At 39.9% G+C, this 72089-nt stretch overlaps 3 protein-coding genes across 3 annotated transcripts; 1 reads left to right on the top strand and 2 right to left on the bottom strand.

Annotated features, from left to right (window-relative positions):
- Positions 1 to 23188: 23188 nt before the first annotated feature.
- LOC306866802 (large ribosomal subunit protein uL15) lies at positions 23189 to 26691 on the bottom strand. Its single transcript, XM_079412167.1, has 5 exons — positions 26207 to 26691; positions 25865 to 25928; positions 25670 to 25745; positions 23473 to 23647; positions 23189 to 23352 (listed from the first exon to the last, which is right to left on the bottom strand). Exons 1-5 carry the CDS (start codon positions 26207 to 26209, stop codon positions 23224 to 23226), a joined length of 447 nt encoding a protein of 148 aa, XP_079268293.1. The 5' UTR covers positions 26210 to 26691; the 3' UTR covers positions 23189 to 23223.
- On the top strand, positions 26271 to 34216 carry LOC306866801 (protein RIC-3-like). Its single transcript, XM_079412166.1, has 6 exons — positions 26271 to 26936; positions 27268 to 27464; positions 32228 to 32309; positions 32416 to 32509; positions 33003 to 33124; positions 33217 to 34216. Exons 1-6 carry the CDS (start codon positions 26837 to 26839, stop codon positions 33480 to 33482), a joined length of 861 nt encoding a protein of 286 aa, XP_079268292.1. The 5' UTR covers positions 26271 to 26836; the 3' UTR covers positions 33483 to 34216.
- Positions 34217 to 35757: 1541 nt separating this feature from the next.
- Positions 35758 to 40317, bottom strand: LOC306866800 (proteasome subunit alpha type-1-like). The gene is made up of 10 exons (XM_079412165.1): positions 39857 to 40317; positions 39027 to 39071; positions 38848 to 38949; positions 38633 to 38736; positions 37530 to 37618; positions 37376 to 37446; positions 37165 to 37294; positions 36236 to 36315; positions 36062 to 36166; positions 35758 to 35990 (listed from the first exon to the last, which is right to left on the bottom strand). Exons 1-10 carry the CDS (start codon positions 39857 to 39859, stop codon positions 35931 to 35933), a joined length of 789 nt encoding a protein of 262 aa, XP_079268291.1. The 5' UTR covers positions 39860 to 40317; the 3' UTR covers positions 35758 to 35930.
- Positions 40318 to 72089: the final 31772 nt, after the last annotated feature.

Here is a 72089-nt window from a genome sequence, read left to right as displayed (position 1 = left end):
TTTCTGAAACGAAGGGATACATATTGTTATTTTTCACTGAAAGCTAATTGAAAACATCCATACATATGACAGCAGTAAAAGGGGTTTCAAGAGTTCCAGGAACAGTAGAAAAATCTATTTTGTTAAAAAGTGGATATATTCTAAACAGGATATTTTTTTATCACGTCTCTTTAAATTTGGGGCAAGGTATATCAGATCTCAATATCATTGACGCTGTAGTAATGAAAATCACCAACATGCTTAAAAACTAAGCTTAAATTAATTTTATTACACCTATTTTCATATATTTCACTGTAAAAAAGTAAATCACTGTCTTATCAATTCAATGGATCCTTAAATTAAATTAATTTCTTAAAAATCATAATGGCCCCATACATTTGAATGGTACTGTAAAAATAACAGTCCTCATTACAAACGAAATAATAATCAACTGCAAGTGAAGAGAAGACTGTTTTATTTGATGGGGGGCGGTGAGGGACCTGGAGAATGGGTGATGGCCCAAAAAAGGGTGAGAACCACTGCTATAAATGGTACCTAACCACCGATCTAAAGAGCCTTGGGGACTCTACGGTGGCAAAAGGATGTAAACCTTTCACAAAAAATCAGGTAACACTCATCGCGTGGCACTCATCTGTTCTCTCTGTGGTCATTTTGTCTTTACTCGCTGAAGTAAACAGAAATACCAGGAGGTGGTCTGCCCAGCCCTGCTCCGAGACCGCAAACGTGTGCATGTGATCAGAGAGACATATAAAATGTGCAGTGTTGTGCATTCTCCAGGACCAGCACTGGGAAACACTGCTGTAATGCATCTTCTAATCTTTTACAAACCATCCTGACTTTGAGGAAGATCAGACTAGTTTTGATGCGTAATCAATGCAGAAACCAAGGTGATTCCAGTGTTCACAAATGTTTCTTACAGCTAGAGCTGGAGTCAAGTCCAGCTTTGTCAAGACCAGGACTAGTCGAGACTGAGTCAAGTCCAAGTATTTCGAGTCCAAGTCAAGACCGAGTCCAAATGAGACAAAAAAGGATCCTCTTCAAGACCACATACTCAATTATTGATAATGTATGTGATGCGAGAGACAGCATATCTTCTATTCTAAGAAAATAATTTAGCATTATTATTTGTAATGATCAAAAAGCATGTACAAAATAACAGCTCTGTAGGACAGGGGTCTTCAAACTAGATCCTGGAGGACCAGTACCCTGCAGACTTCAGCTCCAGCTGGCTTAACACACCTCTCTGAAAGTATAGTGTGTCTAGAGCTTGATTAGCTGCTTCAAGTGTGTTTAATTAGGGCTGGAGCTCAACTCTGCAGGACACCGGCCCTCTAGGACCAAGTTTGGAGCTGTAGGATCAAATTATTTTTATTTACTTTACATTTTATTTACTTTAGGTTCACAGCAAAAAATCCAGAGTGAAATGAACTCTCCTGGGAGCACATGTGAGACCACACTCAAGAGTGTTACATTAACACTGAAGCAGAGCTACAGTTATTGGGGTAATTAAGAGATTCATTGAGTGCTGATTGACCATTACTGAAGACACCTGATGTTAACGAGCAGAATCGCCAAAGAAGAAAATCACAATGTCTGTGTCACCATTATAGTGGTCAGTGTTTACTTTAGTTGGGCTCTTGACCCTTATATTCTTAAAGTTAGGTTTTGTTTGACTGCAGTATCTGAGTCGCAACAGAGAGACAAACACAAAGAAAAAGGGTCCTGTGATGTTGGTAATGTTGTTACATAACGATCTAGATCACCAAACTCATTTACAACCTTAAACAGTCAGATTTACCTTGTTGATTACAATAATCCTGTTATTCTACAGTATTTGATTATTAAAACGGTTCCTTATTAGTTATGCAGTAAGTAAGAAACAGTATTCTAAAGTGTTACCAATATTTTAACTCCAAAATGACTGCAATGAACATGTTCCCATTCTTGAACTTATTACTTGTAATAAACCAAAGTAGCATTTTCAACAAAAAACAAAACAAAAAGTAATAAACATGAACATCTTCAGCTGTGTGTGTGTGTATTTGTTTACCTTAGGCCATATAATATATATCATATTCAGGAGTACCAATCGAATCAAAATCCCCCAGGGGATCACCAACACAGCTTTAGTGCAGAATTGGATGCAAGTATGAGATAGCAGGACCCTGACCTGAACTGGCTCTGCTTCTAATCCTCATACAGGACATTCTCACTATTCTTTACTGTTTTACAGAAGTCCATTGTTGCACTTGAGAAATATCAGAGATGAGAGCATTTTTGATCCTAGGCTTGCTCGATGGGGCCTCATAAGAAGTCCTCCAGCACTAAAAACTCTTTCAACTGGTGCTGAAGATGCAGGACAGACAGCACTTTAAGAGCAAGAGCATGCAAATGTGGATATTTGTCCTTGTTGTGAGCCCAGGGGGTCCTCCTCTATCGGAGAGCTCTGGATGTGTTCAAAGTATTTCATTACCTGAGTCACAATGCTTGCCTCAGTGGGAGTGCTATGCTTCTTTTTATGAGTTTTATACTTTGGTGGAGAATGAGGTGGTTCTGCTGTAGGTCCCTCTCTGGCATGGATGTTTTCCAGGTCAGCCTTTTCTGCTTCAGCTATCAAGCAGTCTGGAAGAAATTAAACAAAAATACATACCTTATTAATCAACTTGAAAATATAATGCAATGTGAATACAAGTCTTAGTATCAGTACTAGCAGAAGTAGTATTAATAGTAGTAGTCGTAGCAGTTAAAGTAGCTGTAGTACTATAAAACACTAATCTAATAACTAATCTAAACACTAAACAAAACTAATTTTTATAAGTTGGCTTTTAATTCATTTATTCATGCATTTATCTTTAAAGATGTGTATTCATTGTCTTATCTTTTTTTATTAATTTGTCTTACATTGAATTTAAGTTGTTATTATGTCTGTGAAGCACTTCTTTTTGAAAAGTGCTATATACACACATATATACAGGTCCTTTTCAAAAAATTAGCATATTGTGATAAAGTTCATTATTTTCTGTAATGTACTGATAAACATTAGACTTTCATATATTTTAGATTCATTACAACACAACTGAAGTAGTTCAAGCCTTTTATTGTTTTAATATTGATGATTTTGGCATACAGCTCATGAAAACCCCAAATTCCGATCTCAAAAAATTAGCATATTTCATCCGACCAATAAAAGAAAAGTGTTTTTAATACAAAAAAAGTCAACCTTCAAATAATTATGTTCAGTTATGCACTCAATACTTGGTCGGGAATCCTTTTGCAGAAATGACTGCTTCAATGCGGCGTGGCATGGAGGCAATCAGCCTGTGGCACTGCTGAGGTGTTATGGAGGCCCAGGATGCTTCGATAGCGGCCTTAAGCTCATCCAGAGTGTTGGGTCTTGCGTCTCTCAACTTTCTCTTCACAATATCCCACAGATTCTCTATGGGGTTCAGGTCAGGAGAGTTGGCAGGCCAATTGAGCACAGTAATACCATGGTCAGTAAACCATTTACCAGTGGTTTTGGCACTGTGAGCAGGTGCCAGGTCGTGCTGAAAAATGAAATCTTCATCTCCATAAAGCTTTTCAGCAGATGGAAGCATGAAGTGCTCCAAAATCTCCTGATAGCTAGCTGCATTGACCCTGCCCTTGATAAAACACAGTGGACCAACACCAGCATCACTGACTGTGGGTACTTGACACTGGACTTCAGGCATTTTGGCATTTCCCTCTCCCCAGTCTTCCTCCAGACTCTGGCACCTTGATTTCCGAATGACATGCAAAATTTGTTTTCATCCGAAGTACTTTGGACCACTGAGCAACAGTCCAGTGCTGCTTCTCTGTAGCCCAGGTCAGGCGCTTCTGCCGCTGTTTCTGGTTCAAAAGTGGCTTGACCTGGGGAATGCGGCACCTGTAGCCCATTTCCTGCACACGCCTGTACACGGTGGCTCTGGATGTTTCTACTCCAGACTCAGTCCACTGCTTCCGCAGGTCCCCCAAGGTCTGGAATCGGTCCTTCTCCACAATCTTCCTCAGGGTCCGGTCACCTCTTCTCGTTGTGCTGCGTTTTCTGCCACACTTTTTCCTTCCCACAGACTTCCCACTGAGGTGCCTTGATACAGCACTCTGGGAACAGCCTATTCGTTCAGAAATGTCTTTCTGTGTCTTACCCTCTTGCTTGAGGGTGTCAATGATGGCCTTCTGGACAGCAGTCAGGTCGGCAGTCTTACCCATGATTGCGGTTTTGAGTAATGAACCAGGCTGGGAGTTTTTAAAAGCCTCAGGAATCTTTTGCAGGTGTTTAGAGTTAATTAGTTGATTCAGATGATTAGGTTAATAGCTCGTTTAGAGAACCTTTTCATGATATGCTAATTTTTTGAGATTTTTCAAATGAGCTGTATGCCAAAATCATCAATATTAAAACAATAAAAGGATTGAACTACTTCAGTTGTGTTGTAATGAATCTAAAATATATGAAAGTCTAATGTTTATCAGTACATTACAGAAAATATTGAACTTTATCACAATATGCTAATTTTTTGAAAAGGACCTGTAGTCACAGGAGGACACACAAACCTGTGAGCGACGTCCGCACCGCCTCCCTTAGTCTCTTTATAGCAACAGTGCTGCCACTGGTCCTCACATCCATGTCGACCCAGCTCATTCCCAACTGAGGGTCCAACACTGCAGCTTGTGCATAGATATCATGACTCAATGGTGCATCAAAGCTATGGTCCTCAGGCTCAGCCATATGAAGTACAAAGAAGATGCCAGAAAACCTTTGCTGGAGTGACTCCCAGAGCGTTCTGATCAATGGCCTGCAAAGGCTCTTTGGTGAATCCATCTGAATTAGATGAGTGTTCAGGTCAAGCACTGTTGTGACGATCTTTTCTCCCTCTGTTGATTCAGTTGCTTCAGCAAAAGGTCCAAGAATCAAACAAAGTTCTCTCAACTGGGCCCACTCTCTTGTTGTGATGACATCATTCTTAAAGTCAGGAGAGCATTATTAGCCGTGGAGTTACAAACATGAGCTGTAAGATCTCAAGGTGCGATCTGACCATATGTCAGCCGTTACAGAGATGAAACGCTGATCTGCCAGACTGGCTTTGATACACTCTTTAACTCTGGCCACTAGTTGAGGTATCTGTTTGAAGGCTATGGTTGATCTGGCGATTGGGGTGTACCTCTCATCAATGGTGTGTAGAAAATGTCGGAAATGTTGATTCTCCACTATTGATAGGGGCAGGCAGCAGCCAATGATGAGGTCACGGATGATGGCTTGGTTGATGGCAAGTTGCCTCGATGAAGAAGCACTGTACACTGGAACTAGCGATGTTTGCCGCTGGAATGAATCAATGGTCGGCTGTGACGCCCCCCACCCCCCGTCGCTGGCCTGCCCGATACTGCTGAAGCCTGGAAAGAAGAAATTCAGTATTGATTTTGCCTTTCTAATAGTCCTGCACGAAATGAGGAAATTCTGCGATGTGTGATAACAGTGGAGTTCTTTTGCAATTGTGGTGATGCGCTCCATCATGATAATGATTAGGGGCGGACCGGGTATGCGCGGCAGATATAAAAAAGGGACGGGAATGGCGAATAGCGAGCGCGTCATTCTCGTTCTGGAACTAGTGATGTCATCCTGGCACGCCAGTGTTTACGTTCGGGAGGTAAGGGATGTTGCTAGCTGCTTAATTCTGAACGTGCGTTAGAAAATAATTTAAGACTCGTTCAATTCACAGTGCGACTGAGGAAGACTGTAAACTTATTGATAACGTATCCGTTACGGCAAGCCTGTAATTTGCACCCTATTGAGTGCACTGAGCGGTGTGATTCACCATTTACCGGTAAGTCATACACATTTCAATATCAGGTTCACAAGACCATAAATTCGCAAATTATAAACGATGTGATATATTATTTTTTAGTGATCGATCCTATAATTCGCACCCTATTGAGTGCACTGAGCGGTGTGATTTACTATTTACCGGTAAGTCATACTCATGTCAATGTTAAGTTCATGAGATCATAAATGTGTAAATTACAATTATTGTGTGTTATATATTTCTTTAGTAATACAGGGGTGGTGTTACAGCAGGCTTGGTGGGAGTAGCTGGGCCTAGTGACGACCGATTGGATTGTGTCTCCCCCTTGCCAGAAACTCCTCGACCATTTCTCAAAAGACTATTACTGGAACCGCGTAGTTGTTGTGATCATCTGACTAATACTTTCTCTTATCTCTCATCCGTCTGGAGACGGCCGGAACAATGGCGCATTTTCGGCCGTAGTGACGCAGTTAGAATCTAGCAAATCCAGTGCTGATCCTTGGGCTGGAGTACAGCGACGAATAACTGGGTTGTCATTTCTACTCGCTCTTTTAGCAGAAACATTGTCACAAAGTATTTACGTTTGTAAAATGGTTATTGTCTGGTTTTTTTGAATGTTTTATATGTATTTCTAAATCTGACCTGAGAAGGATATACTTTTGAAAATACTGTAATCATCCGGCGACGCAATGTTGGAAAACTATTAATGAGCGTTGGCCAGTGAGTGGTTGCTTTTATCTTTTTTTTGTGTAAACCACTGATTCCATCTGTCCACATGTAATAAGGGTTCAACCAAAAGACTATTCTGTGGAAAGTGCGTTGTGTGTGCGTGTGTATGTGTAGGGTTGTTTATGTCTCAATTTGTCCTCTCTTCCCTTTATCCAGAGTTGGGGTGCCAGCTCAACGCCCACGTGCTCTGGTGTGGTGGTGGTGTGCTTATCCCTTGCAGTGTTCACAGAGGGTGATTGGGTGCTGTGCGGTGAGGGCACTAATAGTTGCAGTGTTTACTGGACAGGCGAGTTGAATCCCCAATTCTGAAATGGATAAGTGCTATGGTTGACATATTTATTCTACTGTGTGTTTGTATTATGCTGTTTGGTATTTTTCCTATTTGTATTTAATAAACGATTCGAACGTTCCTTGTTGTCTGTTATCTGACCCAGCCACCGCGTATCTGTGTGCTTTGCACTTGATGTACAAGCGGGTCCCCGGCCCATTTTCCGGGGTGGCGTAGTCTATTTTGTGCCATAATTGGTATTGTATTGCGCCTAAGGAGCAAACTGCCACACAATGATAATTACTTGTGATAAATAAATGAATAATTAACTGTGCATATTAGGGCCAACAAAAAACATAACAGCGGTGAGCGTTACAACATACGATACCATTGAGTTTATTAATGCAATGGCCAATCAAAGGCGTTCAGGTGAGTCAAGGCTATAAGGGCACTACTGGGCATGCGCACATAAATACAGCGTAATTGTCACACTGTACAACAATTATTATTTCACGGTTTCCATGTCCTCAAAAGACAGAACTCTCTTCAATTTGGCAATAATACGCAATCGATAGGAGCGTCCTTTAACCACAGCACTGACTTGTATATCAACTTCGGGGGGGCAAAAATCACCACTTCTGATTTGGACTCATTGAGCTGCAGAAAAGTAGAAGCCATCCACGCCCTTATTTCATCCGAACACTCAAACAAAGTAGAAATATTGGAGTCATTGTTACATCTTAGGGCCAGATACAGCTGGATGTCATCAGCATAACAATGATAAGCCACAAAATGTTTGCCAAATTATACCCAAAGGAAGCATATATAGAGAGAACAACACAGGACCAAGACATGATCCCTGAGGAACCCCCGAGGAAATAAACTGTGACGATGATGTAAAGCTTCTGAGCTCCACCGCAAAGGATCTTCCACGTAGATAGGATAAGAGCCAATTTAAAACACCCCCCCCCCCCCCCACTCCTGCAAACGGTCAAGAAGAATCGCACGATCCACGGTGTCAAACCTTTCAAAAGAGGCTGCACCGAGGCATGTTTCAAATATGAAGGAACAACACCCTTTGAAATACTCTGATTTATTATGTACAGGACCATAGAACCCACCACATCCCAAATCTGAGTTAATAAACGAGGTGGAATAACATCTAATGAACAATAAGACGGCTTATAAACTCAAGATGGCGCCGCGCATGGCATGCTTAGCTCTCCAGTTGTTTTAGTGTTTTTGTTAGTTTTTCCTGTTTTTTGTTTGTCTAACACGATCAGTTTCATCAGGGAAGAACTGCTGAACATTCGGCAGAACACACCACAAAATCTCTGACCGGTTCTCGAGTATTCGGATGTTTTGCTGAACATTGTCGGCGGAGCTGCAACGCTGTTTAGACGCTTCAGGACGCGCAGACGGGGGAAGCGAGCCGGTGTCCTGACATTTGATCCTACCCGGAAGGTCCAGAACGAGGGCTAATGACTTGTGGTGGAAACTGACTGGGTTTCCCACTGACTCTCCTCAGCTGGAGACTCCTCTCCTCTCTCTTCATGTACAGGGACCCAATATTACAATCAAAGTCATTTATATACTTTATCCAAACCACTATTTATCTATATTTCTATATTATCCAAACCTGACATTTACAAATTCAGAAACCTGTACAGTGTATTATTTTTTGTTTACCTTTCATTCAAATCATTTAAAAAAAAATAGAAATAATTGGCTATTGCAAATTCATGAATGCACAGTTTATTTATTTTCCCTGCAGTCACTAGGCTATGTGGGATCAGTGAAAATCACATTTTAATTAAGGTCTGCCTTTACCACATATAAGATATAAAACTACCTGATACTCAAACAAACATTAATTTAGAATTGGGGGGGGGTGATGGCGCAGTGGATAAGACACATGCCTTTGGTGTGAGAGACCCGGGTTGGAATCCACTGTGAGACACCAATGTGTCCCTGAGCAAGACACTTAACCCCTAGTTGCTCCAGAGGCGTGCGACCTCTGACATATATAGCAATTGTAAGTCGCTTTGGATAAAAGCGTCAGCTAAATGAATAAATGTAAATTAATTATCTTAATAAAGATTTGTTGATTTCCAAAATTCTCTACTGTAAGCCTAAAATAACCTCAAATAGTCTGATCTCTTCACTTATGGAATATATAAACAGTGAATCTATGTACATACATCAGTCTCCATATTCTGTTGAGTGAAGATGCAAGAACGCTTCTTTCTCACCTCTTTCCTCCACATTTGTTTCTTGTCCCGCACCTTCGTGCGTCTCCCAGTGCACTCAGGAAGATCATTTCCAAAATACAATGTATATATGCAAATGATATTCACTTATGTTTGGCATTCACTTATGTTTTGTCTCAGTGCAACTGGTACAATGGTTATTCCCAGAAAAATACATTTAATGAAAAAGATTTGTAATTTAAGCAGTCCTTGGCCCTCTCCCAGGGTCTTTCGTTCAATGCACCTACTGTTCTCCCACAGGGTGCGAGCTTTATCATCCTAAGGCAAATCTGTTTATCATCTCACAACTTCAGGAGAGTCTGATTGTTACCAAAAAAAAAATTGATGCTGCCAGGAACCACTGATATAAGATAACACAATTAACTATACTTTCATGTTTTTATTCTCTTTTTAAATCTCTTTAAAAAATAAATGAAATTTTAGATTTTAATCTCTGCATTTATTCTCTTTTTTTCTTCTCTTTTAAAAGACCAGATACCTTTTTTTTACCAACAATGCATTAAAAAGAGTAATCACTAAAAATAACATTTTATTAATACATTAATAACATGACTATACCAACAGCTACACTCTTTGGGCCTCTAAACAATGGCAGCTTCACCGAGTCTTAGTGCCTCCAAGTAAACATCCAGGCCAAAGCATTGACGTGACATTAGAGGATTGATGTGTTCAGTGATTTCATGCAGGACAGCCTCCTGAAGGGACTTATGAGCCTCGGGAACTTCAACACCCCCACAATCCACGGCAGGAACAGGACCATCCCAATCCACTCCAAAGTCAGCAAAATCCGAAAAACGGAAAAACGCATGCGAAAATTTCGGACTCAGTGTGCAATGGCCTTAAGTCTACTTATGTTTGGCAAGAAAGCATTTCTGCTTATTTGCTATTGTAACCCTGGTTAAATAATTGTTCATATTGTTCATAAGATTGCTTGACTAGAATATTAATACCCATCTATATGTCGTAAATTCTTCGTAAATAAATAAATATGTATATCTGAAATTAGTTTAAGAAATGAGCAACAACCAATCGGAGCAGTGCATTTTTAGCTCCGCCCCTCTTGCTTACAGATAGCGTCGCGCAGTTAGGAGACAGACGCAGAGCGACAGAGAAACGTTCTTGTGTGAGAGTGTTAAAATGAGAAAAAAATAACCCATAAACTGTTCAAAATGCACATAAATTGAATTAATCAGATTATTACTTCAAGATCTTGGATCATCAGGTGTTAATTGGCAATCCAAAACTTGCGTTGCCTCGGCCGGACCGCATGGTGCATTGCATGTTCGCAGTTGCTGATGCCATTTTGGTTGTACGTGCCTGAAAAAAAAAAAAAAGAAAAGAGAGAGGAAAGGACGTGAATGGACAGGCCAGGTTTTTTTCTGTGTGGATATTCTTCTGAATTGGATTCCTTTCAATTGATGGCGAGCCTCCCACCTTGATGCGGACAGTATAACGGACCTGGGGTAAAGGACACTCCTTCTCACCTTATATAATTTCTCTTCAGACAAGTAAGAGAGTTCGTTCACAAAGACTGATTCTTCAGGAACACAACTAAAGTTAAGACTGACCCATTTCTCTTTGAAAAGGATTGTTGAGTTTGAAAACTGAATTCAGTGTGGGTAACATACATTACTGATTTAAATGTTTTTTTGCTCACTTCATTACAGTGATTGTGATTGTAATTACCACTAAATGAATGAAGATTTAGAGGGTGCACCCAGGGTATATTTAAATATATAGTTATTGTGTTTATCTGGTCATAAGAAAAAAACTACTAAAGGTTTAAAGTAAATAAACGTTTATGGTTAAACCTATCTTCTGTCTCTGTCTATTACTCAGCACCACTGCCACCTCTTTTGCGTACTTTGTAGTCTTCTGATAATATTGTCTGGTCCAATAGTAAATGAGTTAAGACCCGCTATACACCAAGGGAGATATCTAAACTAGGGTGACCAAGTGTCCCACATTTTTTGAGACCGTCTCAAAACTGGGAGTTCCCCTTCAATTCGGTCACTCAACATTGCTTTGGGGAAATACATTTTCCTCGAATATTACTGAAGCCTTATTGAATCACGCAAGTGAAACTGGCCAATGGCGTTCAAGCGCGCGAAATATGAGGGGGCTCGTCACTATATAAAGCAGCGCTTGTACGTCATCCATTCAGAATTTTTTCCTTCAGCAAGAAGCCTATCAAAGAATCTACTACTCACCGTGATCTACACGCTGCAGCGGACACGCCTTCTTCCCCTGCTGTGTTCCGGTAAGTGAGCTTCGGACGAACAAAGATGACCTCTTGCGATTGCCTCTCCTGTGTAGAGCCAATCGAACCACGATGGCCACGAATCGTGCGTCTTCTGCCTGGGTCGCGCCCACGCAGAGGCGGCGCTTGGGGGGTCGGACTGCCCCCACTGCGGAGATATGAGTCTCCGGACTCTCAGGCTCCGTGTGGCCATCGTCCAAGGCGATGAACTCGCCCAACTAGCTCTGCCGCGCCCTTCCTCTGAGCCAAAGAGTAAAGTGCCGCGAGTTTCTGATGCGGATCTGTCCGGGTCGGGTGACAAGACCGCGCCGGCTCAGTGCCCACACGCTTCTCACCCCCCTGCTGCAGGTCCCCTTCCAGTGCGCTTCATGGCCGCTGATCTCCGCCCCTCCCCCAGCGCGCAAGATGTGGTGTCTTTCGGAGCCATGGAGGAGGATGAGGATGAGGCCATCTCGGTGGCAGCGTCTGCGAGAGAGGAGTGGTCCAACAGCCCACTGGATTACACTGCGCCCAGCAGTGACGCTGGGGACCTCCATCACAGTGATGTTGAGCTCCTACGCGTCCTGACCAAGGCGGTTGATGAGCTCGGTCTGGAGTGGGCGCCTCCTACCGAGCCGGCCAGAAGCCGTCTGGACGAGTGGTTCCTCCAGTCGGACCGCGGCCGAAAGGACACCCCGCGGAGACCCGGCCCCTTTTTCCCGGAGGTGCACGACGAGATAGCGAAGTTGTGGAACGCACCGCTCACCAGTCGTGTGCACAATCCGGGATCCTCCCTTCTGTTGTCAGTGGACGGCGCTGACCGAGCGGGGTATGTTAAACTTCCCCCCGTGGAGGAAGCCGTCGCTGTCCACCTCTGTCCGGCAGCCGCGGCAAACTGGAGGGTGAGAAACAACGCGTCTCTCCCCTCTAAACCTTGCCGCGCCACCGCAAACTTCGCTGGCAAGGCTTTCTCGGCGGCGGGCCAGGCAGCTTCAACACTGCATGTGATGGCAATACTTCAGGTGTATCAGGCCAAGCTTCTTCAGTCCCTGGATGAAGGTGGCCCGGACCCTGAAGTCTTCAAAGAGCTCCGACGCGCCACAGATCTGGCCCTCAGAGCGACGAAGGTGACAGCTCGAGCGATCGGCCGCAATATGGGGAATCTTGTGGTGCTGGATCGTCACCTGTGGCTGACTTTGACCGAGTTGAAAGAGTCAGAGAAGACGGCTCTTCTGGACGCTCCCGTGAATCCCTCAGGTCTCTTTGGAGCGGCGGTAGAGACGTTCACGGAGCGCTTCGTTGAAGCGCAGAAGCAATCGAAGGCCATTAGCCACTTCTTACCAAAGCGCGCTGGCGCGATCCCTCCTGCGCGTTCCCGCTCATCCTCAGCGCAGCGCGCGGGAAGACCGTTCGCCCCTCCTACTGCGGTTCGGCGCGAGCATGAGCCGGCGGTGAGGCCGAGACAGCCTTGGCCGAAGCGCCGCCAGGGCTCGAATGGCCAGAGACCCCGCCCTGACAGAGACAGCAGGCCACCGGCTACGGAATTAAAGCCGCGTTCCTGATGTTGTCTCTCGGAGGTGGAAAGCTACACTCAGCGCCGAAGACGAGCCACTGAGAAAGCACTCGTTCAAAGCGCTCGTTCAAAATGATTACGCTGAGACAAATCCTCTCACATATCAGAACGGGAGATTGGTGTATCTCCGTGGATTTAAAGGATGCTTATTTTCACATTCAGGTAGCCCCCTGTCACAGGCGCTTCCTGAGATTTGCATTCGAAGGGATAGCGTACCAATTCACGGTCCTGCCCTTTGGCTTATGTCTGGCCCCTCGTACGTTTACGAAATGCATGAATGCTGCTCTCTCTCCTCTGAAGCAGAGCGGAATGCGCATCCTAAACTATCTCGACGACTGGCTAGTGTTAGCCCAGTCAGCGAGCGCGCTGCTCAGCGACAAACTCAGACTCCTCGCTCACGTTCAGAGCTTAGGACTGACTGTAAATATGCAAAAGAGCATGCTGGTACCGAGCCAGAACATCTCCTTTTTAGGAGTAGAGCTGAACTCAATCAAAATGCGAGCGCGTCTGTCGGAGGAGCGCTCACGAAAACTGATCAGTTCTCTCGCAGTCTTCAAACTAGGGCGTTCTCCCCCGCTGAAATGCTTTCAGAGGACACTCGGCCAGATGGCTGCCGCCTCGACAGTGTGCAATCTAGGACTCCTACATATGCGTGCGCTTCAGCTCTGGCTAAAGAGCCGGGTGCCACAGAACGCATGGCGCACGGGCACCTTGCGCATCAAAGTGACGCGCGACTGTTTGCATACGCCGGGGTGTTCGTATTGGCCAAGTGATCAGGAGAAAGAATGTCACGACAGATGCATCGAGTACGGGTTGGGGAGCCGTATGCGATGGCAGACCAGCCTTCGGGGCGTGGTCAGAAACGGAGAAGTCATGGCACATAAACTGTCTGGAGCTCCGTGCTGTGCACCTAGCGCTCGAGTACTTTCTCCCAGACATTCTTCACCGTCACATTCTCATCAGGACGGACAGCATGACAGTGGTAGCGTTTATAAATCACCAAGGCGGTGTGAACTCACGACCACTGCTGCAACTGGCGAGAGACCTCCTTCTGTGGATCTCTTCACATCAGCGGAGAACACTCACTGCCCGCTGTTTTATTCACTGACACACTCTCCCCTGGGAGTGGATGCACTAGCTCACAGCTGGCCGAAAGTACGCAAGTATGCCTTTCCTCCAGTGAAACTTCTGCCTCGCGTGCTTTGCAAAATCAGAGAGGAAAAGGAATCTGTTCTGCTAGTGGCACCGAAATGGCCCAATCAGCCGTGGTTCCCAGAACTGGTGGAGATGCTGGTAGCCCCCCCGTGGACTATCCCACTGAAGAGGGACCTTCTCTCTCAAGCACAAGGGACGATTTGGCACCCAAATCCGGAGTCATGAAGCCTTCATGTCTGGCCGCTCGACGGAGCTTGCCAGTAACAGATGCGCTTCCTCAGCGCATGCTGAACACTATATCTGAGGCTAGGGCTCCCTCCACAAGGCGTCTCTATGCACATAAATGGAGAGTTTTTTCAAGTTGGTGCGTATCGCGGGGCGAAGACCCAATCAGCTGCCCAATATCAATAATCCTTGTCTTCCTTCAAGAGTGATTTGATAGCGGTCGTATGCCATCCACATTGAAAGTGTATGTGGCCGCTATAACAGCCTTTCACGCGCACGTCGAAAATCGCCCGATCGGCAGAAATGACCTGATCATACGGTTTTTAAAAGGAGCAAGAAAGCTGAACCCTCCTCGACCTTCTACTCTACCCACTTGGGACTTGGCGCTAGTGCTTGACGCTCTCACAGGACCCCCGTTCGAGCCCATACAATCAGCGAGCTTGCGAGCGCTCTCTCTCAAGGCAGCGCTCCTGCTCGCGCTGGCCTCTGTTAAGCGAGTTGGAGACCTACAAGCGCTTTCAATTGACGACTCGTGTATTGAATTCGGGCCAGGTGATTGCAGACTCACCTTGAAGCCTAGAAAAGGTTATGTGCCTAAAGTGCTTTCGACTCCATTTAAAGCGCAGGTCATATCACTATCTGCTTTCCGCCCCGAAACACCAACCGGGACAGAGCCGCTTAATACACTGCTGTGCCCTGTACGAGTGGTGCGTACTTATATCGAGCGCTCTAGACAGTTCAGACTCTCGGAGCAGCTATTCGTATGTTTCGGTGGACGTACAAAAGGACTGCCTGTGTCCAAGCAAAGGCTGTCACACTGGATCGTCGACGCAATTGCTTTGGCTTACAGCTCTAAAGGTGTGGAATGTCCGATAGGGGTTCGTGCCCACTCAACCCGCGGCCTCGCATCATCCTGGGCCTGGTCAAATGGCATATCTATTCAGGACATTTGTACGGCGGCAGGCTGGTCATCACCCAGCACTTTCGCGAGGTTTTATAACCTAGATGTGTCGTCGCTTGCCTCGCATGTGCTGTCAGTGCGAGCAGCGCACGCGCTTACTCAGCCATGATCTGAGATGTGTATCAATGGTTTCGACTAGGTCGTATACACCCTGTATAGACGCACCACCAATTCAATGCTGTCCCTATCAGTTTATCACAGTATTATGATATAGTTCACCACGTCTTTTAGGACTTGGTCACCATCATACCAGTACGGCTGTGCATTATAACATGATTTCATTGAAATTAAACAATTTCAACTAATCTATTTGTGAAAGCGCCGAAGCCGCCGCCATTTCACATTCTTTGTTTCACCGGAGTTAACTCCGCCCCTGATGTGACGCGGCATCGTCTAGCTGCCGCGCCCCTGACTTTACATGGTTTCGACTAGGTCCTGTAGACCTGAGCTGTGTTTACTAAGAGCGCCAATATCATTGCCGTTCTCATTACGGCTCCAAATGTGAAACTTGACATACTTAGTCGAGCTTGGCTCCATCGCTGTGACACGGCGGGATTTTATATACGTTCCCAAAGCAATGTTGAGTGACCGAATTGAAGGGGAACGCTCTCGGTTACTCACGTAACCTCGGTTCCCCGAAATGAGGGAACGAGACATTGCTCTTATTGCTGTGTCACCGAGCTCAGGATCTTACAATGCCTAGTTGCTTCAGTCAAAGATTCTGAATGGATGACGTACAAGCGCTGCTTTATATAGTGACGAGCCCCCTCATATTTCGCGCGCTTGAACGCCATTGGCCAGTTTCACTGGCGTGATTCAATAAGGCTTCAGTAATATTCGAGGAAAATGTATTTCCCCAAAGCAATGTCTCATTCCCTCATTTCGGGGAACCGAGGTTACGTGAGTAACCGAGAGCGTATTAACTTGCATCCTGCGGGATGTAAGCATTTCAATAACATGTGTGTCTGTGTGAGTGTGTGTGTGTGTGTCTGTGTGTGTGTGTGTGCGTGTGTGTGTGTGTGTGCGTGTGTGTGTGTGTGAGTGTGTGTGTGTGTGTGTGTGTGTGTGTGTGTGTGTGTGTGTGTCTCTGTGTGTGTGTGTGTGTGTGTGTGTTCACTGCTGTGTGTGTGTGTGTGTCTGTGTGTGTGTGTGTGTGTGTGTGTGTGTCTGTCTGTGTGTGTGTGTGTCTGTGTGTGTCTGTCTGTGTGTGTGTGTGTGTGTGTGTGTGTGTGTCTGTCTGTGTGTGTGTGTGTGTCTGTGTGTGTGTGTGTGTGTGTGTGTCTGTCTGTGTGTGTGTCTGTCTGTGTGTGTGTGTGTGTGTGTGTGTGTGTGTGTCTGTGTGTGTGTGTGTGTGTGTGTGTATAGAGCTTGGCAAACTACGTCACGCCGCGTCAGATTCCTCCATGTTTTATGTAACGCTCAGGAGCACACAGTGTAAATACATGCAAGCAGACTGTTTACTATTAATATTTTTTGAAAACCATCTTACATACTCTTAGAATAAAACAGACTAATAAGTAAATCTCTTTAAATAAAACAATGTCTCTGTGGTTTGTCTGAGAGGCTGCAGATATTCATCATTCAGTCTCCTTCACTACAGTGGTACTGATATACAGACTAACTGCTAAAACACTTTGATTAGAAGCAAAACCATGCCTATTCTTTAAAGGGAAGAATACATAGCTAGATCTTAAACAGTGGATCGTTTAGCATTGTTATATATCACAATATTGTCCAGTAAATCTGCTCCGTGCAATGAATGAAGCCATTATAGAGGTAACAGAAGTTACTGTAAGCTGCTTTGAATCGATGTGTTTGTGGATGCTGTGCAAATAAATAATGAACCAAGCCGAAGATTCATTATTATTAGAGATGCCGAACAATGATAAACGATCAAATAAATGAATAAATGAAACTTAATCAAGTGGCCGGGGATCAAAGAGCTGCCACAGGTAATATTTCCATATATGATTGTATTTTATTTGTAGTGTGAGGGCGAACAGTTTAATGCAAATCACTGTATATTAAATCTACAGAGATCAATTATTAAGCCATATCTTATCTGAGTTGTTACTGAGTTTCAGTTTAACGTTCATCCGAGTGTGAATGTAGACTTATACAGGTTATTATTTTATGTTTATGTGATTGAACTTAAGATCGCGTTGAATGATTAAGGCTTACTGTATCAACAGTGTTAATCAAAAGCAGATGTATATCATGCAGACACTGAGGGTTAACTTATGGCATCTATTAATGTCTGCAGGAAATACCTCTTTCTGCTTTCTAAGGCTAAAAAAAGCAGGTTTTTCACACCGGCTGTGTATAGGGCTATGGCAAATGATGTAAAGTGAGCCTTAACCACTCCAACGCGATCTGAAGTAGAATAATAGAAACATTAAATAATATCAACGTCTATATTCACTATATTATCCAGCCTCCGCGGTAGCTCCCGTTACCTAAACTCCCAGAATGCACTGCCGCTGTGACGACACATTCCCAGAATGACGACACATTCCCAGAATGCCCTGCTGCTGTGACGACACATTCCCAGAATGCACTGCTGCTGTGACGACACATTCCCAGAATGACGACACATTCCCAGAATGCACTGCTGCTGTGACGACACATTCCCAGAATGCACTGCCGCTGTGAGGACACATTCCCAGAATGCACTGCTGCTGTGGCGACACATTCCCAGAATGCATTGCCGCTGTGACGACACATTCCCAGAATGCATTGCCGCTGTGATGACACATTCCCAGAATGCATTGCCGCTGTGACAACACATTCCCAGAATGCCCTGCTGCTGTGATGACACATTCCCAGAATGCATTGCCGCTGTGACGACACATTCCCAGAATGCACTGCCGCTGTGACGACACATTCCCAGAATGCATTGCCGCTGTGATGACACATTCCCAGAATGCATTGCCGCTGTGACAACACATTCCCAGAATGCCCTGCTGCTGTGATGACACATTCCCAGAATGCATTGCCGCTGTGACGACACATTCCCAGAATGCATTGCCGCTGTGACGACACATTCCCAGAATGCATTGCCGCTGTGATGACACATTCCCAGAATGCATTGCCGCTGTGACAACACATTCCCAGAATGCCCTGCTGCTGTGATGACACATTCCCAGAATGCATTGCCGCTGTGACGACACATTCCCAGAATGCACTGCTGCTGTGACGACAGATTCCCAGAATGCCCTGCCGCTGTGACGACACATTCCCAGAATGCACTGCTGCTGTGACGACACATTCCCAGAATGCACTGCTGCTGTGACGACAGATTCCCAGAATGCCCTGCTGCTGTGACGACACATTCCCAGACTACACTGCTGCTGTGACGACACATTCCCAGAATGCACTGCTGCTGTGACGACACATTCCCAGAATGCCCTGCTGCTGTGACGACACATTCCCAGAATGCACTGCTGCTGTGACGACACATTCCCAGAATGCACTGCTGCTGTGACGACACATTCCCAGAATGCCCTGCTGCTGTGACGACACATTCCCAGAATGCCCTGCTGCTGTGACGACACATTCCCAGACTACACTGCTGCTGTGACGACACATTCCCAGAATGCACTGCTGCTGTGACGACACATTCCCAGAATGCACTGCTGCTGTGACGACACATTAGGCTTGTTTGAGATGCGCCTTGCCTCGCCTGTAATTTAGTCGAGAGTAGGCGGCTGCAGTGAGGGGAGGAGTGAAAAAAGTGCAGGCAAGCCGGACACTTCCTGAATCTCGGTGTGTTGTTGGACTGCAAACGTCAGCAATGGAAGAGATCGCGTTCTTTATCGCACTTTGTGGATGCCTTTTATAATCAAAGCCATAATGAGAAATGAGGAGCACACAGATGCTGCACTAAATTTACACTGTTATCCCTAATTATGGGTTAAACATTTCAGAGTGGGATATGGCACAGCTGATTAACCTAATTATGTGTATCCTACTTAAGGGACAGTTTACCCCCCCAAAAACAATCTTTGGGTGAACTATCCCTTTTTTACATGAAACATATTCCATATAAATATATTACACAATTGTTTGTCACCTTAATGTAAATTTGAATTTCATGTTTAATGATTAGGAAAAGTGTGTACAGCAAATTATTATTCAAAATTAATATGAAACAAAAACATTTCAAATGAAGAAATTAGCATGCATGTGTGGGCTTTGTTTCCTGCACTCCTGAAATGACATACCCAGATAAAGATCTCAGATAAAACACACAAACATGAGGCCTAACTGCAAAACCGTCACATTAGATGTAGCTATGCATGCATGTATTGATGGATTGACTCATTTATTTAATGGAATAATGTTGTACAAAAATGTAAATGTACAAAATTAACACCAGCATACAATACATAAAGAGAAAATTACAACAAACAGGACTTCAAACCAAGAAAATAAAAATAAAAGGGTAAATAAATAGCACATGTCCTAATTACTAATAAATTACTATAGAAAAAGTAAATAGTATTAGGCTATAGCTAATGGATTTAGGATTAAGGGGAAGAAATATCAGATGACATTCGCAGCCAATGAGCATTAAGCTGTGTCGTCAGCAAGTCGTTTCCCATGATGCTTTTGATCAGCGCAGTCGGTGGAGAGCAACTGCCCTCGACTGCAGAATCCGACACGTGCGCCTTGCGCTCGCGAGAGATTTTGACATACGTCAGCATGACATCAGAGCAAGGCGGACCGCCCTCGGACACATTTCTAACCGGCATGCATCTCGCGCTGATCACCGGTGATCGGTTCTGCGCAGATTTTGCTCATCTCAAACAAGCCTATTCCCAGACTCTATTTCCGGTTCAAATGTGACAACAGTAGGCTACCATAACGATCAACACATAATTTTCTTTACACACGAAATTCTTTAAAAAACACTTTCCTGAGGGACGGATGAGGAATACAATATATAAAATATATATGTAAATAAATATCAATATATATACTCATATTAATATAAAATAAATTAAAGTGAAGATTAATAGTGTAATTTTAAAGTAACGTTATTGTTTCCTGTTTGAGTCTCCCTTAAGTGAAGTCAGCTTTATTTATAGCACTTTTAACAATACAGATTGTGTCAAAGCACTTAACAGTATCAGATTAGAGGATAGAGTGTCAGTAATGTACAGAAATAAGATTAAACAGTCAGTTTTCAGTTAAAGCATGTCATTATTGAGTTCAGAGATGATTGTAGATCAGTTTTCCTCCAGTGTAGTTCTCAGAGTAATATGACACCGGGGGGTTTAGCTTGTTTGCTGTACATCTTAGAGAGAGATGTGGTAAAAACTACTACGAAAGGCAGTCCTTCCATTCTTTGTCAGTTTGATGTGTTTGCTGCTATTAAAATTAGCCTGAGAAAAACTAAATGTTCCTCACACTGTCTCCTTGTAACACAGTTATTATTTTTCATTTACTTACGTCATATTTTTAAATGCCATTGATATTTTAGAAAGTTTTAAAGGTAATGTAAATAAATGTATTATTAATAAAAACCCTCCTCAGGACAACTTTAGCTCACGTCTGTGTCGCGCGTGCTGGACATGACGTCAGCTTGGGAGCATTTAAACATTGAGACAAACAGGGACCTAAAGTATAGTTATTTATTTAAAATATATATATTTAATCATACCTTGCATTATATTACAAATGGGCATTGAATGATTAAATAAATAAATAAATATCTGATATAGCCATTCATTTACTCTGATAGTTTCAAGTTAACCGTGCATTCATGAATCTGCAATAGGCAATTATTTCTTTAATGAAAGGTAAACAAAAAATAATACACTGTACAGGTTTCTGAATTCGTAAATGTCAGGTCTGGATAAAATATATAAATAGTGGTTTGGATAAACTATATAAATGATGGTCAGTGGGAAACCCAGTCAGGTACCAGGACAAGTCATTAGCCCAATTTCTGGACCTTCCGGCCCGCCATACAATCTCCACTCTCTACCCAACACAACAGACAAACTCCTTCTGCTCTCCCGGTTTAACAAGGACTTTTCAAACTCTGCTGCTCAGTTTCAGGGATCTGCCTAATTATCAGCTGATCAGAGCAGACCAGCGTGCTTCTACATCAGTGAGAGGAGGTGTACAGATGTAACTGCGTTAAAGAAGATGTGTAAAGAAAATTCACATCCAGCACTCGAACCATCAGCACTGGAGCTCCTCAGGGCTGCGTACTCTCCCCACTGCTCTTCTCTCTCTACACCAACGACTGCACATCTAAAGACCCCTCTGTCAAGCTCATGAAGTTTGCAGACGACACCACACTGATCGGCCTCATCCAGGACGGTGACGAGTCTGCTTACAGACAGGAGGTTAAGGAGCTGGCTGTCTGGTGCAGTCTCAACAACCTGGAGCTTAACACGCTCAAAACTGTGGAGATGATCGTGGACTTCAGGAGAAACCCCCCTGCTCTCCCCCCACTCACCATCATGAACAGCACTGTGACTGCAGTGGAGTCATTCAGATTCCTGGGCACCACCATCTCTCAGGACCTGAAGTGGGATATTCACATAGACTCCATTGTCAGGAAGGCCCAGCAGAGGTTGTACTCTCCCTCGTCAGCTGAGGAAGTTCAACCTGCCACAGGACTTACTGAAACAGTTCTACTCCACCATCATCGAATCCATCCTCTGCACCTCAGTAACTGTCTGGTTCAGCTCAGCTACCAAATCTGACCTCAGAAGACTACGGAGGGTAGTCCGGACTGCTGAGCGAATCATTGGTACAACCCTCCCCACTCTCCAAGAACTGTACTCATCCAGAGTGAGCAAAAGGGCTGGTAAAATCACTCTGGACCCCTCACATCCAGCACACTCCCTCTTTGAACTGTTACCATCTGGTCGACGCTACAGAGCTGAGCACCAGAACGACCAGACACAGGAACAGTTTCTTCCCTCAGGCAATCATCTCATGAACACTCAATAATAAACGTGGAACACACAACTCTTATCATACTTTCATTATTTAACACACATACTTATTACATTTCACATTTGCACCAAACATACCTGTACATACTGAATTATCTATTTGTATATTGTGTTTGTGCTATTTTGCATATTGCGTATCATTTTTTATTATCTGTCCTGTTGCACTGTGGAGCTACTTTCACTAAAACAAATTCCTCGTGTGAACTTACCTGGCAATAAAGCTCATTCTGATTCAGATGAACTACTACTAACTCAGAGAAACGGGCTCAAACATAGAAAACGGAGCAGAAATGCAAGTCAGACTGAGTCCAACAGGATTTGAAGCAAAGATTGAGATATTGGCTCTAATAGTACTGATCTTATACACAAAAATAGTTCTGAAAAAGCCTGTGAAAGTTTCGCACAATCAAAAGCAACTGAACCTACAGTATTCAGGACTGTATTTATGTGGACAATGATTCTGTGAGATTAGAGCTGGACAATAATGTGCTTGGCCGCTTTAACAAACTGTTGGAAGGCATGCAAGCAGTCCCCGAGTATCTCATAGGAGACCTGGAGCTGCTCACTTTTCCATCTCGGCCTGTGTCCATGTTTTCCCAAGTAATTACGCCAGGGCTGTGAAACCGTTTTAGATTTCACCTTTTTAAAAGGGGTTATGGAGTTCAGAATACCACTACACTTGGAGCTAAAACTATCTACTAAAATATCTAAACCAGAGAATAATGGGGACGTTTGGGACTTAAATGCACTTGGGCCGTTTGGTTACTTTGACCATGGCCCAATACACAATCTATAAAGGTGATCATCAAGATATTTCATGATATGTGTTTGGGAACGTTTCAAATAAAAAGGAAAATAAATAAAACAAGTGCTGCTGTCACATGACAAACACAGCTGATCACCTGCCAGGTGTCCATCAGGACAAAACCACTTGCTGAACTCAATGAGACAAGAGAAACACCAAAACAATGAGCATTCATTTTCCAGACATTTTATTAAGCAAAAGGAGTTTAAGCAGTCAGCACACATGCTCCTCCCACACCCTTGATCTTCTCCTCGGCCCGTCTGCTGAAGAACTTGGCCTTCACGATGACCGGCTGCTTGGGCAGTTTGCCTTTTCCCAACACTTTGAAGTAGCCCTGAAAAACAGCACAATCCCAGATCATGATCACCTGGAACCAGAGACGCCTCACACAAATGACTCCAATACACAGCTCATGCTTCAGAAAATACAGATCTGCTGTGGTCTGGTCACTCACTGCGCGCACAACGTCGATGATGGGCGCCGGACCCTCGGGCTTCTTGCCGTAGTTGACCCGGGTCTGCTCGCTGACCAGCGTCCACAGCTTGTCCAGGTTAATGGTGGGGCAGAAGACAGCGTTCCTCTTCAAGTGGTAATGTCTCATTCCCACCTTACCAAAATAACCGGGATGACTGCGGGACACAGACAGCAATCAACTCTCCAGAACAACAATTACAGAAACCTGGACCTGAGAATTATTTAAAGCATACATGTGCAAGATGTTGTAGTTCATGCATATTTTCTGCAGAGAACAAGTGATTTGTTTAACATTTACAACTTCATATGTGCTGCACTTGGAAGTGAATGTTTTTGCAGCTAGAGAGTTAATAAAAAAGAAGAGTTACTTGAATCATGTTATATTTTCAAGTTGACAAGTTAAAAATGGTAAAAACCGAGAATCAAACATTCTAAAAAAATTAGTTATACACATTTCACTTATTTTATTTATATATTTATTAGATTATAATTTGGGCATTTTGCTCAGCTCTAGAAACGATGTCTATGATGTCAATGAAAGGTGAAGTGAGTTGCATTAGCAGTTTAAACATCTCTTACACGGGTCACCAACCGTTAGAGACCGAGGGCTCCCTGAAGGGCTATATTCATATACTCCAAATAAATACCATTTTATTTATCATTGTCACATATACATACACGACATTACTGTTTTCTGACAAGCATTTTCAATGTTTTTATCAATCCAGGAAAATATTTATCCTGATTGTGAAAATGATAGCACAATCATTTGTTTCCATGTGATACAATATTAATCATGATATTAATCTACCATTAATGGGGAAGGAAATGCTTTCCACGTTCGTTAGACCTCGACAATGAAGGTAAACATCACAATTCAATTCCACAGAGGACCTACTTATTAATTTAGGGCCCCAGTAAATACATTTCATTTTTCCCTAAATTATGCGTTTTCTTTTCGACTTATGGATTCTGTGTTTGATTCAGTAAAAAAAAAAAAAAGAAAGCATTTTCATTTTATCAGATAAGATGCTGCACAACGGAACTGTATAAATTAATAATAATAAAATAATAACTTAATTATATTATTGTTATTACTTGCATTTTAGTAGACAGTAGTAATATAATCGGCCAAACTATATTACAAAAGTCAAATATATAATCTACACAAGTGGGCTTTTATTTTGGCGGCTTGGTCTTTCAGTTTTAGTTTCAGCCTGTATTTGACGGTAATTTTTCTCAAAAGAAACTGCATGAAGCTGTGAAGTGATTCTCAGAGCAGCTCCGGAGATCAAGTGTGTTCATATATCGAGACACAGATGCTGAAAACACTGCGAGTCGTGCGTGTATCAGACGAAACCACTCCACACAGAGACACTTATCAGCGACATGCACTGCTGGCTGCTGAAGCATTCATTTATGGTGTGTGATATGATGTTACATTAATCCATATTGAGTAAACATGAACAGATTATCATAATCTGGATATGATATCGTTTATCGCCCGGCGCTAATTCAGGCTGGCGGGCGACTCGGACTCATGCGGGCACCACGTTGGTGGTCTTACACTGTACAAGAACAAAGCAACCTATAAAATACTTATTTTACTGTACTTTGATCACGCTGCAAAACAGGGATGCTCCTCAATATCGCCGTTTTATTTTTCCATTACAAACATCTGAAGAGTTTAGAATCAAGAATCATTTCCTTGAGAAGCAAAACAGCATAAGATGCGTCTTGTTTTCTGTGGAACTGGTCAAAATGAGCGAGTCTGATTAAAACATATCTGCTGACGGCATGGAAAAGATCTGGCTTTCTAAAAGACCTCTAAAGGACTCAATTAACCCATTTAACCCCACAATAGTGACCGTAAAGCAGGATTTCATTTATAAAGCTCTATAAACCTTTGCATCAAAACAAAAGGCTAGTAAGGTATGATAAAAACGACTTTAAGGTGTCTAGCATTAATATATGAAATGAGTGTGGTCACAGAATCAGTAAACATCATGATCACAGCAATAGTGACCAGTTGGATAATAACACACACACACAGGACCCACACACACACACACACAGGACACACACACACACACACACACACACACAGGACCCACACACACAGTGTTTTAGTGATTCCCTGATGAATGAAAGAGCGAGTCGCATCAGCTTTTACTCACTATTTATCAAAGTTGATTCTGTGATGGTGCATCCCACCAGCATTACCTCGACCCCCAGGATGCTTCCTGTGCTTGCCTGCAGAAGAGAGGACGGTCAGAGACAGAGACACACACAGAGAGAGAGAGAGAGAGCGAGCACACACACACACACACACACGCCGCGTTCACAACACATCAGCCTCGCGCGTTACTGACCGATGCGCCCGTGTCCGTGGCTCACGTGCCCGCGCAGCTTCCTGGTCTTGGACTTCTTGGTCGGCTGTGGAGAAAACACATTAAAGTCACTGTAGTTTACACGATTATTGTAGTTTACATGATTATTGTAGTTTACACGCTGCGATACTTCAGAGAACCCCCCCACCCGCGCGCCACTAAACTATCTGTGTGTCCCGGGAAACATCTGCACAATACAGCCGACCGATCACACTTAACCCGACACAGAAGCACACGCACTCGATACCAGACCAATCTGACTCTAAATCACACAGGATTCAGACGGATCGTGTTTTAATCAGAGAGCGCTTCAAGAGCACCTACCATGGCGGCAGAGAACGCGAAGAGGAAGTTGTGCTGTGATCTCGCGAGATAATGCGTGTCGATCGCGTGCAGCGGGATCTCAGCGAGACAGCGCCGCCTGCTGACTGGAGGCTAAACTGCACGTGCACTTTCTCATCATCTGCTGATTTTGAGTATTATAACATCATCATTATTATTATAAACATTTTTTCTCATTTAATCCAAACACGTCTACAGTATAAAAACATCTGTAGGCCTAAATCAGCACCGTAGACTGTAAAAGTACCACATCAAAGGCTTTTATTTCATTTCCGGTGTAGGTTACACCTTTTTTTAACGTAAAAGAATGTGTTTGACAAACATTATATATGATATAAACAATTATGCACTAGAGGGTCTGTATACAGATACTGTCTGTTGTGATGCTGATTCTTCATCAATCACGTGACCTGCGCAGTTTCACTTTACACATCAGTGATGATGCTGATGATGATGATGATGATGATGCTGATGCTGATGCTGACACACAGTTCTGTGTCTGAACTGAAGACACTGAGATAAGAGCATTGTTCTGGAGCCTCGTGTTTCTCCGTGTTTCCAGCGCAGACGCAGACGCAGGTCAGAGAGACTCGGAGTCAGATATCAGTAATCATGGCCATGTCCAGCTTCCAGAAGCTCAGTATCGTGTCGTGCGTGCTGCTGTGCGTCGCGCTTCTGCTGCCGAAGATGCTGCTGTCGCGAGGAAACACAGGTCTGTTCATTAAATCTCGTTCTTTACTGATTCGCTCACAATATATGCGTTTTCTGCGTGTGATTCTCGAAAGGCATCGCACTGTCCTCTAGACCAGACTTTAGCGCAAACGCACCTATGGACAAAATTAAAATACATTTTGTAAAGCATAACCGCAAAAAAGAGCAACTGAAACGTTGCATGCACGTACTGAAACACAACTTGACGTGAAATGTATTTGAAATGGTTTTAAATGCATACAAAGCCCTGAAATCAACAGTGCTGCTCTGCGCAGGTGTTGTGTGATGATTAGAAACAGGATCACTGATGCTGTGTGTGAATGTGTGAGAAGGGCCCGCAGGTCATGTTCCCCCCAGACCCCCTGTATCTGTCCCCGAGGAGCAGCGGCGCTTCTCCAGAGCCCACACCCCGGAGGCCATCGCCCGGGCCAAAGGAGCCGGCCCCGGAGGAAAGTCCAACCTCGCCGGCCAGATCATCCCCATCTACGGCTTCGGCATCTTACTCTACATCCTCTACATTCTGTTCAAGGTGAGCCTGCATCTCACACGCTTCAGCCGGAGCCATTATTTATGATGTGATAAGAGCTCACTCAGGTACTGAGGTGCCAAACCATTCAGGGCTTTATAGGTAATTAGCAAGATCTTAAGATGTATACGATGTTTGATAGGGAGCCAGTGCAGTGTTGACTGAACCGGGCTAATGTGGTCATACTTCCTGGTTCTAGTAAGAACTCTAGCTGCTGTATTTTGGACCAGCTGGAGTTTATTAAACGTGCAGAGCAACCAACCAATAAAGCATTACAATAATCTAACCTCGAGGTCATGAATGCATGAATTAATGTTTCTGCATTTGACATTAAGAGCATAGGTCGTAATCTAGATATATTTTTAAGATGGAAAAATGCAGAAACTATCAGAAAGTACGCCTAGGTTCCTAACTGATGATGAACAATTTACAGAGCAGCCATCAAGTATTAGACAGTGATCTAGGTTATTACATGCAAAAGCTTTTGGTCCAATAATTAACACCTCTGTTTTTTCAGAATTTAGCAGTAAGAAATTGCTAGTCATCCAGTTTTTGATGTCAACTATACATTCCATTAGTTTTGCAAATTGGTAAGTTTCATCAGGTCGTGAAGAAATATAGAGCTGGGTATCATCAACATAACAGTGAAAGCTAACACCTTGTTTCCTAATGATATCTCCCAAGGGTAACATGTAAAGCGTGAAAAGTAAGGGTCCAAGTACTGAGCCTTGAGGTACTCCATACTGCACTTGTGATTGGTATGATACCTCTTCATTCAAGTACGATTTGAACCATGCTAAGGCACTTCCACTAATGAAAACAAAGTGTTCTAGTCTATTCCAAAGATGTTGTGGTCGATGGTGTCGAACGCAGCGCTAAGATCCAGTAGCACTAATAAAGAGATACAACCACGATCAGATGATAGAAGCAGGTCGTTTGTAACTCTAATGAGAGCAGTCTCAGTACTATGATACGGTCTAAATCCTGACTGGAATTCCTCACAGATACCATTTTTCTCTAAGAAGTGTGCGAATGTGCTCATTATACCACGGAGTCAGACTGTTTTCTTTGATCTTCCTTAAGCGTAAAGCAGCAGCTGTATCTATAGATGGCGGCGCGTACGCACGCAGCGGCTTACAGCTTTCGCTTTTGGTGCACCTTTGTTTGTTTTCTCGTGTGTTTTTTGTTTGTTGCTTCTGTGAAGCATAATTACAGCCGTCAGAACTTATTAGATATCGGATTTCAACACAAGATTACAGTCACACATGACTTTTATCGCACACACAATATCCCAAAGGACATCACCAGACCACCGGGATCTCCGTGGATTGTTGTCGGTCCTGGCAGACGACGCAGACGGCGTCGGGAAAGGAAACAAAAGCGGGGCTGCCGGGCCGGCCTTCTGGAGAGACTTAGAAAACAACCACATAAGCCTTCTCTACCAAGTATGTTTCTCACCAATGCAAGATCCATGGCTCATAAAATGGACGAACTGGAGCTTTACATCGCCGGGAATCACTACATCCGCGACTGCTGCATTATGATAGTATCTGAGACCTGGCTTCACCCAAGGATCCCCGACGCAGCAGTGCAGCTGGCGGGTCACACTTTACACCGCTGGGACAGAAACAACGACTCTGGTAAGAGCAGAGGGGGTGGTGTGTGTATATTTGTGCACAATGACTGGTCAAACAACAGTATAATCCTAGATAGCCACTGCTCTCCGGACCTGGAATTCATGACTGTTAAATGCCGACCGTTCTTTTTACCGCGAGAGCTAACAGTAGTGATTGTCACCGCTGTTTACATACCACCCGACGCTAATGTTAGCATAGCTCTCGCTCTCTTGTTAGATGCCATAAACAAACAGCTGTGTGCTCATTCCAATGGAGTACACATTATAGCTGGAGATTTTAACCAGGCAGATTTGAAAACAGTACTTCCACACTTTTTCCAACATGTTAAATGCTCGACCAGAGGGGAAAACACACTGGACCGTGTGTACACCAACATTAAACATGCATATAGAGCTATTCCTCTCCCTCACCTAGGCCACTCAGACCACCTCTCTCTGCTTCTTACTCCAGCATATATTTCCCTCAGAAGAAGAACACCACCACTCATAAAGACTGTTTCTACTTGGCCCAAAAATGCACTCTCTCAGCTCCAGGATTGTTTCACACACACTGACTGGGAAGTTTTTAAACATCATGACCTGGCTGTTCACACTGAGGCGGTACTGGCCTACATCAAGTACTGTATGGACAACGTCACAGTGAATAAAATCATCCGGGTTTTTCCCAATCAGAAGCCTTGGATGACCAGCCAAGTCCACAAGCTCCTTAAAGACCGGAAAGCTGCCTTCAGGTCAGGTGATAGAGCTCTTTACAGTGCTGCCAGAGCCAACCTGAAGAGAGGAATTAAGGATGCAAAGAGGGACTACAAAAATAAGGTAGAAGATCACTTCACAGACGGCAAACCACGACAGGTATGGCAGGGATTCCAGCACCTAACAAACTTCAGAGGCAGCAGCTGTGCAGCTAGAAACAGCTCGGCTCCACTGGCAGAGGAACTGAACTGCTTCTTTGCTCGTTTTGACAAACCACAGCTGCAAAAAACTACACCACCTCAGCCTACAACAGACCCTGGTACCCCCCCACTCACTGTCCAGGAGCATGAAGTGAGGCGGGTGCTCAGAACAGTGAACACACGGAAAGCTGCTGGCCCTGACGGCATCCCAGGGAAGGTGCTCAAGGGATGTGCTGACCAGCTCTCAGGAGTCCTCGCAAACCTCTTCAACCTCTCTTTGACACAAGCTTCAATTCCATCCTGCTTGAAATCTTCCACAATTATCCCCATACCAAAGAAATTAGCCACGGATAGCCTCAATGACTATCGCCCTATCGCCCTCACACCGATCATCACAAAGTGCTTCGAAAGGCTGGTGTTGCACCATCTGAAAACCTGCCTCCCCTCCACCTTCGATGAACATCAGTTTGCTTATAGAGCTAACAGATCGACTGAGGATGCAATAGCCATAGCTCTCCATAATGCGCTGTGCCATCTGGAACATCAGGAGAGCTATGTGAGGATGCTTTTTATTGATTATAGCTCAGCCTTTAATACCATCATACCGGACATCCTCTTCAGCAAACTCACAGATCTGGGCTTCCCCTTACTCACCTGTACTTGGATCAGGAACTTCCTGACTGATCGCCCTCAGACTGTTAAACTCGGTCCCCATCTCTCCTCCACCCGCACGCTCAGCACTGGCTCCCCTCAAGGGTGCGTGCTGAGTCCAATTCTGTACTCTCTCTATACGTATGACTGCCGCCCAGTTCAACACCAGAACAACATCATCAAATTTGCAGATGATACTACAGTGGTGGGCCTAATCTCAAAGGGGGATGAGGCTGCCTATAGAAATGAGATCCTGAGATTGTCAGAGTGGTGTTCAGCTAACAACCTGACACTTAACACCACCAAAACAAAGGAAATCATCCTTGACTTTAGAAGGCACAGGGCAGACCCCACTCCCCTCTACATCAATGGAGACTGCGTAGAGAGGGTTCAAACATTCAAATTCCTTGGTACAATCATCTCAGCAGACCTCAAATGGTCAGCCAACACCACAGCGATCATCAAGAAGGCACAGCAGCGCCTTCACTTCTTGAGAGTGTTAAAGAAGAACAACCTAAAGGAGAAGCTGCTGGAGACCTTCTATCGCTCTGCAGTGGAGAGCCTGCTGACATACTGTATCACAGTATGGTACTGTAGCTGTACTGAGGCAGAGAGAAAGGGAATACAGCGGATCATTAACATCGCACAGAGGATCATTGGCTGCCCTCTTCCCTCCCTGAATGATCTTTACAACTCCCGCTGCCTCAGCAGAGCCCAGAACATTGGAAAAGACCACTCTCACCCTGGTTCTCACCTGTTTAAACTGCTGCCCTCTGGCAGGCGCTACAGATGCATTAAATCACGGACCAATAGACTCAAGGACAGCTTCTTCCCCAGAGCTATAATCACACTGAACACTCACATGCACTGAACACTCACATGCACTGACATCTTACTCAGTACAAAATGTGTATTTGTGTACCATATTTCTGTGCAATCTCCATTCTTAAGTCTTTATTCCTTCAGTCCAGTACAGCCTTGTATTCCTGTGAAACATCTTCACTTTTTATGCAATGTTTTTTATATTCTCATTCCAAATAGTTTTATTCAGAGCCAGAAGTCTACCTCATAGTATTGCAATAATCTTTTTGATAAACTGTGACTTATTATTATTACTTTTATTTGTGTATGTGTGTATATATATGTGTATATATATATGTATATATATATGTATGTGTATGTGTGTGTATGTATGTGTATGTGTGTATATATGTATATATGCACAAGCAACTCTTTCTATGTTTATTTTCTTTATTCTTTGTCTTAGCTTAAACATTTTAATTGTACATCACTTTGTAGTATGTATATTTATTTATTTATATTTTTCTATTATGTACCGTGCACCTTATGCAGAAGCTCTGTAATTTCGTTGTATCTTGTGTACAATGACAATAAAGACATTCTAATTCTAAAGTGCCAGAAAACAGAGAGTCCATAGTTTCTGTTACATCATCAAGTTTTTCTGCACTGTTGGATATGCTGAGGAATTGAGATAAATCAGGAAGATTATTATAAAGCAGTCTTTTGTGGTAGAAGTGATGGTTCTACTATACTTGTAACAAGGAGTTTGTTTGTGTCTCTTAAAGATCACGTCCAAAGGCAAAACAACCAAACCTCCAGAGAGCCGATTCACTGCAGTCAGATCCGAAAACATGAAGAGGAAAATAAGTATGAACACAAACACACAACCTGGAGACTGTGTCAGTTGTAAACAGCTTTATATTGATGATCAGCTGTGTGTCTGTGCTGAGTAACAGATCCGTCTCTCTCTCAGCTGATTTTGAGCTGGCTCAGCTGCAGGACAGACTGACTGAGACGAAGGACGTGATCGAGAGGATCATTTCTGCAGCCAGCACCGGCTCTAACAGGTGTGATCTCTCGCTCTGTGTTCTGTGTGTGTGTGTGTGACGTGTGTGTGTGTGTGTGACGTGTGTGTGTGAGACGTGAGTGTGTGTGTGTGTGTGTGTGACGTGAGTGTGTGTGTGTGTGTGTGTGTGTGTGACGTGAGTGTGTGTGTGTGTGTGTGTGTGTGTGTGTGTGTGACGTGAGTGTGTGTGTGTGTGTGTGTGTGACGTGTGTGTGTGTGTGACTTGTGTGTGTGACGTGTGTGTGTGTGTGTGTGTGATGTGAGTGTGTGTGTGTGTGAGACGTGTGTGTGACGTGTGACGTGTGTGTGTGTGTGAGACGTGTGTGTGACGTGTGTGTGTGTGTGTGTGTGTGAGACGTGTGTGTGACGTGTGTGTGTGTGACGTGAGTGTGTCGTGAATGTGTGTGTGTGTGTGAGACATGAGTGAGTGTTCCGTGTGTGATGTGTGCGTTCAGTGTGTGTGATGTTTGCGTTCAATGTGTGTGTGTGTTCAGTGTGGCAGGAGCGGTGGCCGTGGATGAGGAGCAGAAGCTGCTGCATCAGCTGCAGGAGATCACTCGTGTCATGCAGGAGGGACGCTTCGTGGACAGCATCCCAGCAAACACACAGCACTCCGGTGAGACGCCCAGCTCACTGCATGCTATGCTCACAAATCACTGGCACATCCCAGTGGCCTTTAATCACGATTGGAGCGTTTTATCTTCACAGATCTTCCTGAGAACGGTGGGAAAGAGCTGAATGAGCATTTCTGTTGTGTTCATTCTCCTCCCGTGAGCAAAGCCACTCAGATGAGAGAGAGCCGTAATCCTGAGACCAATCGTCCTGACCAAGAGTCCGTCAGCGACCAGAGGACCGATGCCAACAGAGACTCCACCAGCCAATCGCTGCCAGAGACAGACACTCAAACAGGAAGTGACATCACACCCAGCCCAGTGTCAGAACACAGCATCATCAGACGGAGAAACAAACAATGAACCATCTAAATAACAGGATTGGTTTGCTGCACGGACCCCTTTCACCTTATATTGAGCACTAGCTGTCTCTCCGTGGTGTGTTTGTGAGACACACAGGGAAGAGCAGCTGTGTCAACATCACACACGAGTTCAGCTCTAAACCATCAGTGTCCTCTCTATTGTACAGGAGCCTCAGCCTGTGTTCATAATCAACAATATGCCAACAGAGGTCTTGTGTTCAGGAAAACATCATGGCGTTTCTACTGAGGAAACTTCTGATCATCCTGTAAACTGCAGAACGTGCTTTGAATGAGAACAATGCTAATTTGTGTTCAAATTTCTTGAAGCTCAAATATAGAGTATATAATATTTGAGGTCCAAAAATGAACATTTTTCTCATTCAAATGCAAGTTCTGCAAATTCAAATTACTTGGACCTCAAATATGATACACTTTATATTTACATAAAACCCATCACCTAAAGAAAACAACTTGCAATGTACAACAAACTAATTGAACAGGTCTGCAGTAAATGTTTTATTTTTCATTTTTAGTTTTGACATTATTACCGAAAGCTGACTGTAATTCCATTTAGTTTTGCTTCTGTGCTTCTCCTTTCATCGCTTGTGTAGTAAACATTGTGATTGATTGCTTTTATTGTTTATGATTATTTATATTCTTTTCATACTTGCATGTTTGCATGAATGTTTATCATTGACTGCTGTATTGTGTGTTAATAAAACACCACAAACACACACCTGCTGTTTATTTCTTTGGTTTGAGTTCATCAGCGAGAGATATGAAGATCTCTGGTCTGAACTACATCTATCCTGAACTCTTTCAGAAGGAACACATCCTTTGTTGTGTTTAAGAGTGGTTTGAGCTTTTCAAAACATTCATTTCCATAAAGACCTCAGGGTTTTTCCTGCTTTACAGAGGCTGTATTCTGTACACAGGGCTGTAGATCTGTTGTTGTCAGACTGAGCTCTGGCATGATTAATGTGGACATCGATCCCAGAGGGTTACTGCAGCACAATACAACTCCTGGTCCATCAGTAGAATCGACTTTCTGACATTTATTAGTTCATTCTGATCACTACTTGCTTCTAACCTATGAATTTAAGATCTGATGGGGGTCTTCGGATCTGTGGAAGGCATTATACTCTGGCAACTTCATCTTCTTGCCTGTTATAGTCTGCCAGAGCCAAAGACCAGGAGTAAGGAGAGCTTCAAGTAACGCAAGTTATGTAATTAATTACCTTTCAAGTAACACATTACTCTTCAATTACTTTGAGTTGCTTTTTGACATAAGTAATGCCAGCAGCTTCATTTTCCATGCACTGACTGACAGCATGTAGAGAAATCAGGAGCGAGTGTGAACATGTTACTGTAGTTCAGCATGCATGTACTCACCTCCCTGCACACCGATCCAGAAACACCAGTGAAATACAAGCTCAGAATACCACACAAACCAATGAGAATTAAATGTTAAATATCACAGGTATCATCTATTTAATCCCACTTGATTAACCAATGTCTTTGCTGCTGATGCAATTCAACTACACTAGTCAACATCTGAAGTGGATCAAAACCAAAGTGCATTCTTGTCTTGAACTTTTTTGACCCACTTCAAATGTTTACTACTGTAATAAGCAACTAGTAATTAATTCTAGTAAGCAACACATAACATGTGTTTATTTTTATTCCTGAAGAATGTGAACTTTCTTCTCCTGCGTCATATTCTTCACTCGATCCAGATCAGCTTTGAGAGGCGCTCTCTTCTGAACAGACGGGAATCATTTCCTTCAGCCTTTCACTTTGTCAAACAATGCTTTGACATTTACCTTTTTTTTAATGAAAAACAAACAGTAAGCCCAGCCCAGATAAGAAAAATTATCATTACTTTCCATAAATGTAACTAAGTAACACAGTTAGTTATTTTTTAGGGAGTAAGGCAATAGTGTAATGCATTACTTTCACAAGTAACTTTCCCCAGCACTGCCAATCACAACATAGTTCACTAAATATTCTAGAAGGGTCCAGCAATTCAGTCATTAATGAAATGACAAATCCCACCAATCACTTATTTCTTATTTTTGAATCATTTATTTCTAATTTGCACTATATAGGCAAAGAAGGGCTTACGTGATGAACGTGAAACATGTTGAAGGAAGCATTTGGAAAGGAGCAGAGAATGGACTTCAGCTTCACACAGACTGTGGTAAAGTAGTCTGATCGAGAGCGCGATTATTAAATAAACTCACTGTCTCCAACAGTAAAGCACAAAAACACTCAGAAAGAAACAAAAACAGCTTTATTACTCTTAAACTCACAGATAGAAAATGAAGGCTTCACTGCATAACTATAAAGTGTGAGGAGTTTAAATGTTAGAGGTTTGGTTTTATTATTGGGGTGAGCCGGAGAAGCTGGAATCACCTCGGAGCGACACAAACAGAGCTGGAGAAGTGTGTTAGTGCTCCATGGGTTCATCAGGCACAGCTGGAGCCGCTTCATCGGCCGGCTGGGCCACCTGCGGGCGACACACACCATCAGTACATCATGCCCACTCAGAGACCTTCAGACAGCAGGAATCATCCTCACCCGTCTCTGCGGCCGCTCCTCCAGACCCTCCAGGAACTCCGCCACTTCATCGTCGTCGTAGATCTTGAGCTCCATGTCCTTCCCCACGATCCCGATGGACACGTTCTAGAGGAAAGCAGCAGTCAGTAGGGTCTCGGTGCTAATGAGAGAGCAGAGACTGGAGAAGCGTCAAACCTTTGTGGTCAGATCCTGTTCAGCAGGAAGAGTCTCTCGCAGCGCTCGCAGGCCGTGCCGCACCAGATCATTCAGATTAGCTGTGAACCAGAAGAACCGTGATCACACAAACACACCGAGATCAGAGCAGATGAGCTTCTCTGCACTAACACACGCTTGAGTGTGCTGAACAGAAACTGTGCCGACTTTTAGTGCACTTTAAAAAAATTGCAGATAATATAAAAAAAACAAAAATTAAAAATGAATTTAAAGGCTAGTACACAGAAGCTGATGACGCTTCATATAAAGTGGGCTTTATTTTCAAGAGCATGTTTCTTACACTTTAAAGTTAAACTGTACATTTTATAACAACTTCAGCTTATCCAACTTATAATAACTTCATAATCTTTTGTTGTGCTTTTAGTAGTATTTAAGTACTTGTTTTGATGTGCTGACTAACATCCTAAAGGACATGTACTTTATTATAAGCTTACATGTATTGTCTCACATGTTGTTCTACTTAACGTTAATATATTTGTACTAAATTGCAACTTTATCAATACAGATGTGTAATTACAAATATATTTAAAGACATGACATTCAATCTCGATAGAAATGACATTAAAGTATATTTCAGCTTAGCATAAATACGTCAGTATGTTTAGCAGTACACTTCATTTCAAAGAAAATTAAATGACAAGTCCTACTTCAGTGGGTCAGAAAGCACTCTGAAGTTCAGATAACTGCATTTAATATAAATTAAGCTATGGTGTATTTTCATGTATTTATAATTATTGCATTAGCACAAATATGCATTAGTGAAATTAACAAGGTCTTAAACTGCCTGCATGATAATAAAGAGAGTAAAACTCAGTTTGGAATAGTTTTAGATGGAGTTTAGCGTGTCCTCTGCTCTTTTATATGAGGTGGAGTGTGTGCTGATAGCCTACAGTCCAGGAAGGCCTCCATGTTTCTCTCCAGGTACGTGCGGGCCGACTGCGAGCGAGCGCCGATCGACATGGCTTTACAGTCGAAGTAATTGGCCGAGGGGCACGTCTGGAAGATGTGCGGCCCCATGTCCTACAGTTCACAAACACAGAAGAATCCATCACTGAACACATCACTGAAGACACACACACGCTCATGGAGCTCAGGACTCACATCATATCCTGCGATCAGCAGCCCGACTCCATACGGCCGTCTACCGTAGCGCTGCGTGGGGATCTGAGTCTCTGAGGAACACGCGCTAAAGAAACACACCCCCTTCAACACAGCACTCAATCAGTGACGACGCAGAAACAAGCTGAAAGGATACTGCTTCCGATGAGCGAGACCAGTCGAGACACAGGGAGAGGCCTATCAAACACAAACCTGGAGTCCAGACACTCCTGACGCATGAAGTTACTTTCAGAGAGAGACAGAGCACAACAACATTCAAAATCTGAACAAGGATTAAAAACAAGGCTGTGATCATCAGCACGATGAGGAAAACACGGACGGAATCGTGCAATCCAGTCATAAAGACAGAATTTACTGTATAGAGAATGTCATGGATCTTGGAAAATTTGGGATGGATAAATCAATAGTGGGTCAGTATACCGAAATCAAAACGCGATATGGATAGTGTATGTCAGGGTTCCTCAAATCTTGCCCTGGAGGGCCAATGCGCTGCAGAGTTTAGCTCCAACCCTGATCAAACTCACCTGTGTGGGATTTTCTAATGATCCTGAAGACATTGATTGGCATGCTCAGGTGTTAGAGCTAAACTCTGCAGGAAAGTGGATCTTGTGGGCCAGATTTGAGGATCCCTGGTGTATGTGAACATTAAGCCACTAAAACTATTTAAACAGGAATCCTGCATGTTCTGCGTGTCTGTGTGAATGAATGGCACAGACGTGTGGCTTCGTTTAACACACACATACCTCCGCTCAGTGTTTTCAGAACTGCTGTGAGGATCACTTCATCGGCATTTTACCCTTTCTTTTGAGAAAACCTATCCTCGTATCCAGGGTCTGAGATTAACACCCAGGTAACGCTGTCAAATCACTAACCAAACTGGCAGGTTACTTTTTCTAAATTACAAAAATGTATTTAGTCACCACTTGTAGTACATTTGAGGGTTCTAGTGTATGGTTCAACTAAATACATTTTTATAACACAGTGATAGTATGTTAAAAGTGCATTTGAGTACACCGAGACCATCTTAAGTTTATCTTAATATACTAAATTATTCTGTAGTACTTAAGTACAAAACTTGTGTGCAAAGTTAGAGCACTAAGTACATTATGGAAGTGTACTTGTTTCTCAGCTGGGAGGGCCCTAAATCAGTATGTTGTTCAATAAGAGCACAATGCATTGGATGCATGTATTTGAGGCCTCCCAGCCTCGTGACTGAGCTCTGCAGTGCTGAAGGTTTACCAGAGGAGTCTGGCGTCGGCCGTCAGTCCTGCGATGGAGATGCCCACGTGACTGTCCACATGCAGGATCTTCTTCTGATGGGCGGCCAACTCAGACTGAGCTCTCTGCAAACACACAGGGCTTTCTCCAGTTAATCAGAGTGATGCTACTGGTCACTGCTTTACTGCTAAAGCTCTCCTCGAGCGCACACATGATTCAGGTGTGGTGTAGAGTACCTTGAGGGCCACCAGAACGGCGTGCGAGTGTGATTTGAGTCCGACGGTGGCCGAGCCCTGCTTCACTGCCTCCATCGCATACTCGATCTGATGAATGCGGCCCTGAACACAAACCCACAGATAAACACTCTCTCTCTCCAGCAGGTGCCAGACGTCTGAGGGTCCGAGCGTCTCGTTACCTGAGGACTCCACACCGTCACATCGTTGTCATACTGGTTCCTGAACTGAACACATGATGGAAACGGTGTTAACAGCATCTGAAGATCTCTCTCACTTCATCCTCAAATCATAAATATCTATTAAAAACTGTACTTCGAGATCATTTCTGATTACGTTCATGACTACAACTAACTCTTCTGCACTCTCTGTCAGATAAAGTTAAAGTACATTTTAAATTATTTTGATAATCCTGTCATTAAGATGTAGAATTGTTTTGATGTGTTGACTAACATACTAACATTTGAACTACATTGTTTTATTAAAAATGACTTTTTGAATGTACTACACCGTAAAATCATTTAAAACACAAGTTTAAAGGAATGACTCGCACATTTCAACAGAAAGTAACTTACATGAACCAGAGTTAAAGAAAGAAAACCCTATTTTGGGCACCGCTTTTGTTCCTGTACTCCGTCAGTTCACACAATGAACGTATTTTAGTAAGATCTGAAGAGTTTAAATCTTGGGGATAAATGTGTTGAAGCTAATGCTAATGCTACTGAAACCTGGTTCCAGACACACACACAATCCGTTCAATCGACGAACAAAACGCACCTGGCGACACTTTCTGCGGTGAATCTGCTCAGATCAGCAAATACAGCTCAGGGACGGTGTTTAATGTTTATTGAGAGAGTTTGTGCATCATTCCGCTTACTCACGCTCATCATTCACTCTCAATAGCACACACACCACCAGCCCTGCACAAACACTCACTCCACAACACTACAGCTCTCACTGTCCGCCACAACAGCGCACGTTACTTAGAGCGCAATAAATGACCGTTTCTCACCATATTTGCTGTAAACCAGGCGAGCGTCCACCGAGCGCGCAATGATTCAGCTCGATTTGCTCTCCTCGGTTCAACTTCAGGAAGAGGCGGAAGTAATCGAGCACAGAGCGCGTGCTCCGGCTGCAGCGCCACCCGCTGACCAACTACAGCAGAAACAGCCTCTTCCTCTTCTTCTTCTTCTTCTTCTTCTTCTTCTTTGGTGTTTATTGGCGTATGGAATGGAGTGTGGATCAAGATAGTTGCTTGTATACAAAATATAAATCAATATAAAAACCAAGCAAAACAAATAAGCAAACTAGAAAATAAACATAATAAATAAACTAAAAACCCATCAAAACCCTTTATTCTGTTATATAATTTACTTTCTTTCACAAATGTAATAATATCATCATACTAGCTGTTTCCCTTAATAGACCTGATAAAGTAAAGTCATGGTGTTTTACTTTCTTCAATGATTGAATAAGGTGACATCTCTCATTGTTATATTTGAGTAGTACATGCTGAACTATTTCTTGTTGGCTACAGATTCCCCAGCTGGGTGTTTTCCAGTTTTATACAGTATAGTGTACTGTTAAGCCCAGTATGACCTATTCTCATCCGAGTTATGATACCTCCTTCTCTTCCATTCCTGCTCTCCCTTCTCCCAGCAACAACTTGTTTTTGTATGTTGTATAAATGTCTAGCTGTTTCATTATCATCCCAATATACCTGCCATACTGATCGTGCATATGTTCTTATGAGTACTTTAGCTTCTGCTTTACTTAATGGGACCTGAAAATCTACTTGCTTTATTCGTAGAGTTTAGCCAGGATATCCACCTTCTCATTTCCTTCCACTCCAACACGAGCTTGAACCCAATGTAGAAATACCCATAACTTTCATATTACACATCTTACAGAATATCTGATTGATAATATCCATCCTAACTAATGACCTAATCAACGAGAGAGTAGCGTTGGCCCCTGGGTGGCCAGTACCGAGGGACGTGTGTGTGGAGAAAATGAGCCGGGTTCGTTGGGTCCTGGGTACATACTGGAGATCAGGTGGACAGCCCGGCGGATTGGCTGGTGGAGTGGCTGAGGCTACTGGTGGAGACCCAGATAGCAATTACATTTGGCCCGGATCCGTTTTAAGCCCCATGCCTCCGTTTCTATCTTAGAGACGTTTTCTGATTGTGAACCAGATCCGTGCCAGTTAGAGGTTTTAGCTTACTGCCATCAGTTCAGTATTTATATCATTTTACAGATCTGGCCCAGATCACTTTTCCCATAGGTAACCGAAAGACATTAGCTGTGTCTGACACTGATTTGGTCCAGATCTGCAATATGAATCTGAGCCGAGACTGTTTTCACATAGGCTACACTGGTGTGGCCCGAATCTGTGATACATATCTGAGCCGACTGCATTTAAAAAAGGGCTAAAAACTGCTCTGGCCCATATCTGCAAAACGGATTTGAGCCAACACTGTTTTGACAGAGGCTACCTGATGTGGACCACATCCTAAATACTTTTCTCAAACTGTGTGAAGAACTCCGTGGAATAAACATTTTCAAAACAACACGGTTACCTGTCTGCATATTTTTTTCTATCTAGAGCATGAGATAAATGCATTGTCATTAAGCTGAGCAATATTATCAGTGTTTAAAAACTATACAGCAACATTCCCTGCAAACACGTCCACTTGGGGCCCACATGGGACTCACTTGGGCTTCGGCTGGGCATGGGCTCAGAGTGGGCTTTGTTGTTGGGCCCCACATGGGCAGTAGATGGGCTAAACTAAGTGGGCTCCAGCTGGGCTCCCTAAGATATTATGTTTTCTATATAATAGAAATAGATATTAGATATAAATATATAGTATTTATACTATTATATAATATAATATCTTATATTTCTAATTTCTGTAGCTTTTGCATTTTTAGTTTTTGTTATTTATTATTAGATATTATATATATTTTTTTAGATTTTTAGATATGTTTTCATATATAATTATTAAAAATGTATTATGTCAGACATGGATGCTATTTTTAACAATAGCCACTGGGCTAGGTCCACTTTTTATACGAATTTTATTAGACTATTAAGCTATTTAGAAGCCATAGCAATTTAATAGTGGTCTTAAGTACTATAGGTCTTTCAACAGACAAGTTTGCCACAGCAGGTTTCCCCACAAAATGTTCAAACCCTAAAGTAAGAAGTGCGTACTCTGTGCAGCGCACATCCAGAAAGCTCCACCCCCACCACCGAGCAAAAGAAGTTTGCCCAGCAACAACTTTGCCGCCTTTGAGTCTGCTGTCAGTTAAGGATCCATAACGGTGTCGTGTGGACAAAAGACAGGTAAGAATCTGCCTCAATGTATAATAAACAGGATGATTTTACCGTATGATGAATGTTAACTAAAAACTTTTTTGTAAAGTATTAGTTAAGAGGCCAGGAACTAGCTTTTAGCGAATATACTGTAAACAGTGAGGTAAGTTAGCTTCGGTAACGTAAATTAAACCTGGTTAAAGCATGGCGTTGAACAGACGAGTTTAATTTATTAAGTCAATATCATGCATATGTTGAGCTTATTTTGAGTGGTTGACTTGAATATTTTGTTTAGAAGGATTTGGTTGTGAACTTTGTTAGCAAGGCAGTCGAACAGGCATAACGTAGTTATTAGCAAGCTGTTAAAAAAAAAAGCTGTAAAATGCCCATTTCTCCGCTTTTACTAGCTGGTGGCATTTTAATGTTTGCACTTGTTGCATTTACAGTTAAAGCAAAAACACAGATGAAAGTCCATTTGAATGTCAGCAATGTTTTATCGGCTAGGGTGTCGTGCCAAGGCACTTGTTCCCGCCAGGATTTGCATCCCCTGGCCGCGGAGCACGCAGAGAAGCGGAGTTTAACGTTAACTGCTGCACTACGAATTCACCTCTTAAATGGAACAAATAGCGACGTGGAAGGGTTTTCCATAGTAATAAGAGACTCATTTATCTACATATATATGTTTATTTGTCTGTTACATTAAGGCGACGTGTGAACCCCGCTAGAAATTTTACGTTCCCAGAACGTCCTCAGAACGTCCCCGCTGGTGTCAAGGACGTTGTCTAGTTACGTCCCCAGAACGTTCTGAGATGGTCATGATGTTGAGTTCTTTAAAGGGTTGGGGGACGTTATTTTGAGGACCTTCACAGAACTTTCAGGACGTTCTCGGAACGTTTAGGGGACCATATTTTATTTGGAAATCTGATGTTCCCAGAACGTCCTCAGAACGTCCCCGCTGGTGTCAAGGACGTTGTCTAGTAACGTCCCCAGAACGTTCTGAGATGGTCACAATGTTGAGTTCTTTAAAGGGTTGGGGGACGTTATTTGGAGGACCTCCACAGAACTTTCAGGACGTTCTCGGAACGTTTAGGGGACCATTTTTCATTGTTTTCAAGACCTTTGGGGGACCAACCTAGAATGTTATTTTTTGATCCTTTTTAGGCATTTCCATCACATTTACTGAATATTTTCAGAACCTTTAGTAACATTACAGGAAACTTTAGGGGATCAAACTATAATGTTACTGCAACACATCTTTCACACTGGTTCTTGGTCTTAAAAACCTAATCAGGCATAAGCACTGTGTCTTCACGCTTAACATATTCAAAGATAAACATACAAAGCAGGAATTGGTCATTCATTTGCACTGTGAACAAAAACAGATTATAACATAACCTGACAGAACATTCACTCTCCAGAACATTCTCGTTCACCATTCCTGGCTGGTGGAATAATCTTCCCACCCCTATCCGGAACGCCGGATCCCTGGCAATCTTCAAGCAACAACTGAAAACTCATCTCTTTCGGCAGTACTTCACATCATCCTAAACTCAAAAAAAAAAAAAAATCTTTCCCTCTATCTTTCTCTCCACTTACTAGTTTGTACTTATTTGAACAATGACTGAGACTTGGTGTTACGAGCACTTCCTCTGTCTGACTGCCTCTTCAAGATTAATCGCTTTTTGTATTCCCCAATTGTAAGTCGCTTTGGATAAAAGTGTCTGCCAAATGACTAAATGTAAATGTAACATAATATTACATGTGGTCATGCATAGGAAGGGTGGGTGAGAGAGAGAGGGGGCAGAGAAAGCTCAATCAATTCAATTGAATTCAAACTGGCTTTATTGCCATGGAAATTTCCATAGCATCAACATGTCAAAACAACGGTAAACAATAACAGTATAACAACTTTATTAATTCATTAATTATATACAGTGTGTGTGTGTGTGTGTATGCATGCACGTGTATCAGTCACTGTCTCCATCTTCAGGAGGTGCCCCAAGTTGTTCTTCTGCTGCCTGAAAAAAAAAAGAAGCATACATAACAATATTTACCAATCACTTCAATTACTTTTTAATTACACTTAGGTATATACAGTGGTGCTTGAAAGTCTGCAAACCATTTAGAACAGTGGTCACCAACCTGTCGATCGAGATGGTAGATCTTTATCACTGTTCCAGTAGATCCCAAAAATAATAGTAAAATAAGTACAAGAAGGCTTTACATTTCTCTGCTTTGTTTACAGCAGTAACCAAGGAAATGCTATATCATGGCTGGTTCATAAGTGCTATCTGCTGTTAGAGTGAATTTGAGCCTCATTCAGGCCTGCTGTTTTTGTTTCATGCAGATATGTTTTATGTAGCAAAAAATTTAATAAATGAAATACATAAAATCTAAAGTCAGACCATTTTGTTTTAAATCCTGAAATTATACAATCACATTCAAAAACAACTGCTTGTGCAACATGTGCGTATCATCTTTGTTTGGATCATGATTAAAATGCAGTGGTTGCCTCTAATTTCAAATGGCTACAGGCATTTTTTGTTTTTATTTAAAATAAAATCTGATTTTGAATAAGCTATGATCAGAGCATCACTAAGTAACATACTAAATAAAAGGCCTCAAATTGGAAGTGCAATCTGGGATGTCTTTTTATCAATTCTTCAATAGGTAGATCTTTTCTTTCATAAAGGCAGAGGTCAGGGATCTTGGGCTTAACAATTTTCAAGTAAAACCAAAAAAGTCCAGAGAAATGCAATGAAAATATATGCTTTCTCGTTTATTTATTCAAAGAATGTATCTAATTTTACATATCTGTGACTGCCAAAAGTATGTGAATGTCTACAATTAGTAGTTCATTTGAAGGTGAAATTAGTCCATCTGTTCAGAGGTGTTTTCAAACAATGTGATGACTAAAAGGCGTCAGTGTCTGCTCTGTTTTACTTAAAGAACAGGGATCCATCAAAGTCTGATCAAGTTTGTAGAAGTGAATCATGGCATGAACAAAGGAGATCCTTGAGGACCTCAGAAAAAGAGTTGATGTTGCTCATTAGGCTGGAAAAGGTTATAAAACCATCTCTAATCAGTTTGGACTTCCCAAATCCACAGTCAGACAGATTGTGTACAAATGGAGTATATTCAAGACCACTGTTACCCTCCCCAGGAGTGGTCAACCAACAAAGATCAGTCCGAAAGCAAGAGGTATAATAGTCTGTGAGGTTGCAAAGGACCCCATGGTAACTTACAAACAACTAAAGGCCTCTCTCACACTGGCTAATGTTACAGTTTATGAGTACACCATAATGAGAAAGTATATATTTCTGTCTCCTTTGTTTGGTTGGATTTTCTTTGTGTACTTTAAAACAAACAAGCAGACAAAAAAATTGCACTGTTCTGGTCACTGGCCATATATTAAACATGCTATTTTCATTCCTCACTGTATAATGCGCCTTCTATTTATACTCACAGTGTAATGCACATTCTGTTTATACTTCCTTTGCACCTTATGTTGTATTTACAGTCATTTGCATTGAGCTGGTCTCTACCCTTCTACCTCATAACTTGTACTATATGTCATAATGCTTAATATACACAATTTATTTTTTATATTTATTATATAATTTGTTATTTGCACTTCAGGATGAATGCTAATTGCATTCCATTGGCCATGTACTTGTACTCTGCACAATGGCAATAAAATTGAATCTAATCTAAAATAAAAACATAAATAATATTTTAGGTAGGTTTATGCAGAAATTTAGAAAAGTTGAAGGGTTCACAAACTTTCCAGCACCACTGTATGTACTAAGCAAATAAGTGGAGGGATAAATCAAAGAGTTATGTTATTCTAGAGATAATATTAAATATTCATATATATATATATATATACACACACACACACACACACACACACAGTGGGTAAAATAAGTATTGAATACACATCATCATTTTTCTCAGTAAATATTTTTCTAAAGGTGCTGTTCCACAAAAGTTGTTTGCACCGAGCTCTTCTGTCGCTTGATCTTTCGTTGAGGTGCGTTAATCCATTAAATCACTGATAATACAAAACCATGATCCGCACTCACATGAAACAGTCTTTTCTATTTTTTTATTCTACCTTTATCACCAATGGGACAAATGTTGCGGCTCAAAGTCCTTCGATCCTCAGTGTGTATCTAAAGGTGCTGTTGGCATGAAATATTTACCAGATGTCAATACCGTTTGTTGGAAATGACCGCTTCAAAACGCCTCCTGTAAGAGAAACTAGTGGCATTCATTGCTCAGGTGTGATTTTGGCCCATTCCACACAAACAGTCTTCAAATATTCAAGGTTTTGTGGCATCTTCTATGAACTCTGATCTTTAGTTCTTATTTTATATTGGATTCAAGTCAGGTGATTGGCTGGCCGTTCGAGTAGCTTTATTTTCTTTCTCTGAAACCAGTCGAGAGTTTCCTTGGCTGTGTTTGGGATCATTGTCACCCTTGTTTCATCTTCATCATCCTGGTACTGTAGGTGTTGGGACTGAAGCAGCTAATATTCATTTCCACGGACGAGGGGCAGGATTGCTTTCTAATTACTGATAGATTTCAGCTGGTGTCTTGGCTTTCCGTGCCTTTTTGCAACTCCCTTTCTACATGTTCAATACTTGTTCTCTTTGCCATTACATTTCATTACACAACTTAATTTCTGAACTTATTTGTTTTGTTTTATTATACTATATGTGTATGTATGGATTATGGATTACTCAGGTTGTTACCGACATCTGGTGAAAATTCAAGTCAACAGCACCTTTAGAAATATATTTACTGAGAAAAACTATGACGTGTTCAATAATAATTTTAACCTGCTGTGTGTGTGTATGCATGTAGGGTTAATAATAGCTCAGTGAATAAAACAACTTACAGGTGTTATGACCACCTTGGCACGGTGAGGTGCATGTTTAAGGGTTTCCCCAATACATGCATCAATTTCCTTTTCGGTGATTTTTGGAAATTGGCTGGCACAAGCACCTAGAAAAAAAGGTACCATAATAAATGTGAAATTCTCAAATAGGTCTATGCAACGTACAGGACAACATTCTATTAAATGTAATTATTCTCATTGATTAAAATGCTAATTCATCCATGTGAAATGGTGATTAAATTATGTTTTTAAAAAGTTAAACATTGCAGCAGTGTATTTGTACAGACATGGTTTATAATTTGCTCTTTACAAGTTGCATGAATAAGTAAGAGACAGAGGCTTTGAAAAGCTTACTTAAAACAATATGGTGGAGGGATGTCCCCATGAAGGGCAGCTTTCCTTTTCGGCCTTTCAGGCTTCATTGGTAGCTAGTTTCCGGAGGATTCTTCTCACTGCATCCCCAATGCTGCTGCCTCCCAACAAGCTCAAAAACTGGATCTATGCAACATATAAAAATAAATATTAAGAACAGGGCTCTGAACCAGTTCAACGAAAACAAACAGAATTTTTGACAAGAACAGAACCAGAAAACAAAATAAAACAAATTTTATAGTTCCGAACAGAATCGAAAATGTGAAATGTCCATTAATGTTATTTTATTGTTCCATTTAATAATTAAAATTTACTGTCAACCAATCATGAATTCTAGTAGTGCAGCCTATGCAAATGTGACTCTGACGCATCCAACGAATGAAATGCCTGTGCTCAGCTGTGAACTCGTCATCGGTAGGTCGCAATGGCAATGCACCGGCGACTTTATCTGAGGATAGTGAAAAATAGATTCAACAGATCACACGCACCTGCACACCATTGCAGCCTGTTGATTATCAAAATAAAATATAGTTAAAGAAAAAAAAAGATATTAAATGTTAAACTGCACTGTTGTACAATCTGTTGATCTGCATGACAAAGGATGATGTTTTATGTCGATGCGAGTTAAGTACAAAGCCTATTACATAATATTTTAGCATCCAGATACGTCGCAAAAATGGAAACAATTTGGATTCATGCCGAATGCGAGAGGTAGGCACCAGTTTCACCTAATTTGTTTTTGGATTGACGTTTTTATAGCCTAAACACATGCAATTTATAATATTTTATTTATTTTCTCTCAAAACGCAATTATATACGAGTAGGGTTTTTTTTTTAACCAACAGTTTTAAATGTCTAAAAAATGCTTTGTCTACATTTGGCTTGACTGAGCCTAAGTGCAGCGGGTTAAGAACTGTTTTTTGTTTGTTTGTTTTTTTGAGTAAAGACAATGCTGTACTCTTATTATTATATTATTATGATTATAGGCAAAAAAAAAAAACATTATTAACTGGTATTTTTTCTACTCAAACCAGGTTCGGAATGATAATAATGCAGAGGAAAGCAGGAACAGAAACATTAAAATATAGAATTTCTTAAACCGATTGATTTTTTTTTTTCATTTTCAAGCCCTGATTACAAAGCAAGTGTTAGTGTTGAAATTCAACAAATTATCTTAAAAAGCACAATGGGTCTTTAAAGTGCATGTCATATCAACATACCATCCTTTTTTTCCCTCTGTGTCCTCCAGTTTTAATGTTAATGCTTGCAGCTCCTGGACTGTTTTGCAGGGCTGCTCGATGGTCTCCTGTGGTGGTAATGTGATGGATGCCGGACCAGGACGATTCTGTTGAATAGCCTGGACTAGGCGCTCAATAGAATTTGCAATGTCTGTCTGCATTCTCTCTATTGCGAGCAGCACCCGCTGCTCAGATTGCTCGATGAGTTGCTGCAGATCTGACAAATTAAGATTAAAAAAATGTGTATTTTGACACTCAATTATTTGCTTAAGTGGTATTCAGACATGTGTAGTATTCAAAAAACAAACAAAAAATTAAGGTGTTGCCAGATGCATTGCTATGACCTAATGTTGATAGTATACTGTAATGAAAAAAGTGCAACCATACAATTACCTGCACTTACTGCACCCTTTGCATGGCTGGTTTCTTGTGTGTTATGGGTATTTTCTGTTATTGACACAAATTTCAGTGCTATGGTTATTTTCTGTTTCCCAAACATTAGGCATTACACCATATTTTCACTTAGACTTAAGCGTAGGTCATACAGAGGTCTAAAACTACGCAACACTATCGTTTAATTATAGGCTGAGGGCACTTCATATACATTACGCATCCTACGCATCCAGAGGAATCGACCTTCGGAGGACGCAGTCTTCTAAATGAGACACGGCTCATGATTTACAGACTTACAATTTTGGAATCACATGAATTTAGCGGTTTCACCGGTAACGGAAGTACACAAAGCAGTGCAACACCTAACTCATGTTTATTGAATAAAACTATAGCCTTTTGAAGTGTAATGGTCACATTAATCCATACAGCACATTTTTGTTTTTCTGTCCCCAAATGTAAGACCTCTTGCAATCATAATTAGGACTTGCACCATTTAAGATTTTTTTGAGGCCTCAAATTTGATAAAAAATGTAAGACATTTTTTATCAAAGAAACCCTGGTAGTAGGGGTATTTTTATTTCATGGATGGAGCAAAAACAATGTAAGAGTCTACAAGCACAAACAGCTGCATTCAGTCTTAATGGCATTTTAAGACACAACATCGTCAAGTAAGTAACTTTAACGAGTGTTACAGTATTCACTGTAGTTGTCTGCTAGTAAAAACATAGTTTTATCAGTCAATATCCGTGTATGCCATTGTTTTCGTTTACTACAGTTCAGAGGATCAGGAGATGCTGGCTGCTGCGACTGAGTGGAGGCGGGGCTAATCTGCATATTCATAGATCTGCGTATAGTAAATGCACATACCATGGAAAGGATTATCAGCTGAAAGGTTAGGCAGGGATGACACATCTTCCTCAGGTGCATGGGCAGTGACTGTGATGTCAGTAGGTGGCTTGTCTATGAACAAACATTGAAAACATGGGATAAACTTACAGTTCGAGAGTGTTGAGTACTGCAATGCACTGCAACTTACACAAAAAGCCATGACAAAAAATACCAACCTACAACTTAACTGGTCAAAAAAATTTTAAAATGGGATTCTCATCAGAAATCTGGGGCCAGTTGCATAAACATAGCCACTATGTTAAGATTGTGTCTTTTTGACTCAGACTGGGCAAATCTATCTTTTTATAACAGACTTTAACAAGTTATGACCAGTCTTGAAGAAATCAAATTAGATGACTTTTTAAGACTAGTCTAAGCAGTTTATACAACGGGCCCCTGTTTGTATTATACACAAAGCCTGGAAAGCTATGTTCACACCAGCTGGCACTGCACTTTTATTTTCTTTTGGCCTGTTCACTAATTGACATCGCACAAACCATCATCGAATCAACACAACACAAGAAATCTGTTACTTACAACTCGGAGGCTTAGGGAGACTTGGTAGTGGGTTTTGAGAGGATGTGGACATTTTTTTATTTTGTTTCTCTGGCATCTCATATTCTCCTATTAATTAAGGATAAGACAGCGTGTTTGTGAGTGTGAATATAATTTTGAGCTACAGGCAAAAAAGAAAAGTGAACAAAATTTAGATTTTAGCCGAATTTCAGGTTTCCACAAAAATTTGTTCATACAGCCCTCATCTATCGATACCAATGCTCCAAATAGTAACTGAACATCTAAATTTAGCTTTTATTTTAACATAAACAGCAGAAGAGCTTTTATTTTAAAGGAAAACTCCGGCTTCAGTGAAAACAGGCTAACAAAACATGTCTCACTACAAATATAGTGAAATGCTGTAATCATCTGCCGCAAAAATAAAGCCCAACTGGTGGCTGTTGCATTACCAAATGTGCGCTAAAATCACAGTACATGCCATAAACGAGTTGACTGCCTTCGTTCACTGTGACACTGTGTTGTACTGTCATGATGAGTGAATATTGTAGAAAAATTCCACATTAAATAGTGACTAAACACGACCCATTAATAGCCTAAATGTTAACGAGGAGTCCCTCTTATTTATAATCGCAACATCGTCTGATAAAATCAACATGCATCTACACTAAAGAGCGGCTGTGTGGTGGTTTGGCTATATTACTTTTTGTCTCATACAGCGCACTGCCTGCGTCTGAGTAACAAACTAAAAAACAACAAACTAAAAAGTACATAATATTAATAGACGAACTATGCTCATATATATATAATTCCAAACAGTCAATAAGCAACAGGTTCTTGGAAACACTATTTTGTAAATTATTTGTTGACGAATCTGTGCAGCTTAATGTGCTGTTTCTCTGCCACTCACTGCACAGAACAGATGCCGAGAGAGGCAACACTGCGCCGGGAGAGTCAGACCTCACACTAGCGGGGCAGTACTGGAGACATCTTCCAACTGAACGATAGATAAGGTTTATTCAGAAAAGTCGCTAGGTTTGTCAGTATGTATATTATATGGAAAAAAGCCGCTAAAAGGGTCTGAAAGTTGCTTAATCTAGTGCTGAAATCGCGCTGGTGTGTGTGAGATGTGGGAGCTGATGGCAGGGGGTGGGGTATTAGCGGCGGTCAATGTGGATATTGTGGATGAGTTCTTCGGTGTCATCACATTCTACTAGTTCTACAGCTTCAGTTTAAGAACTTTCTCGTTTAATAATACATACAGCTGTGTCCTCGCCACAGTGCAACAGTGAAAAGAGACCCCTCACAAACAGTGTTGCGTTCCGAACGTGGTTTAAAAGACATACACCGGTATTGCGGTATTTTAAATATTCATATCATACCGTCCAGCACTAGTTACGTGACTACGACAATAACGAGACTTATGTATCGAGTTTTGCTATTGCATTGATAATACCGTTACATCCCCAATATACAATGTGTGTATGTATATTATATTATATATATACATATATTTTACATGACGTTCTATTCATTAACAGTGGAGTAGCCTAATGCATGAAAAAGCAGTCACATGTGTTTCACACCTTCACTATCTGTCCAGTATCTTGCTGGGACTTTTTTCTTCCGCATTTTTTCCACCTCCTCCTCACTGTCCACATTTGAAGTTTCCACTGCTTTTTTGGCTCGCTCCCTAGCTGTCTTGTAGTTGTCTATGGCCAGTAAATGAAGTCTTTATAATTTTGTTAATTATTTTGAAGTATGTAAAGCAGTGTACCTCTATATGACTACTTCATTCACTTTCTTACCAGTCTCGGAGAGTATTCTTATTTTATATCGATTCCAGAGCTCAATGAATAACATCTTAATTTTTTGTAACTATGGACTTGTTATTTGTGTGTGTGTACTCTTACCCCATTCACCTCCTCTACCCATGATGCAGGCGCCACAGCAATTGAGTCTTCCTCAATAAAAACCACTACATAGAATCCAACCTATTACAAACCACAGAGCACTAATTAGAAATGAGGGTAAAGGAATATAGGTTAGGACATTAAAGCAATCAGGAAAAAAAATACTAATAATGTACATATTTTCTTTTCTTTGTTAATTGAGGTCATGGAGGAGAGAAAGGACAACTCGGTGACCATGTCCGTCCTCAAGGATCATTGCCCTTCCTTTTAAGTTTGTCTTGTCCAGAATCTCCATCTTTGATGGACCACTTACAAAAGCTCCATAGATCCTTGAATCACATGGCTTGCAAAGGTACGGTGTCAGGTGCGAGAAGACTCTACATAAGAGTTTTCCAGAGTTGGTACTTTCTAGAACTTCACAGCAGGATGTTGGGCTTACAATGTAAACATTATTAGGATGTTTCATATGAATTGGTCTCTCTTTACTTGTTTCTATTGGAATCTGTGACTGTTCTTGGAGCCGTTTTGCTGCTTGGATTAGAACATGGTTTCCTGATCTAACCGTCTTTTTCAGCTGGTGCAGATAGCTTTCAAACGAAAAGGCGCTGCATTTGTCTAATGATCCATATGTGGTGGCATCAGCAGTGAGGTGAAGCAGTGAGTGCACATTGTACACTAGAAATTCTTCGCCATATATGTGCCGGCCTTGTTCAACAAAATATGTGAGGAGTTCATGGGCATACATATTGTAGGTTTGTGTTAAATGTGGAGACACTAGGATATACATAGCCACACTAAAGGCCATGAAATGACTGTACAGTGTTTCTGGTAGGATTCCCTGCAGAACAACTTTGCCTGTGTAGAGCATAAACTGTCTGAATTCAGTGGCCTTCCATCTCTCCAATTCCTCCAAACTGCGTGGCTTCCTGGCAAAAATATGGGGTATGTCACATCTCAAATTCCTTAGCCTCTGATTGACCTCCCTCAGCTGAGCTGGTGATAGCCGATGCCCCGACTTGCCCCGTGACCACAGTAGGAGCAATTTTCTCATCACTCCCAGGCAGCACTGGTGCATGTAATCAGCAGGAAAAGACTTGACCATGTCAATTTGGAGATTGCTGAAAGGGGACACAGTATTTTGTTGATGGTGTTCTGGCTGGTGTTGCTCTCTGAATGAGACATCATCCCTCAACATGAGGCCATGCACTTGTTGATACGTCATGCGCCCCTTCCAGTTGCCTTTTTGGGTGCACTTGTCACAGCCATAGTAACCCGAGAATTGTTTGATGCACTTCAGCATGGCTTTTGCTGGTGCATCACATGTAATACATCTCAATCTCACATTGACTGTTGTTTCTCCCCATGAGAAGCCATTCATTAAAATCATGTTAAGTTCATCTGATATGACTTTAATGAAGTCCAGTGATTTGGGCTTGGCCTCAGTAAGAGCAATGGCCAAAGGAAATGTGCTTGCTGGTTTTAGATGTACAGTGCAGAGTACAGGCCAGAAAGATTTACCAGTGCTCTTAAAGAGTGGCAGTCCATCTACATTGAGGGAAATCTCGATCTCAGTGATGTCTTTTGCATAATTTCAAGCACATGATTAATTGTTCAGTCACTCCAAATTTAACACATTCCACTCCGGACACCATTTGACTTTCAACAGGATCAGTTTTTAACAATGTTTTAGCAGTGGATGGCAGGTGTTGATGCCCTTGATTCCTGAGAATTTTAAGCAGTGCGTCTGCAGCATTGTGCTTGATGTTATAGCCACAAATCCACTTCTTTAACTCCTCAGCTAAATTGTCAGTGGGCATATCAATGTTGGCAGAATTCTCAAAAAACACTTCATCTATGTCACTACTGGAAGATTCTGTATCCATATTCCCTGTGTCTACAGCCATTGTATGATGTAGCAGTGTGTCGCCATTGACTGCATTGATGCCAATATTGATAAACGTCATTTCATCATTGTCACTATCAAATTCTCCAGTCCCTGCATTTTTTAGGCCGGAGTCCTGGAGTGGTATAGTGTGTCTGGGATTGTGTGCTTCACTGTCAAGCATAGTACGAGGACCAGCTGCATTTCTGTGCACTTTTCTCTTTTTTCTTTGCACCCTTTGCCATAGTCGTTGGTATTCTCTTTTCCTGGCTTCTGCAGACATCCAGCTGTGTGGAACAGCTCTGTGTTTTCTTCTCTGCAAATGGGTACATTGACGTGTAATTTATGTAGAAAACCTAAAGATCATTAATTTTGTAAGCAAGCATTTTGCTTACACACCAGAAAAAAAGGATCATTATCATGTTATAAAGTTAAAATGTTATTGTTGTAACTAGGGCTGGGCGTTATATCGAGTTTATACAATATCAACATATTTTTTTAATAAGCGAGTCAATACCATTCATATTGATATGCAGAGATTTGATATGAGCACATCTGAATAATAGCAGAGGACACAGAGTGAGCTGCTGCAAGAAAAGTGTATAACACAATTTCTCCTATATATGTATAATATATCCATGTATAATAAAATAGTACAATAAAATAAAATAGTAAACACGATAGCATTGGCTTGCCCCGTCAGATGCTGCTAACAGAGACACTACATGCACTGTTTAATGGGTTTAAGATGTGCTTTTTTCCTCAGTGCTTAACTTACATTTCACAGGTATATTTTCCATCTGTAAATGTTAGCAAGCCATGGAAATATTTAAATTTTTCTGTCAAGTGGATGAGGCTTATGAATGTGATTCTCCACTAAACTTCAGAGAATGAGCATTGCTGCATGCCAAACAAGCATAGCGCAAAAGCACAATAATTGTGTCATATGTAGGGCTGTGCGATATGACGATATATATCGGATCGACAAAATAAAAAGTCTATCGTTTCATATTATGTTCTTTTGTTTATTTCGTGGTGTCGCAAAAAAAAATGCATATGTAACAGTATACTGGATCCGGACTTCGGTCTTAAAGGGGAAGCTGTCCAATATTTGTTCTGTCTGCCATTCATATTAATCATAGCACATTGCTAGAAAAACTCACTGCTCTTGACTAAATCACTTTTGTAACTTTAATAAGAATAAAAAAAAATTATAATGATATATTTTTATATAGGTATAGAATATATACATAATACACATGTTAATTATATATATCATAGATAGATAGATACAATTAGCATAGTGAAGGCTAATTAATTTACACAATGTATACTAAAAAAATACTATACCGTGATATATATCGTTATCGTGATATAAAATTAGTCATATCGTGATATAACATTTTGGTCATATCGCCCACCCCTAGGGACTCATATGTATAATTTATCCCTAAGTGTATTGTATGATAGCAGATAACTAGGGATGGGTACCGAAACTCGGTATTAAATCGGTCTCGGGGCTAAATTATGAAAGACCGGAGTATCGATAAGCTCTGACGTTATTCGGTAAAAATGAAAGCACTGTTTATTTCATTTCGTTTGTGAGTTTGTTTTATTGTATTTGTCAGTTTGTTTTACTTTGTTCATGTTGTTACTGTACCTTAAAACTAAAAATACCTGCACACTGGTGCATTTACAAATTGATGAAGTGCAGGCATTTTTAGTGTTTTATATACATAAGATAAGATACAGTAAGAATATGAACAAAGAAACAAAGTAAAACAAAAAGTACCGATAAGAATACCGTTAAAGTACCGGATCGATAAGCAGTATCGGTAAGAGTAGTAATACCGTTAAAACCTTAACGATACCCATCCCTACAGTTAACAGTAATGGGGTAATCTAAATATAACGCAATTAATCTGTGTTCCTGTTTAGAGAATTGAACTTCTGCTTTAAAAAGTATTTTTGTTTTTAGACTGTAATGTTACGAGAGCATAGCCTACTTTCCCTATTTGTTTTCATTGCCTTTAAAATAAACAGTTTTATTGGACAAAATTGAGCAGGATGTTAATACATATATAATATATTATATATATATATATATATAACCAATTATAAAATACAGATGAAGCCCCAGCCCTAGTTATAACAATCATAATTCTAGTTATTACGGCATACAATCGTATCACATTATAACAAGAAACATATCTTGTTAATAACAATATACTATTTATCTAATTAGATGTGAAAATTTTGCACTTTATAACATGATAACTTGGGTGTAACCGGAAACTCATGTTGAAATGGGGAATGTTGCTCTTTTCTTTAAAAAATTAGTTCACCCCAGAATTAAAATTTCCTGATAATTTACTCATGCTCATGCCCTCAAAGATGTTCGTGTCTTTCTTTCTTCAGTTGAAAAGAAATGGGTTTTTGAGGAAACAAATCCAGGATTTTTCATGTGTGACCTTTCCAACATGATAACATATTGGCTGAAATGGTGGACGTGCATTGCAGAGCTAGTGCAAGACAAGCATTTGTGGTTAAAAAGTATATACAGTTTTGCTTTTTTTTTTATTTAGAAAATGACCAAATCATTTTATTATTCCTGGGCTGGGATCTTGGGCCCTTTAATGCTGCATTGATACTGCAATTTGGACCTTCAACTCATTGGCCTACACTGAAATAATAAAAACCTTAATTTTCTTTTCGACTGAAGAAAGAATGTATGAACATCTTGGATGACATGGGGGTGAGTAAATTATCAGGAACTTTTCATTCTGAGGTGAACAAATCCTTAAATAGGCAATATAGGCTACACAATTTGATTATTTCAAATAGTTCATGCTTGGATTTAACACAACAGTTATAAACCAATATATCCTCCTAATAATGTAAAAATCTCTTGTTATAACCACCATTTTTCTGCAAGTCAAGCCTACCTTCTGAGATGCCATCACAGCTTGCATGAGAGCAGTGTACAAGGCAGGGTCTGGGAAGCACAGCAAAGGGAATAGTATAGACTTTGTTAGAGCATTGCATTCACTGTAGTACAACATAAGTGTCCATTGCTAATCAAAGGGGACAAAACGGGCACAAAAAAAGACAACTGTAAAAGGCTTACATTATAGGAAAAAATGACTAAAAAAGAAACAAAATTCTGATCCAACATCTTTTGTTTAAGCTCAGTCTCATTGTTCATACAAAGGTATTAGCTAGTAACGCTTCCAAGGACAACACATACATTTTCAAAATTTGGTTAATGTGTTAAAACATTTAAAACATAACATTTAGATTTTTAGACCCCTTAACCTATCCCCAAACCTAAACTTACCCATTTTACAGCGAATATAAAAAATAAGAAATGCATTAGAATAGACCAAAATTTATTTTGAGCCGCAAATCCCACTCCTACCTTTTAAAGCCATATTTTCTTAAAATATGTACAGTAGGCTATAAATAAAAACATGACAGACAGACAAGTGCAATCACACTATTACTAAAATGAACCGTAGCAAGACATTTTCTTTCTTTTTTTTTTGGAGAATTGATTTGAGTGCCTTGCATGTTAAGATTCTTGAAGTTATTTCTGAATGTGTAGCTCATCATCATCAGCACGGGTTTATATGCTAACGGCCTGCGAGGAAGATGCTTCAAATACACGCAGTTTCATAAGATTTGCATTCAAATTAATTACTTTTGAAATTATTTTGCGTTTTGGTGTGTGTTCAATTGTCAGTCACATCATATCGGAGAAAAGGCCTTTGGTGTCCCACGTACGGCAAACTAAATACATGCAATGATTAAACTAATGCCGAAAATGACATTAATTGTAACGTTAAGTGTTTATAAACAGACTAACATTATATCTAGTCTTGTTGAACTGGATTCGAAACCAGTTAGCAGCAGAAAGTTAAATGAGCAAACTTCACTTATTAAACACAGTTAGAAACATGCCTTGGTATGAAAAATACAATATAATAATGTTAATGACACGATTGCATATTCATATGGATTTAGTTGTAAGACGGTTAAGTTAAGTTGTTCATACATAAATAATTTACGTTTTGTCCGGACGACAGAATTAGTTTAACTTGCTGTTAAAACGTTTCAGTGTCTATACAAACGCAAGTAAATATAAGTTACATCTTGTAGAACCACATTTTACGAAAAATAGAAGCGAATTCTCACGAGATAATGTTGATAACTTAATGCTGACTTTGGTTTCGCAAAGTGTGGTCACAACATTACCTTCATTAACTTCAACGTTTGCTTCATTATCGGAAAAATAGCGTTTCACAAGAAGTTCTTATTAAAATAACTTTACTTGATAGATAATCAAATTAGAGACATATTTACTCATCATAGAAACCGCTGCTAGCCGGGAAAAAAACCGCCAAATGTCCTCAGTCTGGATCAACGGATGCTGGGATAGATGCCCCGCCCCTCCGCTGCCGCTATTGGGGCGTACGCCGCACGTGACCTTTGTTATAGTTTTTTTTTTTTACATGACCTTTGTTATACGTTCCACAAATATAGGCAAATGACAGATATACTATTTGATTGAATTATTTTTTTGATTATTATTTTCATGAGAACTTGGCTGAAATAAATGCATGTTTATAAATGGGTTAGGAAGATGCAGTTGAGGTCAAAACTTTATAGCCTACACCTTTCAGAATCTGCAATATGTTGATTATTTTTTCCAAAATAAGAGGGATCATACAAAAAGCATTTATTTTGTACTGACCTGAATAAGATATTTCACATAAAAGACGTTTATATAGTTCAAAAGAGAAAATAGTTGAATTTATAAAAATGACCCTGTTCAAACATTTACATACCCTACTGTGTTGCTATGATCCACAGCTGTTTGTTTTTTTGTTTAGTGATAGTTGTTCACGGATCCCAAATTTGTCCTGAACAATTAAACTGCCTGCTTTTCTTCAGAAAAATTATATCTGGTCCCACAAATTCTTTGGTTTCCCAGCATTTTGTGTATTTGAGCCCTTTCCAACAATGACTTTGATTTTGAGATCCATCTTTCTACACTGAGGACAACTGAGGGACTCATATAAAACTATTACAGAAGATTCAAACTCTCATTGATGCTCCAGAAGGAAAAACATTAAGAGCCAGGTGTGCAAAAAAATGAAGATGTGTCCGTTTTTTTATTTTTATTTTGCCTAAATATCTTTTTTTTATTTAGGCATACTGCCCTTTAGAAGCTACAGAAGATACTTACATGTTTTCCAGAAGACAAAATTTTGAAAAACCAAAGAATTTGTGGGACCTGAAGGATTTTTTTGAGGAACAGCAGGCTGTTTAACTGTTCAGGACCAACGAGGGACTCATGAGTAAATATGACTAAACAAACAAAAACAAAACGAAAAAAGCACAGCTGTGGATCCCTCTGGTAACAAAGTATTAAGAATCAAATATGTAAACTTTTGAACTGGGTCATTTTTATAAATTCAACTATTATTTTATGTTGTGGACTATAATGTCTTTTATGTGAAATATCTTATTAAGGTCAGTACTAAATAAAACATAACATGAATTTTGTATGATTCGTCTGATTTTGGTAAAATAAATAACATTCTGCAGATTATGCAAGGTGTATTTTGCATCCAGCGCAGTTCCGAATGAAATGTCCCTATCTAAGTAAAAGGGAACTGTGTGGGAACATTCTGTTAATGTTAATGTTCTCTTTGTAACGTTGTTATGTGACCATAGAATAACCAATACGGGACGTTCCCCTTAAGTCATATCGGGAACGTTATTATATGACCAACAGAGGACCATGTGGGAACGTTCTGTTAAAGTCCCAAATGTTCTCTTTGTAACGTTGTTATGTGACCATAGAATAACCAACTGCGGTAAAGCCAGCCGCGGTTCAGAAAAACACGGTCAAGCCAGCCGCGATTGATTTTAGTGTGCGTGCATATTACAGTGATTACGGTAGTTTCAGGAACAACACAGAGAGAACGCGCTTTCAGAGCGCTTTTCATTTAGACGCCCAGGACTGAGAGATAATACAAAATGCTCGTGCATTTTTACTTGCTTATTTATTTGCATTTCTGTTTTAATATCTGTGTTATTTATTGGTGACTTTGACGGTTGTCTGTTACAGTATTTTTCTTAAATATTCACCTTTCAAATAATTGTTTTATTTAGATGAGTTACAGCAGAATTCGTAGAAAACAGACAAAATAACATATTTAGTCTTTCTAAATGCCAGAATTGATTTTTAATTTATTTTACTGTTCAAAAGTAACAGTTATTCTTCAATGAATGTTTTCTATAATGAGTTTTTACATCTGCTTTGAAAGAGAGGGCAAATAAAAAAAAATGTTCACAATGGAATAAAAAGTTAAATAAAATGCCTTTATTTCACTCCAGAGAGCTATGAACAAATTAATTCTAGTAAGTATAAAATGCCATGGTCAGTTTTTATCCCATAAAATGTGCACACATTATATGAATTAAAAAAATATATATTTGAGATATTGGACATTATTACACTTTAGAGGGGTATAAAGACTCCATTTCTAATAAGTAGAAAAAAACAACCACCAGTTCTTATTCAGGACGTCCCATACTGTACTTACACCTCGTATGAAACTATGTTACTGCAGCATTTATGAGATATGGGACATTATTAATTTTAAAGGGGTATAAAGACCCCATTTCTAATAAGTACAAAGAAACAATGATGAGTTCTTATTCAGGACGTCCCATACTATATACACACCACATATGAAATGATTTTACTGCAGCATTTTTGAGATATGGGACATTATTACACTTTAGAGGGGTATTAAGACCCCATTTCTAATAGGTAGAAAAAAACAACCACCAGTTCTTATTCAGGACGTCCCATACTATATACACACCACATATGAAATGATTTTACTGCAGCATTTTTGAGATATGGGACATTATTACACTTTAGAGGGGTATTAAGACTCCATTTCTAATAAGTAGAAAAAAACAATGACCAGTTCTTATTCAGGACGTCTCATACTATATACACACCACATATGAAATGATTTTACTGCAGCATTTTTGAGATATGGGACATTATTACACTTTAGAGGGGTATTAAGACTCCATTTCTAATAAGTAGAAAAAAACAATGACCAGTTCTTATTCAGGACGTCTCATACTATATACACACCACATATGAAATGATTTTACTGCAGCATTTATGAGATATGGGACATTATTACACTTTAGAGGGGTATTAAGACTCCATTTCTAATAAGTAGAAAAAAACAATGATCAGTTCTTATTCAGGACGTCTCATACTATATACACACCACATATGAAATGATTTTACTGCAGCATTTTTGAGATATGGGACATTATTACACTTTAGAGGGGTATTAAGACCCCATTTCTAATAAGTAGAAAAAAACAATGACCAGTTCTTATTCAGGACGTCCCATAATATATACACACCTCATATGAAACTATTTTACTGCAGCATTTATGAGATATGGGACATTATTACACTTTAGAGGGGTATAAAGACACAATTTCTAATAAGTAGAAAAAAACAACCACCAGTTCTTATTCAGGACGTACCATACTATATACACACCTCATATGAAATGATTTTACTGCAGCATTTTTGAGATATGGGACATTATTAATTTTAAAGGGGTATAAAGACACAATTTCTAATAAGTAGAAAAAAACAATGATCAGTTCTTATTCAGGACGTCTCATACTATATACACACCTCATATGAAACTATTTTACTGCAGCATTTTAGAGATATTGGACATTATTACACTTTAGAGGGGTATTAAGACCCCATTTCTAATAAGTAGAAAAAAACAATGACCAGTTCTTATTCAGGACGTCCCATACTATATACACACCTCATATGAAACTATTTTACTGCAGCATTTTTGAGATATGGGACATTATTACACTTTAGAGGGGTATTAAGACTCCATTTCTAATAAGTAGAAAGAACAACCACCAGTTCTTATTCAGGACGTCTCATACTATATACACACCTCATATGAAATGATTTTACTGCAGCATTTATGAGATATTGGACATTATTACACTTTAGAGGGGTATTAAGACCCCATTTCTATTAGATAGAAAAAAACAACCACCAGTTCTTATTCAGGACGTCTCATACTATATACACACCACATATGAAATGATTTTACTGCAGCATTTTTGAGATATGGGACATTATTACACTTTAGAGGGGTATAAAGACACAATTTCTAATAAGTAGAAAAAAACAATGATCAGTTCTTATTCAGGACGTCCCATACTATATACACACCACATATGAAATGATTTTACTGCAGCATTTTTGAGATATGGGACATTATTACACTTTATAGGGGTATAAAGACTCCATTTCTAATAGGTAGAAAAAAACAACCACCAGTTCTTATTCAGGACGTCTCATACTATATACACACCACATATGAAATGATTTTACTGCAGCATTTTTGAGATATGGGACATTATTACACTTTAGAGGGGTATTAAGACCCCATTTCTAATAAGTAGAAAAAAACAATGACCAGTTCTTATTCAGGACGTCCCATAATATATACACACCTCATATGAAACTATTTTACTGCAGCATTTATGAGATATGGGACATTATTACACTTTAGAGGGGTATAAAGACACAATTTCTAATAAGTAGAAAAAAACAACCACCAGTTCTTATTCAGGACGTCCCATAATATATACACACCTCATATGAAACTATTTTACTGCAGCATTTATGAGATATGGGACATTATTACACTTTAGAGGGGTATAAAGACACAATTTCTAATAAGTAGAAAAAAACAACCACCAGTTCTTATTCAGGACGTCCCATACTATATACACACCTCATATGAAACTATTTTACTGCAGCATTTATGAGATATGGGACATTATTACACTTTAGAGGGGTATTAAGACTCCATTTCTAATAAGTAGAAAAAAACAACCACCAGTTCTTATTCAGGACGTCTCATACTATATACACACCACATATGAAACTATTTTACTGCAGCATTTATGAGATATGGGACATTATTACACTTTAGAGGGGTATAAAGACAAAATTTCTAATAAGTAGAAAAAAACAATGATCAGTTCTTATTCAGGACGTCCCATACTATATACACACCACATATGAAAATATTTTACTGCAGCATTTATGAGATATGGGACATTATTACACTTTAGAGGGGTATTAAGACTCCATTTCTAATAAGTAGAAAAAAACAACCACCAGTTCTTATTCAGGACGTCTCATACTATATACACACCTCATATGAAACTATTTTACTGCTGCATTTATGAGATATGGGACATTATTACACTTTAGAGGGGTATTAAGACTCCATTTCTAATAAGTAGAAAAAAACAATGATCAGTTCTTATTCAGGACGTCCCATACTATATACACACCACATATGAAAATATTTTACTGCAGCATTTATGAGATATGGGACATTATTACACTTTAGAGGGGTATAAAGACAAAATTTCTAATAAGTAGAAAAAAACAATGATCAGTTCTTATTCAGGACGTCCCATACTATATACACACCACATATGAAAATATTTTACTGCAGCATTTATGAGATATGGGACATTATTACACTTTAGAGGGGTATTAAGACTCCATTTCTAATAAGTAGAAAAAAACAACCACCAGTTCTTATTCAGGACGTCTCATACTATATACACACCACATATGAAACTATTTTACTGCAGCATTTATGAGATATGGGACATTATTACACTTTAGAGGGGTATAAAGACAAAATTTCTAATAAGTAGAAAAAAACAATGATCAGTTCTTATTCAGGACGTCCCATACTATATACACACCACATATGAAAATATTTTACTGCAGCATTTATGAGATATGGGACATTATTACACTTTAGAGGGGTATTAAGACTCCATTTCTAATAAGTAGAAAAAAACAACCACCAGTTCTTATTCAGGACGTCTCATACTATATACACACCTCATATGAAACTATTTTACTGCAGCATTTTTGAGATATGGGACATTATTACACTTTATAGGGGTATAAAGACTCCATTTCTAATAGGTAGAAAAAAACAACCACCAGTTCTTATTCAGGATGTCCCATAATATATACACACCTCATATGAAACTATTTTACTGCAGCATTTATGAGATATGGGACATTATTACACTTTAGAGGGGTATTAAGACTCCATTTCTAATAGGTAGAAAAAAACAACCACCAGTTCTTATTCAGGATGTCCCATAATATATACACACCACATATGAAATGATTTTACTGCAGCATTTTTGAGATATGGGACATTATTACACTTTAGAGGGGTATAAAGACACAATTTCTAATAAGTAGAAAAAAACAATGATCAGTTCTTATTCAGGACGTCTCATACTATATACACACCACATATGAAATGATTTTACTGCAGCATTTTTGAGATATGGGACATTATTACACTTTAGAGGGGTATTAAGACCCCATTTCTAATAGGTAGAAAAAAACAACCACCAGTTCTTATTCAGGACGTCCCAAAATATATACACACCACATATGAAATGATTTTACTGCAGCATTTTTGAGATATGGGACATTATTACACTTTAGAGGGGTATAAAGACACAATTTCTAATAAGTAGAAAAAAACAATGATCAGTTCTTATTCAGGACGTCCCATACTATATACACACCACATATGAAATGATTTTACTGCAGCATTTTTGAGATATGGGACATTATTACACTTTATAGGGGTATAAAGACACAATTTCTAATAAGTAGAAAAAAACAACCACCAGTTCTTATTCAGGACATCTCATACTATATACACACCACATATGCAACTATTTTACTGCAGCATTTTAGAGATATTGGACATTATTACACTTTAGAGGGGTATTAAGACTCCATTTCTAATAAGTAGAAAGAACAACCACCAGTTCTTATTCAGGACGTCCCATACTATATACACACCACATATGAAATGATTTTACTGCAGCATTTTTGAGATATGGGACATTATTACACTTTAGAGGGGTATTAAGACCCCATTTCTAATAGGTAGAAAAAAACAACCACCAGTTCTTATTCAGGACGTCCCAAAATATATACACACCACATATGAAATGATTTTACTGCAGCATTTTTGAGATATGGGACATTATTACACTTTAGAGGGGTATAAAGACACAATTTCTAATAAGTAGAAAAAAACAATGATCAGTTCTTATTCAGGACGTCTCATACTATATACACACCACATATGAAACTATTTCACTGCAGCATTTTTGAGATATGGGACATTATTACACTTTAGAGGGGTATAAAGACACAATTTCTAATAAGTAGAAAAAAACAATGACCAGTTCTTATTCAGGACGTCTCATACTATATACACACCACATATGAAACTATTTCACTGCAGCATTTTTGAGATATGGGACATTATTACACTTTAGAGGGGTATAAAGACACAATTTCTAATAAGTAGAAAAAAACAATGATCAGTTCTTATTCAGGACGTCTCATACTATATACACACCTCATATGAAATGATTTTACTGCAGCATTTATGAGATATTGGACATTATTACACTTTAGAGGGGTATTAAGACCCCATTTCTATTAGATAGAAAAAAACAACCACCAGTTCTTATTCAGGACGTCTCATACTATATACACACCACATATGAAATGATTTTACTGCAGCATTTTTGAGATATGGGACATTATTACACTTTAGAGGGGTATAAAGACACAATTTCTAATAAGTAGAAAAAAACAATGATCAGTTCTTATTCAGGACGTCCCATACTATATACACACCACATATGAAATGATTTTACTGCAGCATTTTTGAGATATGGGACATTATTACACTTTATAGGGGTATAAAGACACAATTTCTAATAAGTAGAAAAAAACAACCACCAGTTCTTATTCAGGATGTCCCATAATATATACACACCTCATATGAAACTATTTTACTGCAGCATTTATGAGATATGGGACATTATTACACTTTAGAGGGGTATTAAGACTCCATTTCTAATAAGTAGAAAAAAACAACCACCAGTTCTTATTCAGGACGTCTCATACTATATACACACCTCATATGAAACTATTTTACTGCAGCATTTATGAGATATGGGACATTATTAAACTTTAGAGGGGTATAAAGACAAAATTTCTAATAAGTAGAAAAAAACAATGATCAGTTCTTATTCAGGACGTCCCATACTATATACACACCACATATGAAAATATTTTACTGCAGCATTTATGAGATATGGGACATTATTACACTTTATAGGGGTATAAAGACTCCATTTCTAATAGGTAGAAAAAAACAACCACCAGTTCTTATTCAGGATGTCCCATAATATATACACACCTCATATGAAACTATTTTACTGCAGCATTTATGAGATATGGGACATTATTAAACTTTAGAGGGGTATAAAGACAAAATTTCTAATAAGTAGAAAAAAACAATGATCAGTTCTTATTCAGGACGTCCCATACTATATACACACCACATATGAAAATATTTTACTGCAGCATTTATGAGATATGGGACATTATTACACTTTAGAGGGGTATTAAGACCCCATTTCTAATAGGTAGAAAAAAACAACCACCAGTTCTTATTCAGGATGTCCCATAATATATACACACCTCATATGAAACTATTTTACTGCAGCATTTATGAGATATGGGACATTATTACACTTTAGAGGGGTATTAAGACTCCATTTCTAATAAGTAGAAAAAAACAACCACCAGTTCTTATTCAGGACGTCTCATACTATATACACACCACATATGAAAATATTTTACTGCAGCATTTTTGAGATATGGGACATTATTACACTTTAGAGGGGTATAAAGACACAATTTCTAATAAGTAGAAAAAAACAATGATCAGTTCTTATTCAGGATGTCCCATAATATATACACACCTCATATGAAACTATTTTACTGCAGCATTTTAGAGATATGGGACATTATTACACTTTAGAGGGGTATTAAGACTCCATTTCTAATAAGTAGAAAAAAACAACCACCAGTTCTTATTCAGGATGTCCCATAATATATACACACCTCATATGAAACTATTTTACTGCAGCATTTTAGAGATATGGGACATTATTACACTTTAGAGGGGTATTAAGACTCCATTTCTAATAAGTAGAAAAAAACAACCACCAGTTCTTATTCAGGACGTCCCATACTGTACTTACACCTCGTATGAAACTATGTTACTGCAGCATTTATGAGATATGGGACATTATTACACTTTAGAGGGGTATTAAGACCCCATTTCTAATAGGTAGAAAAAAACAACCACCAGTTCTTATTCAGGACGTCCCAAAATATATACACACCACATATGAAATGATTTTACTGCAGCATTTTTGAGATATGGGATATTATTACACTTTATAGGGGTATAAAGACACAATTTCTAATAAGTAGAAAAAAACAATGATCAGTTCTTATTCAGGACGTCCCATACTATATACACACCACATATGAAACTATTTTACTGCAGCATTTTTGAGATATGGGACATTATTACACTTTAGAGGGGTATAAAGACACAATTTCTAATAGGTAGAAAAAAACAACCACCAGTTCTTATTCAGGACGTCCCATACTATATACACACCACATATGAAAATATTTTACTGCAGCATTTATGAGATATGGGACATTATTACACTTTAGAGGGGTATAAAGACACAATTTCTAATAGGTAGAAAAAAACAATGACCAGTTCTTATTCAGGACGTCCCATACTATATGCACACCACATATGAAACTATTTTACTGCAGCATTTTTGAGATATGGGACATTATTACACTTTAGAGGGGTATAAAGACACAATTTCTAATAAGTAGAAAACAACAATGACCAGTTCTTATTCAGGACGTCCCATACTATATACACACCACATATGAAACTATTTTACTGCAGCATTTTTGAGATATGGGACATTATTACACTTTAGAGGGGTATTAAGACTCCATTTCTAATAAGTAGAAAAAACAACCACCAGTTCTTATTCAGGACGTCTCATACTATATACACACCTCATATGAAATGATTTTACTGCAGCATTTATGAGATATTGGACATTATTACACTTTAGAGGGGTATTAAGACCCCATTTCTATTAGATAGAAAAAAACAACCACCAGTTCTTATTCAGGACGTCTCATACTATATACACACCACATATGAAATGATTTTACTGCAGCATTTTTGAGATATGGGACATTATTACAGTTTATAGGGGTATAAAGACACAATTTCTAATAAGTAGAAAAAAACAATGATCAGTTCTTATTCAGGACGTCCCATACTATATACACACCTCATATGAAATGATTTTACTGCAGCATTTTTGAGATATGGGACATTATTACACTTTATAGGGGTATAAAGACACAATTTCTAATAAGTAGAAAAAAACAATGATCAGTTCTTATTCAGGACGTCCCATACTATATACACACCACATATGAAAATATTTTACTGCAGCATTTATGAGATATGGGACATTATTACACTTTATAGGGGTATTAAGACTCCATTTCTAATAGGTAGAAAAAAACAACCACCAGTTCTTATTCAGGATGTCCCATAATATATACACACCTCATATGAAACTATTTTACTGCAGCATTTATGAGATATGGGACATTATTACACTTTAGAGGGGTATTAAGACTCCATTTCTAATAAGTAGAAAAAAACAACCACCAGTTCTTATTCAGGACGTCTCATACTATATACACACCTCATATGAAACTATTTTACTGCAGCATTTATGAGATATGGGACATTATTACACTTTAGAGGGGTATAAAGACAAAATTTCTAATAAGTAGAAAAAAACAATGATCAGTTCTTATTCAGGACGTCCCATACTATATACACACCACATATGAAAATATTTTACTGCAGCATTTATGAGATATGGGACATTATTACACTTTATAGGGGTATAAAGACTCCATTTCTAATAGGTAGAAAAAAACAACCACCAGTTCTTATTCAGGATGTCCCATAATGTATACACACCTCATATGAAACTATTTTACTGCAGCATTTATGAGATATGGGACATTATTACACTTTAGAGGGGTATTAAGACTCCATTTCTAATAAGTAGAAAAAAACAACCACCAGTTCTTATTCAGGACGTCTCATACTATATGCACACCTCATATGAAACTATTTTACTGCAGCATTTTTGAGATATGGGACATTATTACACTTTATAGGGGTATAAAGACACAATTTCTAATAAGTAGAAAAAAACAATGATCAGTTCTTATTCAGGACGTCTCATACTATATACACACCTCATATGAAACTATTTTACTGCAGCATTTTAGAGATATGGGACATTATTACACTTTAGAGGGGTATTAAGACTCCATTTCTAATAAGTAGAAAAAAACAACCACCAGTTCTTATTCAGGACGTCTCATACTATATACACACCTCATATGAAATGATTTTACTGCAGCATTTTTGAGATATGGGACATTATTACACTTTATAGGGGTATAAAGGCAAAATTTATAATAAGTAGAAAAAACAATGATCAGTTCTTATTCAGGACGTCTCATACTATATACACACCACATATGAAACTATTTTACTGCAGCATTTAGAGATATTGGACATTATTACACTTTAGAGGGGTATTAAGACTCCATTTCTAATAAGTAGAAAAAAACAACCACCAGTTCTTATTCAGGACGTCCCATACTATATACACACCACATATGAAACTATTTTACTGCAGCATTTTTGAGATATGGGACATTATTACACTTTAGAGGGGTATTAAGACTCCATTTCTAATAAGTAGAAAAAAACAACCACCAGTTCTTATTCAGGACGTCCCATACTATATACACACCTCATATGAAATTATTTTACTGCAGCATTTTTGAGATATGGGACATTATTACACTTTATAGGGGTATAAAGACAAAATTTCTAATAAGTAGAAAAAAACAACCACCAGTTCTTATTCAGGACGTCCCATACTATATGCACACCTCATATGAAACTATTTTACTGCAGCATTTATGAGATATGGGACATTATTACATTTAGAGGGGGATAAAGACCCTATTTCTGATTTGTACAAAAAATGAATGGTCAGTTCTTATATGGGACGTCCTATACTATATGCACACCTCATATGGAACCATTTTACTGCAGCATTTTTGAGATATGGGACATTATTACATTTTGAGGGCTATAAAGACACTATTTCTAATAAGTACAAGAAATGAATGGTCAGTTCTTATAGAGGACATCCTATACTATATGCACACCTCATATGAAACCATTTTACTGCAGCGTCTTCAAGATATGGGACATTATTCTATTTAGAGTGCTATAAAGACCCCATTTCTAATAAGTACAAAAAATGAATGGTCAGTTCTTATATGGGACGTCCCATACTATATGTGCACCTCACATGAAACCATTTTACTGCAGCGTCTTCAAGATATGGGACATTATTACATTTTGAGGGGGATAAAGACACTATTTCTAATAAGTACAAGAAATTAACGGTCAGTTCTCATATGGGTCCCATATGCACACCTCATAATAATAATTTTTACTACACCGTTTTGAAGAAATGTTGCATTATTCAACTTCAGGGGGCATGTAAGTTGAAGAAAAATATACATATACATTCATATACAAGACGTCTCATGCTATCTACATACCTCATATGAAATATTTTTTTCCTGTAGCATTTTAATGCTGCAGAGTAATGTGCTATTGTCTAATTTCAATGTCCCGAAAACACCCCATTTCTAATAAGAAGAAATGGACGATCAGTTCTTATATGGGACATCATATGTATGTATGATATGTAATATTACAACACTTTAGAGGGCTACAAAGGCATAATTTGTGAGTAGAAGTAAAAAGTAGAAGTCATGAGTGGTAAGTTCTTATATGAAGCTATTTTGCTGAGACACTTTAGAGAAAGGTAACACTTTAGAATAGGGAACACTTGTTCACTATTAACTATGACTTTTCCCTCAATAAATTACTAATTTGCTGCTTATGAATAGTTAGTAAGGTAATTGTTAAATTTAGGTATTTGGTAGGATTAGGAATGTAGAATAAGGCATTGTAGAATAAGGCAAGGGAAGTTTATTTATATAGCACATTTCATACACAGTGGTAATTCAAAGTGTTTTACATAAAAGAAAGTGAAATAGACATTAAAAATCAGTAAAACATGGAAATAAAAATAATAAAAACAAGGAGTTTTAAAATGATATAGAAATTGATTTAAAATAAATGTAAAGAAAATGATTATACCTAAAATTCATTGCAGTCAGTTCGGACATATAGCACAGTGCTCAATCAACAAATGCACAGTTAAACAGATGAGTTTTGAGTCTGGATTTAAATGTGGCTAATGTTTTAGCACATCTGATCTCTTCTGGAAGCTGGTTCCAACTGCGGGCCGCATAATAGCTAAAAGCAGACTCCCCTTGTTTTGTGTGAACCCTTGGTATTTCTAACTGACTCGATCCTAATGATCTGAGTGGTCTGTTCGGTATATATTCAGTGAGCATATCAGCAATATATTTAGGTCCTGGGCCATTGAGTGACTTATAAACAAGTAAAAGTACTTTAAAATCAATCCTAAATCTAACCAGAAGCCAGTGTAAGGACCTGAGGACTGGTGTGATATGCTCAGATTTTCTGGTTCTAGTCAGAATCCTGGC

Source organism: Barbus barbus (genome assembly GCF_936440315.1).
Source record: "Barbus barbus genome assembly, chromosome: 48".
In the NCBI taxonomy this organism is placed as follows: domain Eukaryota; kingdom Metazoa; phylum Chordata; class Actinopteri; order Cypriniformes; family Cyprinidae; genus Barbus; species Barbus barbus.
The sequence above is the reverse complement of the archived record's forward strand: the minus strand, read 5'-3'. Positions and strand labels throughout refer to the sequence as shown.

Excerpts from the sequence above, each read along its gene's own strand:
- LOC306866802 (XM_079412167.1), bottom strand. Across the intron at positions 25,746-25,864 it reads CCACGGACACGGGCGCATCG|GCAAGCACAGGAAGCATCCT; the intron begins GTCAGTAACGCG and ends TCTCTTCTGCAG. Across the intron at positions 23,648-25,669 it reads AGAATCAACTTTGATAAATA|TCATCCCGGTTATTTTGGTA; the intron begins GTGAGTAAAAGC and ends TGTGTCCCGCAG.
- LOC306866801 (XM_079412166.1), top strand. The coding sequence starts at position 26,837 with ATGGCCATGTCCAGCTTCCAGAAGCTCAGTATCGTGTCGTGCGTGCTG. Across the intron at positions 26,937-27,267 it reads GCTGTCGCGAGGAAACACAG|GGCCCGCAGGTCATGTTCCC; the intron begins GTCTGTTCATTA and ends ATGTGTGAGAAG. Across the intron at positions 32,310-32,415 it reads AAACATGAAGAGGAAAATAA|CTGATTTTGAGCTGGCTCAG; the intron begins GTATGAACACAA and ends TCTCTCTCTCAG.
- LOC306866800 (XM_079412165.1), bottom strand. Across the intron at positions 37,447-37,529 it reads GGTCTCGCTCATCGGAAGCA|AGACTCAGATCCCCACGCAG; the intron begins GTATCCTTTCAG and ends CGTGTTCCTCAG. Across the intron at positions 37,295-37,375 it reads TGCTGATCGCAGGATATGAT|GACATGGGGCCGCACATCTT; the intron begins GTGAGTCCTGAG and ends TGTGAACTGTAG.